At 39.0% G+C, this 72089-nt stretch overlaps 4 protein-coding genes across 4 annotated transcripts in view; 1 reads left to right on the top strand and 3 right to left on the bottom strand.

Annotated features, from left to right (window-relative positions):
- Nucleotides 1–12852, bottom strand: part of LOC139744067 (ubiquitin carboxyl-terminal hydrolase 37-like) — a 17137-nt gene extending 4285 nt beyond the window's left edge. Inside the window, exons 1-10 of the mRNA XM_071654521.1 lie at nt 12848–12852; nt 12544–12696; nt 11462–11590; nt 8742–8868; nt 7151–7440; nt 5712–5834; nt 4132–4299; nt 2813–2917; nt 1396–1513; nt 1–774 (exon numbers count right to left, since the gene is read on the bottom strand). The exon at nt 1–774 is cut by the window's left edge and continues 514 nt beyond it. Coding sequence (XP_071510622.1) covers nt 1–774; nt 1396–1513; nt 2813–2917; nt 4132–4299; nt 5712–5834; nt 7151–7440; nt 8742–8868; nt 11462–11590; nt 12544–12696; nt 12848–12852 — 1992 coding nt within the window. The remainder of the gene's footprint in view (nt 775–1395; nt 1514–2812; nt 2918–4131; nt 4300–5711; nt 5835–7150; nt 7441–8741; nt 8869–11461; nt 11591–12543; nt 12697–12847) is intronic.
- Nucleotides 12853–13784: 932 nt separating this feature from the next.
- On the bottom strand, nt 13785–21511 carry LOC139744056 (uncharacterized). Its single transcript, XM_071654512.1, has 6 exons — nt 21310–21511; nt 20307–20460; nt 18633–18745; nt 15773–15993; nt 14626–14729; nt 13785–13909 (listed from the first exon to the last, which is right to left on the bottom strand). Exons 1-6 carry the CDS (start codon nt 21499–21501, stop codon nt 13818–13820), a joined length of 876 nt encoding a protein of 291 aa, XP_071510613.1. The 5' UTR covers nt 21502–21511; the 3' UTR covers nt 13785–13817.
- Nucleotides 21512–25977: 4466 nt separating this feature from the next.
- LOC139744066 (protein arginine N-methyltransferase 2-like) lies at nt 25978–42339 on the top strand. Its single transcript, XM_071654520.1, has 10 exons — nt 25978–26151; nt 27815–28000; nt 28696–28785; nt 31429–31500; nt 32769–32933; nt 34522–34694; nt 38260–38389; nt 39149–39288; nt 40642–40810; nt 42307–42339. Exons 1-10 carry the CDS (start codon nt 25978–25980, stop codon nt 42337–42339), a joined length of 1332 nt encoding a protein of 443 aa, XP_071510621.1.
- Nucleotides 42340–53353: 11014 nt separating this feature from the next.
- Nucleotides 53354–69537, bottom strand: LOC139744064 (outer dynein arm-docking complex subunit 4-like). The gene is made up of 11 exons (XM_071654519.1): nt 69336–69537; nt 66207–66338; nt 65369–65522; nt 64631–64692; nt 63530–63710; nt 61826–62047; nt 61023–61230; nt 60143–60426; nt 58406–58642; nt 56587–56781; nt 53354–53484 (listed from the first exon to the last, which is right to left on the bottom strand). Exons 1-11 carry the CDS (start codon nt 69456–69458, stop codon nt 53354–53356), a joined length of 1929 nt encoding a protein of 642 aa, XP_071510620.1. The 5' UTR covers nt 69459–69537.
- Between the last annotated feature and the right edge of the window lie 2552 nt (nt 69538–72089).

Raw genomic sequence — 72089 nt, 5'->3', positions numbered from 1 at the left:
CCCATCAGCCCTTTGCTTCTGAAGGCTTGGGGACGTGGGATTTGAATCTGTGTTCCAAAGTTTAGGGCACGATGGATCATCTCCTTGCGGTTTCTGTAGTGTGAAGGCCAAGGGCTGATCTTCCTCAATGTCCATTGGCTCTTCTATTACGGAATCCTGGTGGTCCTTACCCTCAACCCTTGCTCCTCCTAAGAGTCCAGTCCTCGTTGGTACAACATGACCACTCCCTGGCACATGGCATTCCCAGGCAACTGCTCCCTCTTCTCTCCCACTCTCAAGCCCCTCGTTGGTCTGATGCCACTTCTTTCTGTGGAGCATTCTCCTGGAAGAGAAAACCCTCTTGTCCATTACCTCTCCATCCTCCCTCGCACCTCCTAGAAGACCAACTTCACCTACCGGTTGGCACACACCCTTCTTGATTCCAGAGTGTCCATCAATCACCCTCTGGGACTCCTCCTCCTCGGAACATCTCCTGCTCAGCTCCATTGCCCACTGCAGCTTCTCGTCTTCGTTGATGGCCAGCAAGCCTGGTGGCAAATCGTCGTCGGTGTCGCTGCCACTGTCCTCACCGATGCCCCTGGCTCCCCCTTCAAGCACCCTACTGGATGCCTGGAACTCCGCCTCGCTTGTGTTGAGTGCCTCGATGAGCTCCTCCTCAGTGGGCTCTTCTTGACCCCTGACCTCTCGCCCCATCCTGGAGGCTGCTTCCTGTCTGCTGAGCTCCAAGGCATATGCCATCTGCTGGTCCTCATCCATCTCCTCCAGTTGTTGGTCCTTGGAACGAGTAAATAAGAAAGACACGCAAAGGAATTTAAATAAGATATTGATAGCTGACTTTAACCGTTTCTGTGCCAGGGATTTCGGACAGTGTGTACAACACTGTGGGGTTTTCTGTACCTATCGTTACCAAAGGCACACCAAGGGTTGACAGCCCTGTCACTGTGATTCAATGTGCTTCAGAATTTGAAACTAATCCTATGTAACATTCCAGCGTTCCAACATAATAAATTCAAACTTTAAATTTACTCCAGTATAGAAAGGGCTTAAAGTATGGTGCTCTGGTGACTAATGGAATTTTCTGAACATTCACTTTCACATGTTACATGCAACAAAATAATTTTTGAACAACATATCATCAGAATCACAGAATATACACGTAGCAATTTAGTTGTCGAGTAATCTCAGATATTCCATTTAATCACTTTCCACAAAGCACCAGGCATTTTCTTATACACACATTTTCACTGTCCCCAGGAGCTTGCTGGATGTAATATGCTGCCAAGATGCTTCCTAGCCAAGTAAATCCAACGAAATTCGCAAAAATAATTCATGGTTTAAAAGTACATAAAAGAACATGGACTGCTGCTAGTCGTATGACTAATGTGGTAACACTACCTTTTGTGGTTCCTGCTTGAAGTCCGGCTCAAAGCGACTGATGAAGTGACTAGTTTCCTTCTTCGGGGAGACAGAATACGCTGGGTTCCATTTGAACTTGAAGCGACCGGAAGGGGAGCTGGAATTCAAAGGGCATCAGAAATTATAAGTCTTGTGTGTGACAAGTGTTAAAGACTCTTTCACTTTCCAGTAAAATAAGTGGGCAGCTGGGGTGGGGCATGGCAAGGCACAAATGGTGGAAGGACTTTTTCTTTTAGCTCAGTTTTCAAGATGACAATAAGCCCAGTATTTCACACATAATGTGCAGCTACACACACAAATCTTGTTGGCATTATTAAGATGCCAGAAGTAATGAGACCATGGACTTAGAAGCCTAAAGTCACAAAGGCAGTAGACATGAAATTAATGGCTTAGATTCAATTCAAGGACAAAAACATGTACAAAATAGGCGTACCTTGCACACATGCATGTTAGCATGTGTTCATAATTCAATGGCTATTGGCCTACCTGATGTGCCGTGAGTTTTTACGGTATTTGCAAAATTCATGTGAATTCCATACTGTATGTTTAAATCAGACAAGCTATCAGAGTCATCTTGCAAATCTTTTTTCAGACTAACACAAACCAACATTTTAAACAGGACAACTAACATTAATCATGCTATGAGAAATGATGGTGGGGTGGCAGAAAGAAATGATTAGACACATGTTTGCAAATTTTGGGGATTACTTGTGACGTCAATGCTGATGACTGAAATGCTATTGTCATTTTCTGTTCCTCTGCTACATTCTACACATCTTAGATAACATCACTGTTACTGCTACTAGAATGAATAATCCCCTCTCCATCCCCCATCCCCAAAGCCCCTATCTCCTGACAGCTCTAAACCAATTTCCTCGAAGGGTGGCAACTGTCAAGTTCCTGCTCTAAAACCTTTTGAGTGATGACTAACCAACACAGTTACCAGATCATATGGCAGTCTGTACTAATATAAGGTTTAACAAGGAAGGAGCATTGTCACTTTCAAGACTCATAGAATATCACTGGGAAAGGAAAATTTTGCCCTGCTACTTCAAGTAGAAACTTTGTACACTCAGCTTTGGAAACAAGAACTCATGCCATCCCTTGTAAAATGTTGACAGTCAGTGGAATTCATACCATGAAAGTTTGGCTTTACAAGACCAAGCACATTAAAATCAAACATCAGGGCCCGATTTCATAAAAAAGTTATGATAGCAACCCTTGCTGGAATGACAATTGCTATGGACATGGCAAGAATCCAGCTTCCTGATTGGCTGTTGCATTTGGAAGTTGCCATTCCATTTAGAGTTGCTATCCTAGCATCTTACATAAAATGGGGCGCAGATATAAAAAAAAAGCATCTGAATATCTTCTTTCACCTGCAAAATGAGCTCACCTGTTATCATAGTCGAGTTTCTTCTTTATCGCGGCACTGCCTGGGCCTCCAAATTTTGGTGATGGTAACGGTGACTTGGTGTTCTCCTTCAAGGGGGAGAGGGGCCTGATAAAAACACACCAAAAAAAAAGTCTCTAAAAAAAGTTCTTACAGTCACTCACATCATACCTGACCATACCTACCATGTCTGACAACATGGTCCAGTCCCCATCACACACATCCTTAGATTAAAAATCAAATGTCAGTATCAAAGAAAAGTGTTATGTACCAGATTTGTTTGTTTGTTTGTGTTTTGTTTTGTTTTGTTGGGTTTTGTTAGTTTGTTTGTTTGTTTGTTTGTTTGTTTGTTTGTTTGTTTGTTTGTTTGTTTGTTTGTTTGTTTGTTTGTTTGTTTTGGGGGGAGGGGGGTTTAAACATTTTATGCCAGACAGCTCAAAAGTTTTTTTTAACACACCAAACCTCATTTGAGTCATTTCAAATTTAGTAGCATTTTAGCTGAAACCAATCTAATAACTTCATGTATTTGACTCTAATTACATAAAATCACCATTTTCCTTTCAAGCTTCACAATCCACCAACTATCATTCTTCCAATGTACACTTTGAAGCTTTACAATAAGCAAAAGTAGGGATACTAGTACGGAAACTATATATATGTCAACGAAAGTTACAAACTCCCAAAAGACAACAAAATATTTGGGAAGTGTCCCATCCCCACCCTCTTTAAACCTATATCACTGTTAACCCAATAACAGCAAGCTTGCTTTTAAGTAGGATCCTCTATATTTCTTTTTATTAATAGCATTTATACAGGTACATAGAGCCAAACTTATGAAGATTGACCACCATGTTTTATAATTATGTTTACATTTAAGTGCATCCCAGCCGGACATTGTGATTCACTTCATTTTACCATATTTCGTGTACATTCCTTCATTGAGAAATATGAAAATGAATTGAATTGAATTGAATTGAATTGAATTGAATTGAATTGAATTGAATTGAAATGAATTGAACTGAATTGAATTGAATTGAAGTGAATTGAATTGAATTGAAGTGAATTGAAATGAATTGAACTGAATTGAATTGAATTGAAGTGAATTGAATTGAATTGAATTGAATTGAAGTGAATTGAATAGTCATGACTGCCATCAAGAATAGAGAGATTCACACCACCACCAGCAACAGTCCCACAGGTTTTTTACCCCATTCAGGTGGGGACCCTCTTCTCATACACCCTCTTCTCATACACCCTCTTCCTAAACAATCACAGTAGAGGACCACCACCGACTAATTCCGTGCAACTCTCTGAAGACTTACACGGGTGGGGCGAGAGCCGTGGCTGTCCTTGCTGGAGGCGGGAAGGTGTTCTTCAGGGTGTGCCACCCCAGGGTCAGGTATCGGGGAATCCCCACACAGCGCCTCAGTTTGCCATTGGCCAATGCCTCCGTGTCAAAGGTGTAGCGTTTGAGATGCAGCACCAGCACCCTGAATCAATGAGTGGACACAGAGATGCATTGATTAGTGGTGGCTTCTTGAGTTTCTTTGTCTTTACACTTCGGGGTACTGCCAATATGCAAAGCACCAGTATATAGGTCTGCCAATGTGGAATGGCTCGGTAGCATTGTCGGTTCCAGTTGTCTAGCTTGCAGCTTCATCCACAAACTGTTTTCCTCAGTTTAAATCTAGCATAACTGTACGACAGTGTACAGATTTTCAATTTGACTGATTTGTGGCCATTATAGTCATGGGTTGAAACTGCGATGTTGCGATATGTTGGCCACATGAAAGTTAGCACCTGGGCCCCATTTCATAAAGAGTTGATTTGATGACAACTCTGTGCTGGAATGACAATTGTCATGGTAACAACAAGAATACAGCTTCCTGATTGGCTGTTTGCTGTGGGAAGTTGTCATCCCAGCAAGAGTTGTCATCTTAACATCTTTTATGAAATGGGGCCTTGGTTGTAGAAATAATTAAAAATACCCCTGGATGAAAGACATGATCTGGGTTGGTTGGATGGCTAGCTCTCTCCCACGAACAGTGCTTCTTACCCAACTCATTCCGGTCACATGCTGGTCTGGCGAGCAAGACGCAGCCCAGATTGGATCAAATTTTGCTACAAAGCCATCCCACAACGCATGTGAAACAGGGCTCGTCGAGGAGGCACTTTTCTGCTTATTGGCGGTACCCTGAATTATCACATACTTTGGTTCATGACTGCTTCTGACCACTACAGTTTGTGAACAACCTAAATGTAGCATCAGAAAGCACCTGAGTGTGAAATATCTTTCCATTGGTTCTTACTCTAACCATCCCTTTCCAGGAAAAGAAATTTCATCCTGATGTGATGAATTTGAAATTGAATGCCCCCAGACAGATGCCTAACATTAACTATAAGATTTAGCATCATATTCACTTTTGCTCGCTACATCGGAGAAATTTACTTCAATACCTTGTAAATTTCCTTTGATTTCTGAACAAATTTGCCATGAAGGCTTACGAGGCTCTAAAAATTGATAACTTGGTGAATTCACCTTTACAACTTGACAAATTTTTCTTGAAAAATTTTCAACAATAACTTCATGATTTTAAGCTTCATATCCTATCTGTTGAGGACGAGTTCCGAGCATACTGTGGCAGGTGTCATTGGGAAATGTGTGTTGTAGCAAAATCAGTCCGTCCTCAATGGGTTGAGGAGAACAAGAAAAAGTTAGCATAGTACCTTTCTAAAACTCCTGTGGTAACTTTGCAGATTTGACATGGTAACTTAGTGACTGAACATTGGCAAAATGAAAATGTAAATTTGGTATCTTGGTAATTCTAACTTGGTAACTTAGTCAATGAACCATGACAACTTGGTTATTTATCTTTGGGTGCTGAGCGAACTCTGAATTTACCTTGGCAACTTGGTGAATTTATGTGCAATGACTGCCTCCTTGGAGCTGCACTTGGCACAGGCGTACTCCAACTTCTCAGACGCAAAGAAGCTATCCAGCGCTGTCTGTAGTGTGAAAGTTTCGCTGCAGAGCAAAGGCATGGCAAAAGAATTTAAAGTCAATCACCAGAGAGCCAAGAATGCATGGAAAAATGTGACAATAACTGAAAAATTAAAACATCTTAGCTAGCATTTATGTGAATAGCAGATATCATAGTTGTAAAAAGCTTAAGTGTGAAAGTTTCGCTGTAAAGCAAAGCCATGACCAAAGACTAAGTCCATCATCAGAGGACCAAGAATGCATGGAAAAATGTTGACTGACCCAAACTGAGAAAGTATAACATCTTAGCTTGGGATCATGTGAATACCAGAAACTGTACAACAAGATTTTTTTGTGAATTGGAGCCAGTGGCCTTTTTCATGGCATGAAATTCTTGCCAATTGCCACTGGCATTCAATGCATAGTGCAGACAAGAACCTTTGTATGCATTTAAATTTCGCAAATCTAGACTCTCGCGGTATTCGCCAAATTAAAATGCACGCAAAAATTTCTGGTTTTAAAGTAACCAAGTTGCCTTCATCAATTCCTGATACCTGTAAACAGGCAAACCTATTTACCCCTTCTGCGCATAGAGGCTTCTTGCAACATCAACCTTTACTCAACGGAGGAGGCAGTAATTTTCACTAAAATTCTCTTGGTCTCACACAAAGAGATTCTGTATCTATGGAGATTGAACTGCACATAGGGGTGATACAAGAAAGATGTGAACAGCCAAACATGTGTACACATTTTAAAACATGAGACCCCCCAACATACACATACACACACACACACACACACACACACACACACACACACACACACACACACACACACACACACACACACACACACACACACACACACACACACACACACACACACACACACACACACACACACACACACACACACACACACACACACACACAATCAGCCTTGGTTATTCCATGCTTTCCAAGAGGGGTGGCTAAAGATGGCGCAAGAGGTGAGGGTTGACAGGTAACACACCTTTTTTGCACAGTATTCGCTACAATTTTTACAGGATCAACATGCATCATTTTCATCCAGTCATTAAAAAACAGAAACCAGGGCAGGCAGGAGCCTAAAATTGAGCCAAAGCGGGGCATGAGTTTTCAATTCGAGCAGAATCTTTGTCAGAGGCAAAATGACAAACATAACAGGGGGGCATTTCATGAAGCATTTTGGTCGGATATTTTTCTGACAAACTGTTACAAGCTACTGAAATCCTTGCATCTGATTGGATAAGAGCAAATTTGTCTGACAAAGTTGTCGCACAAAATGCTTTATGAAATGCCCCCCTGGTCAGCTGACACGCATGTTCCGTTTCTTTTACTCACTTGTTTCTAGGCAGGTCGAGAGACAGATCATTGAATGTCTCCTTCTTGGTCACTTCCTCTCCACATCCCTGGCACAGAATGGAATGGACCACTTCCATCTCAAAGTTCTGACTGACAGCACACACAAACTTGAGGCAGCTCCCTTCCTCTTTGGCCGGCACCACTTGGCATGGGGGAGAGGTAGCCTCCTTGGTCTCGTCGAGGACATCTCTCGCCTTCTTCGGATTGCACACTTTGTCGACATCCTCCTTGAGTTGATCCAAACACTGGCACAGAAACTCGTGTGCATCCTGCAAAATGAAAACATTTGCTCCTTTATCAGTTGTGATGCTACCACTTATCACATACATGTAATGAGCTACATGAAATCCTAGATAGAGGTTGAACGCAATTTGCTGGTCACAGTTTCCATGCCATGGAACAAATCATATCTGATGCAATTTCTGAGAGACTACCCAGTGCATACAGAGCAAGAAGACCTCTGAAATACTTATTGCACTGCACAAAGTATAGGGCATGATACAGCAGATACGCGATCGCTGATTATAGACAGAAGTAAAATGATGTATTTGGCATGGCATTGTTTACCGTATACGCCATATATTTCGCGAGTCTCAATTTTCGCGAATCTCAATTTTCGCGAATCGGGAATTCCCAAAGATTTCGCGAGTAGTTAAATTCGCGATCGCGGAGTCCTGTACTGAACGGAGAAGTGTACACACGCACGTCACATTCACATCGGGATCAGAGTCAATATTTTCGCGTGTCTTTAATTTCGCGAATAAATTAAGTGTGACACAACGTAAGTCTGTGGGCATAGTGGTGGCACAAAATGGGCTACCATAGAAAGATTCAAGTTGAAGGTACAAATGTATTCTTTGTCATGGTATTCTGAACAACCTATTTTCATGATATTACATGTGAATGTCGTTTTAAATACATGTATAACGTTCAGTCAGGAGGGACGGAAGTGCTATGATGGGGGAGATTACAGGTCAACAGTCTTCTTCTTGGATATTTATTACCTCCTACAATAGCATCGCAAACTGTTTGGAAGGAAGCTCTATTATATCAAACAGTAACAGTAACATAATTACTGGTCAGTGATTGTTCATAATGCAATAATGCGACTAATTCAGCAAAGAACAGAATTTTTCATATGGCAGGCAGTGACATCATGTCGGCTCACGTAATTCAGGAATTTGACTTGATGTCAACGGGGCTCGAATGAAGAATAATATCTTGGGGAAAATATAACTCTCACAGGCATGTCAAGTGTTATATTTCACCTCTAAAAAGGCAATAATCATGTAATATTCCCCCCTCAGCCAAACATTATCAATACATATCATCCCTTTTGAACAAGTATCACATACCGTAAAAGCAGAAATTTTCACAGGAAACTTTTGAAAATTTCACAAGGAGCCAAGATTCACAAAAGTTATAAGCTCATGAAAGTTTTTTGTCTACCCAATGCATCGAATGCCTGTGGCAATTTGCATAAAAAGTTGCATGCCACAAAAAAGGCTATCAGCCCCAAATAAAAGTTTCATGCCGTGCCTGTTTCTGGTTTAACATTATCTGTACTCACATGTTGCATGCATCCAGAAAATCTTGTCGCCGTTGCTGAGATGGCGGCCTTCACCCTCTGCAGCTGTACCTCAATCTCAGTGCTTCCTTTTCCTCTCTCCTTGACAAAGAGCAAGCGGCTAAGAGCTCTAGTAAAATATACAGCAAACAGGATAGATCAGGGGGGTGTTTCATCAAGTTAGTCAGCGCTGACAAGTTGTCAGTCTCTGACAATCACCATGGTAACAGTCAGTGACCAGAACACATCAGCCAATTAAAACCAAGGATTTTGCTGAAATTGTCAGCGCTGAGCGCTGACTAAATTGATGAAACACCCCCCCAGAACACTTAAGTTTCAAGATCATGGCAAATTAAGGCTTCTGGTACCTTGTATAAAGCATTCCATCATCAAAGGATATTGCTACGACTATCAAAAGATTTTACGTCACTGATTTATGTTTCCCAAACAGATTTAAAGCTAGATAATGCCTACGTCAACACTTCGTGGCAGAGGCATAAAAAGCACTCACAGAGCGCAGACCTCCACCAAGCACCTCATTTCCACTCATACACACATGCTGAATATCGCCAAATTTCCCAACGATAAAGAAGCCAGGTTGTTCATCTCATCAGCTTCTTGCATGGTGGTGGCTCAAGCAGAGCATGCAGTGTAGTTCGTGTATTCAAGCCTCATATTAGGTATGCACAGCTAGAACTCCCAAGTTCATTGACCCTATTTGCCAGAAGATTTCAAAAATCCTTCAAAAATTCATTAAATTCCCAGATCACTACCAAAATTTAATAATCTGTTCCTTGTGTCATTATCAACTTTTCCTGCAAGTTTCATCCAAATTCTTTCACACCTTATTATGCACACAGACAAAAAAAAAAAAAGAACACCGATAAAAGCATAACCTTCTTGGCAAAGGTAATACTGACAACAAATACTTCTCCTAACATACTAGCATTGCAATTACTAGTACAGTACTCTCCGCATAATCGGGTAGGCTCGGGCAGATCGTTTCTTACCCGATTAGGCGGAGTACCCGATTAACAGAAGAACATGTCTTATTCACAGTTGACACATACAATGTGTGTATGTACATTGTACATGCATTGTACACTCCACCAAACACCTACACTGTATGCTTGAACACGCATGTTTGTACGGCACATTATACATAGGCCCCTACCTTACACTTGCTGAGTCACGAGCAATAATTTACACTCTTTTTACGGACAAATATATCTTCAGAAAACTCATGTTTAATCACTCCCCAAATGATCGGTCTCCTTTGCAAATTAAAGAGAATACGATTACCTGTGGAAAATTTGACATTCATAATTTCTTAAAGTGTTTTATCTGCGATAAAATGTGGGTAGAAGTTATATCACATGAAAATTATTTACCCATCTATGCGGAGAGGCACCCCGATTATCAGGTATATTTAATGTGCATTGGAACTGATTTCGACATTACTGCCCAATTAAACGGAGTACCCATTTAAGCGATGCCCGATTGCGCGGAGAGTACTGTACTGGTTACTTTTTTCTTATTATTTCTTCCTGGGATGATTTGATCTCATTATAAGCAGTTTTTGAAGAAAACAGTTTAAGAAGTCCCTCTGGACATTTGAGTGTTTTCTCTTTTGCAATTTTGATGACAATGACAAAGCTATTGAGTGCAAAACTAACACCTCACAAAAATGTCCAATTAATTTCTGTTTTGGAAAGTTATCTATCCATGAAAATATTCGTGCTTACAGTACCGGTATGCTGGGCGCTGAGACACTTGACAGATGGCTTTAAACGAAACGTTGTATCATAAGGAACCAACCAATGACAATTGTATATTATTATGAGTGCATACGTGCATTGTAGAATACCAACTTTTTCCTAAGTCGGAAATTTTCATATCTTCCTAGGATTCATCCTCATTTGCATAGTTTCTCAGTTTCATATTAAAGGACAAGTTCACCTTCATAAACATAAGGATTGAGAGAATGTAGCAATATTAGTAGAACACATCATTGAAAGTTTGAGGAAAATTGGACAATCCATTCAAAAGTTATGAATTTTTGAAGTTTTTGTGCAGTAACCGCTGGATGAGAAGACTACTGCAGTGTGTGAATAACTTAGATGTCACATGCGTACAACAATATAAGGAAAATATAAAGAGAATTTCACAAAATTTCATCTTTTGCAAAAAGTACTCATTCCCCCGACTCGTTACCGACAAATGTTATGGGTAATATTATTCCCCCTGCCTTTAGAAAGAGTCAAGTCAAGTGCTCTTTTATTATGCGAAAAAAGTGAAAATATGTTGAATTTTCTTTACATTTTCTTTATACTGTTGTATGCATATGACTCACAAGCTGTAGTAGTCTCCTCATCCAGCGGTTCCAACACAAAAATTTTAAAAATTCATAACTTTTGCATCGATTGTCCAATTTTCCTCAAACTTTCACTAATGTGTTCTACTAATATTGTTGCATTCTCTCAATCCTTATGTTTATGAAGGTGAACTTGTCCTTTAAGTTTAGAAAAAAGGTTAGGAAGAAAGTTGGGAGGAAATTTAGGAAGATTTTCAGAATACCACTGAGGAAAAATTCCTGACTTAGGAAAAAAAATCCTAACTTAAGAAGGATTTTAGAATATCACCCATGGCCTTTACCACTCAGCCACAGCAGCCCCATCTAATCAAGGCACAGCTTGCCATACGATAGAAGAGAAACACCTTACCTGTAGAGGCTTGTTTTGGGCACCGAGCGGATGAGGTCTACGTTCTGTAGGTCCCGGATGAAACACTGAAGGCCCAAAAGCGACTGCAGGATGGCATTCATATAACAGGTGTTGCCCAGATTGGAAAACCTGTGAGGTACATTAACCACATTAATGGTATACATGTAGATTTACCCTACCTTTGCTTCATCATGACACTTTGCTTCACCATAACACCGTTTCATGAACGTTGTCAGTCTCTGACAATTTCAGTTAGTAAAATCCTTGGTTTTAATTGGCTGAGAAGCTCTGGTCACTGACTGTTAGTAGGGTGATTGTCAGAGACTGACAACTTGTCAGGGCTGACAACTTTTATGAAACGGTGCCCAGGTATGCAGCTTCTACTCTAAAATTTTATACTCAACCCATGAAGGGGGCTTGACTTGCCATGGTCACAGCATAGCAAGGCCAATTTCAATTTGTCCTGAGTGTTATATTAAAAACTGAATCAACCTCGATTTATGCTGGCTTTTGTTTGAAAACTCACAAATTAACATGGGAAGGAAAATTTAGCATTTCTTTCCATATTACAAGGTAAACATTTGAGGTGGAAGTCATGTTTGCACAAACATATTAACAAATAAGCACCAGTACAAGTATGAAACCTGCAAGACTGAATTCTTGGAAACATCAGCAGGGCAGTTTCCTTATACGAGAAGCGTTAAAGGCATGATCATACCAAATAATTTTTACACTGCGTACCCAGAACTTCAGCAGAAGAATTAAGTATTTCAGCAAAACTCATAATCAAACAGGATGACAGTCTACTGTAAAAGTGGAAATTTTCACGGTGTTGAAATTTTCGTGCATTTCGCGCAACCAGAAACTAGTGTGAAAATAAAAGCACGCGAACATTTTTTCTTGCCATGGGTTCCAGTAGCTGACGGCTTGATTCCGCGGAATTAAAAATGCGTGAAACTCTTCTTACTCGGCCGATCGTGAAAATATCCTCTTTTACAGTACTTCCATGGACATCATCTAAAACTGCATGTTTTCCATTCAAATCGCATGAACAAATCTGGCAAACCGACAATACTGCTCACCCTTGCAGATTCAGCCTAGCGGTATCTGAGTTGCTTGCCCTCTTCCAGGAGTTGAAGCTGAAGGTCCTGTGGAGTGGCTTCGTCGAGTTGTCATCGTTCGAGAGTGACAAGAGTCCGGGGGTCTTCTTCTTAGCCGAACTTTCAGCAGGGTGTCTTTCGAGAAACGTGGGAAGATCGGGGAAAATGGAATGAGTGCAATAAATGCCCCATAGAGGCCCCTTTACAAAAAGATCAGAAATTGGCAAAAGTTGTATGAATGTCGTAGCAGCGTGTTGTGTGCTTTGCAGGTTGTTGTAGACATAACCTCATCTTTCAGCACTAAGCTGTTCCTACTAGCATAATATCTAGTATACAAATAGTGAATGGTCACGAGTGCATTGGTACAAGATTTCGCACGAGGTGAAAGATAGAGGCAATCTATTCAACGAGGCATAGTCGAGTTGAATAGTGTGCCTCATCTTTCACCGAGCGCGAAATTTGGTTCCAGTGCAAGAGTAAAGACCATACACTATTTGTTTTATGCAACACCTCGAACGTCAACTGATTTGGTACTCACAGATTCTTGAATTTAGCACAGAAATGGCAACCATTTTCCGTGAAAGACGACTGAGTAGCCTCACAGTCGCAGTCACTGTGTATGTACATGTACAGAATATGCGAAACGAAGTTGTTTACAAAAATGAGTGACAATGGAACTTTTCACTAAATGTCAAGTGATGGGCAATCGACCAATCGGATAGCTACATTGTACATTCTAAATAGGTGTTGTTTAACATTTTATTAATGCCAGGCCAAACTCAATACTACATTGCTGTTGCTGTGTTGTTTCATTTCTTGTTAAAATTGTCTATATCTTTTTTTATTTCTTATCTCATCATCATCAGATGAGAAACTTGCAAATAAGAAACTTGGCAGGCCATAACAAGAAGGGGTAAACGCAGCAAAACGCGACAACTTGTCTGTAACAACACTTGGAGACAGTCTGTCGTGAGACGTGACGAGAAATATGTATGTGTAGACTAGCCTGACCAGACGTCATGAGAAAGATGACCGACAGCTAAAATGTTCACTTGAGTGAGGGCTGGAACAAATACGACTTACTAGATCACAGAGGGGAAAAAAAGGGAGAATATCTCTCCTATGCTCATGGCGCACAACGTTTTGTGCACGCGGGGCTGTCATGGGCGCCGGGAACATGAATCATCTTTACCACCAGCAGCACTGCTGCATGTAAATTGCGCCTCTGCTAAAACTTGGCTCTAGTTTTTTTAGACTCACATGGACATAATATCACTGGCTCCATATCCTGCCATCTGCTTGCTACGATTGTAGAAGTTCACGGACACCGACATCGCAGGATTGGGCCCTGAAACAAGACAACACAAAGCAAAACAAAAATTGGCATACATTGAGCTATACATTGCTCTGGGAAGTTTTGTGTCTGGCTTTGATTTGTGCGTAACTTGAAACATACAAATTAGGAATCTCTTTCACTTTTGTCAATGTCCTCTATAACACCCTCTTCACATAGTCTTGTTGGGTGTTCACTTCTTTAGCTGTCATCCTCCTTTACAATGACCCACATTCTGTCTGAAATCACTGTACAGTCATATCGTGTTGATGAAGGTTTTACTTCTTCAACAATTCATATAGTGAACATTCTCACAACATCTTGCATAGTTTGCATTATTTTTGATTACTGAGTATGTAAACTTGAAGAATGGAATCAGTGTCACCAAATTTTCTTGAAAATCATGTACCTGTGTGATCAGTGTCAACATACATGTAGATATGTAGACGTAGGGCTGCTATTAAAACACTTTTGATATGCCACAAATATAACAAACGAAATATCTTTTTAAATCTGATTGTCCAATATTGTTCGCAGTTGTAGAGATTTACATGACTAAACCTTACTTGCATTCATGTTTAGACATATCATTCTCAGCATCGATAAACAAGATTTACACACATTTGTACGATGATAATCTATGGTGGGATTACAACATGCAAGTGAAGCTTTTGACCAGCGGTTTATCCAAGAAGAGGCTTTAAAGAAGAAGCTCAAATGTGGAATCTCACCTTTCCTTTTCTGCTCGTCCCTCTGTCGGTGCTTTTCCTCAAAACACTCCATGAAGATTGAGCCTCCCCCTTTTTTTCTCATCTGAAGCACACTCTGCTTCTCACTATTGTCAAACACAACAAGACACAGGACTTATTGATGTACGCATTTGTGAATTACACAATCTTCCTTTGGAACGGACTTCTTCCACACACAAGGAGTGATCTATTACTGGACACTTGAAAGTCAAATCGAAGTTACATTTGTTCAAATTATCATACAATAAGATCATATTTTTGTGCTACCTCAAGTTGTTTCTGGTGTTAGTTAATTCATTCTTGAAATTATACTGTGCTCTGAGCAAAAAATCAAGGGTGACAAAGTGCTTCACAAATAGTCATTATCACTGTTATCTGTATTCTTCGGGTGAATATTTAGAGCATGTTTGTTCTATTACATGTCAAAACTCCATGATTAAGAATTTCCTCTTTTATTTTTTCTTCTTCTCAAGGCCCGATCACATAAAATCAGCAGTTAGCAATGAGATAATGACTACTTAATAATCTTATGCATACATTATTTACTATCAGCTACTGAAAAACAATTGTTTGATCAAATTGAATTCATTGTTGAGTATGAAGAAGCACAAAGTGTGCATAAAAAATTGTGCAACCACACAAGTATACTGTTCATAAAGGTAGAGGTAAGGCACATGAATAGTTTGATGTTTGTTCTGATGTTTGTTTTGTTTGATAATTTTTTTTTGTTGTTGATTAATGTTCTACATATATCATTCTTCGTCAATTGCACAATATCTTTCACTCTAATGACAATGTTGTTCCGGCATCATGAGAAAAATAGTGAAACAACATTTGCTCCTGCGACAGTTGCTCCAGTCTTATTTTCTCCAAGGACTTAGGGTTAGGGTTGTTATAGGGTTTTAGGTTTAGTTTGATGTGAGGATTAGGATTAGGATTAGGGCTATGGTTATGTTTGTGGGTAGAATTTACATTTGGCTAAGCGTGCAAATATTCATGGGAGCAAGTGTCGTCGGAGCAAATGTCTTGGAACTGAGAAAAACATAACTCATGAGGAAACAGATAGTAGGGGTAAGTTTTGTCCACTTTTCTGGTACGGGTAATTTTCCACTTTTCAGGCACCACTCACCAGGTTGGTTGGTTCTCCTTGTCCACCTGATCGCTGAACAGCATTGAAGCGCCAAGATTCTCTTCGTCACTACCGTCGCTTTCAATGGTGGTGTCATCGTCCGGGGCTCTCCGTTTGCGGGACAGGCGGGGCGAGAACGGGTTCGGTCTCCGCGGGGTCGAGGTCTTCGTCCCCACTCGTGGACTGTCCCCCGAGTCCCTCCGCTGCACTCTCTTTGGTGTCTGAAAGGAAGATACGTGAGGTGACACATAGACAAATCGGTGATGAAAGGGTGATTGGACGGAGTCCCACGCATCCACTGAGCAGCCAACCCAGCTCCCCACTCACATGGTCATCTGTAACACATGCTCAATTCGGGAGAAAATTATTTTCGTTCAGTATTTTTTCACAAAACATTTTTAATCTGGGGTACTACAATGTAGTTTTCAAATCTCTTCCAAACAACCCTGAGTGATGAAAAGTGCAGTGTGAAGTATTACTTCTCTCTAATATTCAGCATGAGAAAGTCCCGAAAGATAATGTGAAATTGTGGACACTCTTCACCTCAGCACTCTTCCTTCATTTTTAATAGGGGTATTTAAGTTTGCTAGCTTCCCTTCCAAAAACCTGTGATAGGGGGCAATTTTGCAGGCCTCCCATCCAAAAACCTGTGAGAGGGGGTAATTTTTAAGGCTTCTCTACCAAAAGCCTGTGATAGGGGGTCAAATCCTACCCCATTTCAATCCTCAAAGGGGGTATCTCTAGGAATCTAGAACAAGCACCTGTGTATGGTTGACCACCAGAATGTGTGTGTGTGTGTGGGGGGGGGGGGGGGGGGTGGGGGTGGGGGTATCCAAGCATATCAAAGGATTCTTGACAACATAAGAGGAGAGAGAAGTTACAATGACAATGTACTCACAAGAAAGCATTACTCTACCATAAATGTCTACAACCAAATTCTACTTATTCAAATTCATGAAATTCTTCCGTCGAGATGTTTTCGTTGCAACTGATTGACAAATTGCCCTACGTCAACGTAGGGCAATTTGTCAATCAGTTGCAAATTCTACTTGCCTGAGTGAAACATGTACTATCAATACAGGACAATGATCATAGGTACATGTATGTAAGTGGACTCAGGTTATGGTTACTTTGAAAAACAGCATTTTTCCCCCTTTCAGTAGCATAAAGTTAATTATGAATGTAATGCTAACATATTCAAACAGATAGCTTTAAAAACTAGTAAAGCACTCCGAGAGCGTAGACCTCAGCCAAGCAGCTACTTTCCACCTAAGGGATCTTGCTCTTCCATAGAGTACAGTGATTTCCACCCATACAATGCATGCTGAAAAATCGCCCGATTTCCCAATATAGAAGCCTTTGTTACGTCATAAACTCTCATCTGCGCGACGCGACTCGCCCCAGCAGATCTAGAGCACGCACTTTATTGCGCATATATGAAAACCTCAAAAATGCACAGCTTGAACTCCCAAGTTCATTGACCCTACCTGCCAAAATATCAAAAATCCTTCATAAAATCCATAAAAATTTCTGGATCACTATCCAAATTTGATCATCTGTTCCTTGTGTCATTTTCAACATTTCCTGCAAGTTTAATCCAAATCAGTGTGCAACTTATTTTGCACACAGACAAACAAACAAACAAACAGTAACGAAAACATACATGTAACTTCCTCCCTTGGCGGAGGTACTGAAATAGCTGCATTTCATGTCACAACACATCTTATCTTTTGTGTTTAAATCTCATCCCTTTTGTCTCATCTTAATGTGTTATTTATGAGTTTGTACATGTATAATTCTCTGAAGGAAGAATATAGGGTCCAAGTCAGAGCAACCAAAGTGTTACACATTCCCTTGACTTGTAACTGGTGTATGGTGAGGTAATTTAATTCCCCCTGCTTTATGAAAAAGGCAAGTCACATTGTTATTTAATGAGGCAAGAAAAGTGAAAATATGTTGAATTTTCTTTAGATTTTCTTAATATCACTCTACACATACATCACAAACTGTAGTAGTCTTCTCTTTCAGCGACGGCAATTCTGAAACTTCAAAAATTCATAACTTTTGAAAGGATTGTCCGATTCATTTTCCTCAAACTTTCACTGATGTGTTCTGATAATATTTTACTGCATTCACTAAATCCACATATATACATGAAGATGAACCTGTCCTTTACGTTTCATTAACCATTAAAGGACAAGTTCACCTTCCTACACATGTGGGTTGAGTGAATGCAGCAATATTAGTAGAACACATCAGCGAGAGCTTGAGCAAAATCAGACAATCCATTAAAAAGTTATGAATTTTTGAAGTTTCTGCTCAGTCAAGGCTGGATGAAAAGACTACTATAGCTTGTGATGTCACATGAGTACAACAATATAAAGAAAGAATAAAGACAATTCAACATATTTCCATTTCTCTCGCATAACAAAAGAACACTTGACTTCTCTCTTTCAGAAGGCGGGGGAATAATACTACCCTTAACATACGTCAGTAGTAAGTCGAATAAATGTGCATTTTATTCAAAAAGTAAAGTTTTGTTAGATTCTCTTTTTATTTTCCTTATATAGTTGTACGCATGTGACATCATACTCTGTAGTAGTCTTCTCTTCCAGCAGTGACTGTGCAGATACTTGAAATATTCGTAACTTTTGAACGGATTGTCCAATTTTCCTCAAACTTTCACTGATGTGTTCTACTAAATATTGCTGCATTCTCTCAATCCTTATGTATACGAAGGTGAACTTGTCCTTTAAGGAAGGTAGCACAAACAAGCAAACCATACCTAGTCCAGTAAAGTACACTACAGAAGGTGAACACCACAAATTTGGTCACAAACTGTGCGGCAATAAAAGCTTACTGTGGTGTCATTCCTTGGCGACATTCTAACCGTCTTGGCTTGAGGAGATCGGCTTGGCGGAGATATCATCTGATTCTGGCAGTTCTGTCCGTAAAGCTGTCTTCCGGGTTTGGCTATGGGACAAAAGACATAAATGATTGAATGAGAAATTACAGCAGAAGGGAACTTTTGGAGGGAAGGAAAATCTCCTCTGAGAAAAAAAAAAACAAGAGACCCGCGGGTCTAGCGTTCACCTGAGTATCGCAAGCTCACTTACACGCAGTCACTAATCTAAATTACATACAGCTCTACCAAAATTTGACCAGGCATTCTCGAGTAGAAGATGAACATGTACAATTAGGGCCCAAATTCGGACCCCCCGCCCTACTCATAGTATAAATTTTAGCTCTATCAATTCTGGTTCTAGAGAAGAACACTTTTTAAAAGATTCTTTAATTTGGGGGGATTGCGGGGGGAGCATGGCGCCCATTTTAACAAATTGAGATCCTAACCCCCTAGGGATGCTACTTGTACCTGCCAAGTTTGGTGAACATCCATCATGAGGTTTTCACGACGAAGATGAAAATGTAAAATTTAGGCCCCAATTTGGACCTCCCCACCCCTCTCCCCTGCCCGCAAGTGGGGCACCCCTGGATCTGCTATCAAACAAACTTGAAACTACATGTACAGTCACTAATGTACTAACTCATAGTATTAACTTAGCTCTATCACTTCTGATTCTAGAGAATACTTTTAAAGATTCCTTAATTTTGGATTTAAATTAGGCTCAGGTGAGCTAAAAACCTTCCTAACATTCTTTGCATGCAATTGAGGATGACATCCCTATAATCTTCTAAAACAAGGACTACCCAACTGAAAAACTGTGAAGACATAGTGAAAGTATGCTCATCCTCCCCAACACATGATGAGGGTGTCAGGAGCTAGCTCAATGCGACAACTCGGCCATTCAAGGCGGTGAAGTCTTCTTGCCTAGTGCTACGCTATCATCTCTCGGGACCAATGGATGGCAACCTGGGGCTAGCAAGCCTACTTTATCTATGACTGAGGTGCAGAAAATCTCGTCACAAATTTGACTGTGACAATTTTTTTTCTCTGCTTCCTTTCCCATTCCCCCCTCCCCTTTTTTTTTTGAAGTCCTAAACATAGAATCTGCCTCAGATATCCTTGTAGCAAGAATCTATTTGAGCTAGCTTCTTGGTCTGAGAAAGAGCCATAATTCACTTTTCCTACATCATCCACTTTTTCGTATTTTTTTCCTTACTTTGCGTTACATTACATACATTGTATACATAGACCTACATGCACATGTACAATTAATGCTTTGTTTTGCACAAAATCACCTTCAGTGTTAAATGTAGATGTAGGATTTTTATTTTCATTTTCATAAATAAGCTCCTACATCAATTTCCTTATCAATGTTTAATTACCTCTTTACCTTATTTCAAAATAAAAATTGCAAAATAAATTCATATTCCGAAAGTTGCATTGGCAGCATTCTACAATGACAATGTTATTTCTATGCCTCAGAATGTATTAGTGTGTGAAATTAACTGATGACTAGTAAATGTTCAGCTCTAATTCTCTTCTCTGCATAAACTTTAAGCAGTGGGAAGTCTATTACATTGTAATTTTCAAACTCTATCTGCCCTTAGAATCACATTTCGCTTAACAAACCTTGTTTGGAGACATTGTCAATGACTTCGGACAGCTTTGACAGGGCAACCGTCGGGGCGTGGTTGATGTGAACCATAGAGCCATCCCTCAGCGCTATGACCAGCCGAGACGGGTTGGTCTGCGTGTAAGTCTTGCTTTTCACATTGTTGAACAGCTGAGATAGGAGGAATGAGGGATATGCAATGAAACTTACCACTCTTTATCAAAAAACATAGTATGAATGGTCGTGTTGAGACAAGATTAGAGTTTAAACTGCATTGATGGCTTTGATGCTTTCTAGCACTCAAAGTACTAGCAGACAAGGCATGGGAATGGAAGCCAGGCCAATGTTGGCATGGGGGTGGGGGCAGCCCCCCCCCCCCCCCCCCCCACACACACACACACACACACATACACACACACACACACTTTTTTTTCTGGCTCTGGAAAAAAAGAAGAAAAGAAATAATTACAAAATAACAAAATGCATAGGGGACTCCATGTATAATTGACCCCCACCCCACCCCCATTGGCCTGTAGCCCCCCCCCCCCAAAAAAAAAAAAAATGTTGCATGGCTCCTGACATTTTCATTTTTTTCTTGCTTGAGTAATCATCCCTGTTTCCGCCTGCTTGCTTATTTGTGCCAGGGGCAGAGTCTTATCGTTTAAAGAGCATCAGGTGTGCTTAGTCCCACTTATGAACAAAAACAGGAGTTACTCACAAGTGTTACTCACAAGCGTTATACCATGGTATGGGAGGTGAGAGTAATCTTGCACCTGATTATTGACTGGGTCTTTTCATTAACGACTGAAACGGCCCCTGCCGCAAACAGTTACTCTAGAATCTATTCTTAATTGACATTACAGTGCGTTGCATCATACATGTATTGACATTGTAAGTAACGTGGAGGGCTGACTTCTTCACGTGTAAGAATTGAAACCACAGCAAGACATTCAAGTTGAAGAAATCAGCTACGTAGCCAGAAGTCAAAAGACAGAGACAGCCAGCCCAGAGCTTACCTACCTTGAAAGATTTGGGAGGTCCCACTTTGTATTCGACGATCAGAACGCAATGACCATCTCTCCCTTCTGCAACGACGATTTTTCCGTCTTTCCATCGCGGCATGCTATTATCCAAACTCGAGTGTTTGACTTGGCTCCCTGCACCACCGGCGGAGCAAATGACGAACGGCAACTGGTCTCGTACATTCGGCATGACTACTGTGTTTGATCTGCTTCTCCCTATTAAAACAGGAATGACATTGATATCATACATTGTATGGCAATGCTGAAAGCAAGACCCTATCTTTTACAATAGTGATTAATTGGCTGGGGTAAAGACTTATCTACTGTATACAAGTAGACTATACATTTCGTTACATAGAATGAATAGATAAACATGAACGAACATTGTTGAGATGACAAAGTTTTACAATTTAACGATGGCATTTGACTTTGAGTAGCATAACAACGTAGACCTGGTGGAGGGCTAGACACTGAACCAAAAACGTGTTGAGCACAGTACAGGACAAGTTGCAGCTGCATATTTTTCTATACCTACGTTCTAATCTCAAAAAATATAAAGACAGAGCTGGAATACGCTGTATCCATATGGGACCTGCATGCACCAATCCAACCTCCAGTCATAGCTAGTAGTATTAAAGCTTGAAACATTGGTTCAGAGGTGAGCAGCATGTTTCATCTACCACAACTACCACATGACAATCTGATTAAAGGACAAGTCCACCTTCATATACATTTAAGGATTGAGAGAATGCAGCAATATTAGTAGAACACATCAATGAAAGTTTGAGGAAATTTGGACAATCCGTTCAAAAGTTACGAATATTTTAAGTATCTGAGCAGTCACTGCTGGAAGAGAAGACTACTACAGTGTATGATGTCACATGCATACAACTATATAAGGAAAATAAAAAGAGAATTTCACAAAACTTTACTTTTTGAATAAAGTGCACATTTCTTCGACTTGCTATTGACGTATGCTAAGGGTAATATTATTCCTCCTGCCTTCTGAAAGAGAGAAGTCGAGCGTTCTTTTGTTATGCGAAAAAATGGAAATATGTTGAATTTTCTTTTTTCTTTCTTTATATATTGTTGTACTCATGTGACATCACAAGCTATAGTAGTCTTTTCATCCAGCCGTGACTGAGCAGAAACTTCAAAAATGCATAACTTTTTAACGGATTGTTCGATTTTGCTCAAACTCTTACTGATGTGTTCTACTAATATTGCTGCATTCACTCAACCCACATGTCTATGAAGGTGAACTTGTCCTTTAACTTAAGATCATGTACATAACCTCCCTGGATTGCCCCTCCCCCCTTTAGTTATAAAACAGAAGGAAAATTAGCAGGCTGTCTCTTTTGTGTATGGCAAAAGGGACTCCACCAGAAAGCTGCCGAGTGCTTTCCATATCCTATCCTATGAAAAATGACTAGATCTACCGGTACCTTTGTGAAACACACATCCCAGCCTTCACGCATGAGGAGACTTAGACTGATGGGATCTGTCTCTTCACGGTGGGCTTCTTATCTGACGTTGGGACATGAGATGTATGGTCAGGACTCCATTTAGATGTAGGGCTGACCATATGGAGGCCAAAGGGTCTAAACGGAGGGTTGACCATACTTCCTTCCATGTCCCAATGTCAGATAAATATCCACTTGTAATACAGTAACTGGTTAGATTCTAGACAATCTCAGACAATCTCAACTAACAGTTAGCTTTCAAAACACAACTGAAAACAACAACTGTCAAGTTCAAAGCACATATTCTACTCGGAGTCGGACCCCAGGCTCATGAATAGGGGCTCTAACAGTGTTAGTACTTCTAACAGTGTTACTTCTAACGTTATGTCGTTAGACGTTGGATCTAACTAATCCCTGCTAATTGTAACAGTTAGTGTAAATTTATACGTCGCATGTCAATGCCAATGCGAATGACAATGCAACAACAACTCTTGGGTGATAAAGCGATGTAACCAGTGATGTCCGGATTTCATTCAGAGATTCAGATATCGCGGTACACTGTATTTCCCCGCTGAAAAACGTGCTCACTTGGTGTTAGATCCTACTCTGACAGACTCAGAGACTCCAACTCTCCCGTTTTCGACGGGAGATCTCCCGCCGAAAACCCGTTTTTGCAAAATCTCCCGTTCTCCCGCTTATGATTTAATTTCTCCCGCCCTGGCTCTGTGTCTCCCGTTGGAAAGGATTTCTTACTTATTGCTCCTAATTGTATGTTGAAAAAATAAGCCTTAGATAGCACCAGAGAGCATCTAGAATCCTGGGAATTTCACGCTTTGCACACATCAACTTGGAATCTCCCGTTTGCTAGGGGCGTCAGGCGGGAGAATCTCCAGATCAGAAGGTGCTTTGGGTTGGAGTCTCATAGCTCTGCAGACTCAGGTTTCAAAGATTTGCTCATTCACCACATATACACAATATCGCAGGCCCTATATAGCTATACGCACCACCGTATGATCCAAAACCAGCTGCTCATTCAATACTCCGGCTCCGGCTCGTTAGAGACCTTGGGGCTTGGTTGCGGCGGTAGAGTAGACACACAATAAATTCATGATTTCCGACGTCACAGAGTCATTTTGAAAGCATGCATGCTACGCAGCAATATCAGTCCTGTTATTAATCGACTTCTGAAGTCGGAAGATCACCCCACATATCGTAGATCAAGACGTGTTAAATACGAATGCACGCACGTCATGCACAGCTAGCTAGCAACAGCATAGCTAGAGCGTGCAACAGAGCTAACACTAGCGTTATGATCCACACCATATACCACGAGCGCGAGCCACGCACGGCGACGCGACGGCGCGGGTTAAGTGCACAGAACGCATTCGCATTTCACTCAAGCCGCGCGAAAAAGCATCGCTTAGCAATGTCAGCCAATAGATGGCGCCATGCAAGAACGATACTCGTAACCCACAGAGTTCTGTGCTCGTACCTCATAAAAACGCGACCGCTCTCCGGTCTTTCATCCGCCTCCGGACGGACCCTACCTCCTCGCACCCATATGCTTCAAATGGAATAGATGCGGCTTTAGGTTTCCGTCGTTTCTGTATAAGAAACCTCTTATGAAATATAAAAGAACATACGATTCTAAGAGGAATTCAAAGTTTATTGGATAAAAACTAGTTTTGAAATGGCTGAAATAGGTCCTAACTCTGATGGGACTCATTGCACCTTTTATTGACCACTTTGACCAATTCCTCTCAGAATAAATTGTATAATCTTTGATATTTCATTTCATTTCATTTCTTATTAAAAGGGGTTTCTAACATTACTAGTTTCTCCTAAAAAGTTAAAATCCGAGCCAAAAAAAAAAAAACCCACTTAACAATCCGTCGGGGCAGTCATGTTGCCAGATTTTTGTAACTATCCGAATGTTATCAGTGAACATCAAGGGTGAACATTACTACTGAACTGATGTAATTCACCTTTAGGGAAAAATGATAATAATAAAGACTCCAAAAACGACATCGCAATCATGACGGAAGGTACTGTATTTTTTAGTGTAATATAAGCCAGTAAGTTATCAGTTTCTATACTCTCGAAGAACTTTATTCATGAAGAATGATTATACTTGCTCACTATAGCCTATAGGCTTATAATACTTAAAAGAGATTCGCCTCTCTTGTTTTAGATCTGGAGACACCTAACACACTGTCCAAGATGCTAATTAGCGATTCTTCACCATAAATAAGTGAAATTGTAAATCAATTAAAATCTGCTTTTAATTGCTTAACACGCTTTTTTATTCTGGGTCGTTTACCTTGTTATATCATTTTGTTAAGACATTACTTGTGCACAGGTGAAAAAGACTATTAAGGCCTACCGATACAGCTCCTATAACAATAATTGTGAAATTGGTACTACCAGTAAAACCCAGATACCTCCCAGGTATCTCCCACGTGGTGTGCGTGGGTAGGAAACTTTGATTTGTTTCAAGAGGCTGCAAAGCAATGAATGATTGTGATGAAGTAATGCGTGACAAAAGTGACAATGACAAAAATTATGCACTGGCTAAAACAGCCAGGGTATGTTTGACAGTCCAAAGACCTCGTTAAATTGCATGTGGTTTTTGAAATCCGCATGTTTCTTCTTGTTGTTGTTGTTGTTGTTGTTGTTGTTGCTGTTGTTGTTGACTTGCAAGCCTATCTTATAAAAAAACATGAGTCGGCTTTTATTGTTCACACTAAAAAAACTTTTTATCAGTAAAATTTTCTGTTTGTCGTGCAGTAGGCCTAATATGTTTTATAATACTTTATGTCTATATTTTTTTTCGGATTTTCCATGAACAGTATAATCGTATGTCTACAAATGGAATATAGATTTTCATCGTTCCTTTGGAATAAAGATTGCGGGGGGGGGGTGGTGGTGAAATCAAACGATTGCGCAATTGCGGAAATAGAGCTAGCGAGACCTGCTGGCCGCTGCGACGCCACCAACCGATTACCCTCTCGGGAATTGTGGTGGAGGTGGAGTGGCGTGGATCGGTCGGACGAAAGAGTACACTTTATACCTGGAGGTTGAGGGGCGTATGATACTGGAAGCTCGATTGAGATTGATAGAGGCGCGAGGCGCTAGCATGCAGGCTGCATGCGCGCGCTATCCATCCAAAATTCGCATCTTTTGCTAGCAGTGATTGGAAGGAAATGGGCGACGAAGTCGAAGACGAAGCAAGTCTTGTCAGTATAAACTCGATTAATATCGATAGTAATGGAGACGTACCGGCAAGTGGTAATGGGAAATGTAGTGAGATTGATGATAGTGATGTTTTGGAGATCGTTACTGCTCTTGCCGATTTTTCTGCCAAGGACGACACGCAGGTTTGTTGTCATTTATTGTTCAGTCCCACACGTAACAGTGTGTGTAGTGTTTATGGTCCTGGCGCTTTAGCCATAAAATAACCTGACGAAATCGTTGTTGTACCCAACTTAGGAGACACAAACTTCGGAGACACATTCGTAGCATTGGTTAGCGAACTAGCATAAGAGGCTTCTCATCATATCACAAAAAATTTGGAAACCTGAAGCCCCATCCCATCCAAAACTAGCATCCCCTCATGGCCATGTCATGGGCTCCATGGACCATGGCCTTGGCTTTTTAGCTGAATACTGGTATAGCCAGGTGCCCGCACCTCGTCAGGGGCCCGAATACCGTCACCCCGCTTAAAATCGTTTTGAGCGCACTGAACAAAAATGTATGCCCGAGACTGTGTTCTGGACGCTTGAAACTTGGCAGGACTACCACAACCAAGCAAATTGTGGTGAAAACCGAACAGTTTTTCGCGAAAATCTGAAATTTTAATAGAGCTATAGGAATACGTGTTATATGTCACCCGCACGTCACGCATCTTTTACGTGTATGTCTATGGGAACATCACGGTCATCGCACACGTCTTTTACGTGCTAAGTCTATGGGAGAGCGGGTGACGAGTTGCGGGCCCCTTCCTTAGCGCGTAACTTTTTCGCATCGTTCGCCTTTGACGACGATAGCTGCAAATTTTGAATATCGATCAGTGAACTTGTGATTCCATTGGAATTTTCAGCATTTGTCCTGTATGTGAGTTGGATTTCAAAGAATTTCAGTGGCCAAATGTGATTCAATTATGGGCAAACATTAACTATGACGAGGTGCGGGTCACCCAAGTATACTGTCTGTCTTGCTACAAACTGATTTATGTTCATTTATTTAATATTATTTACATTCGCCCAGGATGAATGGCTTGAAGAGCTATATTTCTAGTGTTAATTTATATAATGATCTGTTTTGTGGTGTATATTTATAATATTTTATGTTAAATAGTTTTTGAAACTCAATTATATGTTTTAGAAACCCAATCAGTCCATGTTTTATAGTTTTATAAGATTATTTAAATAGGTGGTCTGCTATGGCTTGTAATTATTTTTATTTAACACTGTTCAATATTTTTCACGACTTATACAGTGTTTTTTGTCATACTTGTATTTTTTTAAATGTCATAAAAGAATGTGTTTTGTAAAATGAAAAATTTCAGCTCTTGAGCTGCATGTTCTTGTTTTATTGTGAATAAACCTTTATTGAATTAAATTGAATTGAATTGAACTAAGTTATGCTAATCACATTTGCCCAGGATGAGCAGCTTTACGTACCTAAGGTGACAGAATTGCTTTGATGTGCTCCAAATGGAAAAAAAAAACACCCCAAAAAATGAAAAAAAAAACTGCTCTTGGATAGTGACTCTTGCATTTCTTTCTTGTTTTGCTCTTAATCATTATCCCTGTCATAGCAGGGAATTATTTTACCTCTCAAATTTGATTAGCAGTTTTGATCATTGAAAAAGTATTTTTAACAAAGTTCTGTACAGTTCCATGCAAAAAAAAAAAAAAAAAACCCTACACACAAGAAACTTTGTTTAGCAGTCATATAAAAATGCATAGCAAATTGCAATGCGCTACCAGGGAAATTATTGTCTGCATAATCTCAGTGTCTTATCATTTCGCTCTTTAGCTAAGTTTTGAGAGCGGACAGCTGCTGTCTGTGCTGTGCAAGACGACTGGGCACTGGTGGTGGGCACGCAAGGGCAGCGTAACTGGTTACATTCCCACCAATCACGTCACAACGAAGCCCCCTCACAGTTCCATCACCAAGCCTGACTGGCAAGATGAGGAATACTTTGGAAGCTACAGCACACTGGTAAAGCTACATGATTCATTTCATTGCATTATTACCATTTATTTTTAAATGAAATTGGAGTCGTCTCTCTTGGTCAAATACATACTTGAATTTTTGTAGGTACTCTTTAAAAAAAGAAAAGATAAAACAATTGAGAATTGTGCAGGAACAGCCATTAGGTTTCACTTCATATTTACAATGATATAAAAAAATTCTCCTTGCAAGTAAAGAAGGCCATAGTGCATCGATAATGCATGATAAATTTACACTGTTGTTCAGTTGAACTCTTGCTCAAAAAGCAGAGCTAGATTAAAACTAAAATGTAGGTAACCTGTTGAGAACAAGTCCCGAGTATACTCGGGCAATTGTCTATGGAAACTGCATGTTGTAGCAAAATTACCCATCCTCAATGGGTTAAGCTTTCTAACCTTAACAGTAGGTTTGAAAAGTAGAGTTTATGTCTTACTGGAAGTTGAGTTTCATACACCTCCATTCCACACTGTTTTGAATATTAAAATAGTACTCTTTACTGTGGCTTGTATTCTATATGGCCACTGTATTTTAGATTGGTATGTACTGTGTACAGGCTATATGACCTCTATAATGTGGATAACAAAATGTATGATGATAAGAATGGTATTACAAATTTGTATTGTTAGGCACACAAAATAGATATATATACCTGTTTGCTATCACTATTCTCCTCATTTTTGCAGAAATTGCAACAGGAGATGCTGAGTGACACAGCCAGAAATGAGGCCTACTTTAATGCCATCGTCAAAAACAAGAAATTTTTAGAAGGAAAGGTAAGATAAGTTCTCTCTCTCTCTTTCTGTCTTTCTCTGTCTCTCTCCCCTCAGTTTTATGGCAAAGAAGATCCAATGGGTGCGTTCGAGTGCTCTAAAGTGAACTGATCCAAAGCTTATCATACTGAACTGTTCCTGATTTGGAGTGTTCGAGCGCTCTGTTGAGAAAGCGTACCTCATGAGTTATTTTTAGAGGGGGTCACACATTTTTGTAGCAGGAGGGTCATTCACCTGGCACCCTTAAACTACTTACAGATGTCCCAAACAAAGAGAATGAACTCTTTGCATTACATTACCTATTTGCATGATACGTTCATGCTTCACATGTGAACTTTTGGTAAGCTTTTGGTACCCCTTTGGAGCACATCGGGAAATGGTCCACTTTTAGCTTGGTTCAGCTCGATATGGTACTAACACTTTAGGAGCGTTCGAGTGTTCCTGTGGCACGGGTATGGTATGGTTCAGATGGCTTTAGGAGAGTGGTCAAATAAAGAGTTTGTTCACAAAAACCGATAAGTCCATTTTTAAAGATTTTGAAGTACGGGTACGGTCTCTGTCATAAAGTACAAAATAATACTTTTTAAGTGATATATTGGTCACTACATATAAAGGTACATTTTTGAAGTTATGGTCAAAAGAAGCAAAAATTTTCTTGCAACTGATTGACAAATTGCCCTACATCGACGTAAATAAGCACTGAATTGATCAGTATTTTAGTAGTAGCCATGATAAAATATCATGGGCGTACATACTCGAGCAGGATTCGAACCTACGACCTCCTGATCACCGGACAGGCGTCATCTCCACTAGACCACCGAGCTTTCGCCCGAAAGCAAGTGTTGGTTCTAATCCTTATAGCATGCAGCGGGTACTGCTTTGTTATTCAAATTCATGAATTTCTTCCGTCGAGATATTTTCACTGCAACTGATTGACAAATTGCCCTACATCGACGTAAATAAGCACTGAATTGATCAGTGTTTTAGTAGTAGCCATGATAAAAAAATCATGGGCGTACATACTCGAGCAGGATTCGAACCTACGACCTCCTGATCACCGGACAGGCGTCATCTCCACTAGACCACCGAGCTTTCGCCCGAAAGCAAGTGTTGGTTCTAATCCTTATAGCATGCAGCGGGTACTGCTTTGTTATTCAAATTCATGAATTTCTTCCGTCGAGATATTTTCATTGCAACTGATTGACAAATTGCCCTACATCGACGTAAATAAGCACTGAATTGATCAGTGTTTTAGTAGTAGCCATGATAAAAAATCATGGGCGTACATACTCGAGCAGGATTCGAACCTACAACCTCCTGATCAATTCAGTGCTTATTTACGTTGATGTAGGGCAATTTGTCAATCAGTTGCAATGAAAATATCTCGACGGAAGAAATTCATGAATTTGAAAAATTTTCTTATTATTCTCTTTATTTTTCTTGACCTTTAATCGCAAATATCTCCATTTGGCAAATATGGACTTATCGGTTTTTGGGAACAAACTCTTCAAATGCACCCGCTGATATTCAGGTGCTAGAGGGGAAAACTATTTGTGGAATTTAAGATGTATCAGAGACAAACCATGACAAATAAATTTGTCAGAAATTTATGCGATATTTTTGTTTTGCAAGGTTTGAAATGTTAGTAATGGAGTCACATGTTTTATTTCCAGTGTGTTTGTGGTTGCTGCACTGTTTGCTGATACAGCTTTTCCCTCACAGCATTTAATGTTCCTTGGCCTGATTATTATCCTGTTTAAGTGAGGCAGTGGCGGATCCAGACTGGGGCACAGTGGGCGCGCCCCCTTTTTATTTTTTGTGGAAACAAAAGAAATGAAAGGAAAAAAAAATGGGGAGGGGGGAGCATGTGCACCCCCCTTTAATTTTGTAAAGGTGCGTCCCCTTAGCTGAATTCCTGGATCCGCCCCTGGGGAGGGGTGCAGTACTTAATTTCACACATTCACAACCTTCATAAAATCATATGATTTCACCCCTTGAATTCTGCACTTTCCCACCTCAGTCATTGCCTTGTAGATTCAACAACTAGTGATGTTTTTTTTCCATGGGAGAAAGGCCTCACCAATATCGGGATCAAACATTTTCCTTAGTATGTACAATATTGTAGATGATGAAGATCTACTAAAATCAGTTTTTCATTTCCTTGTTGATGTGTAATTTCTACAAGAGGTACAATGTACATGTATGTCATCAGGAGTGGGGTATTATCTGATACACTTAAAAAAAAAAGGACAGAACTGGCCCTCATTTCTTTACACACATTATTATCCAACTGCTTCACTTTAGTTTTTAATTTGGAATGAAATCGTAACCATCATTATTTAAGTTTTTTTTTTGACAGGTGAATGAACATTTACTAAACTAATCATTTCGTTGGTATAAGGTTTATAATTGGGACATACATTTTAGCAGGAAAATATGTCTTAATATCATTTCATTACAATATTTCCAATTAAATAAAATTATGATGTACAGTGTAGGTAATTGGTTTCGATATCATTGCCATCTTCCTTAATATGCCCAGGAGTTTTCCTGAACAAGTTAGGGGTAATAACACTTGCAGTTCAAGGACTGCTACACCAGAATTTGCAATCAGAAATGATCATGAACCTTGCTTTACACTTGCAGGTGGTCCTAGATGTGGGATGTGGGACAGGCTTCCTAAGTATGCTGTGTGCCAAACATGGAGCAGCAAAGCAGGTGAGTCAAAAAAAGAAGAAGAATAAAACATGATAATCAGTGCCTAGTTTCTAGCAAAAAATATGTATAGTTTGCATTCCTTTTGCCGTTTTGATTCATGTGTACATATTTGTTGAGAATGTGGAAAAGCTTAATATGTTCACTCATTGTAGATCAGCATCACGGTCTTCCCTTTCAACCTCTGTGTACTCTGCGCACAGACATAGGTACAATGTAATTCCTTGTCTGTGCAGTGTACAAGCGATATTTGAGCACCCTTCTGTGTTTATTTTCACAACAGTCTCTGTACGTAATCCGAACTGGCACTTATCGTGTGAAAGATTATTTCTTCTTGGTTGTCTCTCTAAATCCACATACTTCCCTGAACTTGTGAATACATACTCAATGTACTGCACTTCATCTGTGCTTTCTTTTTATGTTGCATCTTGTATATTTTCTTTTCCTGTTTCTTCACATCCTATCATTTTCGGCCACCACATATGGCCTCTACCATCTTATCACTTGTATTCCTTCATTATTGCCTCTCAGATTTTACAGTGTAGTCATGTCCTCTCTCATTGATTCCTGTTTTCAGTCTTTTGACTCCCTGAATTAAATTATTTTTCACTTCTCAGTTTTGTTCATATGAAAATGTTTAATCCATTCTTATATCTCATTTTGTTGACTGTCATCATTATATTATAAAGGTTTTTGTCAGTTATCCAAGACGTGAAACTCTGTGTCATATTCAATTTGACTTTGAAACACAGGGTAATATGAAACAAACAGGTGAACAATAAGAAAGTCTTAGAAATACAAAATGACAAAATTTCACATTGATATCAAAGAAGAATATAATCCATTGATGATCATCAATGAGATTAGGCAATATAAATTTGTTTTTGGCGTATCTCATTAACACTCATTATTGCTATTGAGGGTATTACCATTACTCAGTTTGATGCTAATGCCATAAACTATTCTTTTTGATTTTATAATTAGCAAGAAGAATTCGGTGAAGATGTGTTCAGGTGATTGATAAACCAGTCAACTTAGTAGTACCACTATTCCTGGAAAATATGAGAAACATTAGAATTTCCATGACTTATACAGTTTTGTCAGATTTTGATAAAAAAAGCACCCACCATTCCATTTCATCAAATTTACTCAATATATGAAAGTCAAGTTGTAAATGGAATATTTCACTGAAAGAAAGATGATTTTAACGCAGTTATTTTTTTAAAACTTATCTCACTTGTTTTTGGTCTTCACTTTGACTCTTGATAAAGGTGTATTCTATTGAAGCCAGTGAAATTGCGGAGACAGCAAAGAGCCTCGTCGAGCACAACCACTTATCGGATCGTATCCAAGTCTTCCATGGCAAAGTTGAAGGAGTGACGCTTCCCGAAAAAGTAGACCTCATAATCTCAGAGTGGATGGGGACTCTGCTCATTGTAAGTTCATTATGTTTTTTTTTTCTTGTTTTCTTCTTTCTGATTCTGATGGAAAGATAATCTCTCCCCCGTTCTTGCTCATTCTAGTTCATTCTAGTTCTCTTACTCTCACCCTTTCCTTCTCTCTATTCAAACATGAAAATTTATGTCTAGGTATACGCCTGTCAAGATAGTAAGATAGATAAACATGCAGGGGCAGATCCAGGAATTCCGTAAAGGGGAGGCGCCTTTACAGAATTAGAGGAGGGCGCATGTGCCGCCCCCCATTTTTTCCTTATTATTTCTTTTGTTTATAAAATAGCAAAAAATAAAGAGGGGGCAAGCGCCCGAAGCGCCCGATGCGCCCCCCTCTGGATCCGCCACTGAACATGTAACATAGAAAGAAAGAGAGAGAGCCATACAATATATCTATACCATAACATATTAGTCTTGGTTAAAGTCAACTGGTTTGCTTTTGAATAATATACTGAGCAATTACTGCATATAACTATGAGAGAAGAAATTTCATATATTTTCCATCTGCTTATTGTACATAGTGGTTGAAAGATTTTGATTAAAGACCTGGTAGCAAGGGGATACCACAGAGTTGTAAAACTAGCCTGACCCGGGTATATTCGAAAACCCCGTAATGAATTGTGTACAGATTTATCACCGACCTCTATGTAAGTACACTGACAGTCAAAGAATCTTAATTGGAGTCAACAAATACCGATGTATGCTTCGAAGCACATGTTATTTTCTGATCGGCAGTTCTATTTCAGCAGATCTATGCTATTCATGGTTTTCAAAACAACAAAAGGATTCGAAAGTAGGGGGACGTCGATTTTATGAAATGGCATGACATTATTTCCTCACTCTTCCACTTTAATTTCATGTATAGCACAACTTATAAAAGTACTCGGTTGTGGAGATAGCAATGATTCTATTAGAGCATGTCTAGTGGTCGAGGAAATCAGCATTTCGTGAAAACCGCCCTCAAAGTTTTCCTTCCGACCTAATCATGATCAAGGGGAGGTAAGACAGTTTTCACCTCCTGGCAATAGAAGGCATGCTCCTAGCAGCTTCCACAATGTTCATTCAAGCTTAGCACCAGTGGTCTATGCACAACCAATCAGTAATCAGGATGCCACACACTGACCAATATGACCACTCTTTGGTTGTTAGGGGCGGAGTCTTTCTGCGGCGCTGAATCCAACTTTACTCTCTGGACACGTTTCTGTTTCATTGAAAGTAAAAAAAATCATGGCTCCCAAAAAACGCTGATTTCTCACCTTTCCTTTGATCATTTAGCTTAGAAATTTCGGCAGCTGATAGACATGAAAGGTTATGCCAAAAATAGAAACCCGATGGTTTTGACTGATTTTGATGATCTGACTTCAAACTTGAATTTCTCAGCTCAGCCATCAGCGACTTTCACATCCTTTTGTTTGGCGGGTCACAAATGTTCCCTGGTGTGTCCTTAATGAAGATCAACTCGATCGGGGCACCCTTGTCTTCCTGTGCTATCAGAACTTTATGTCGATCATCTCATCTACATATTAGTTGACAGCCTCTTGGGAGCATGCTTGTTTTAATTTCAACTCTCTAGTTTGAATTCATGATAGAGTCGGTCATCATTGCCAGGGACAAGTGGCTGAAGGACGATGGGAGGATGTGGCCGTCTCAGGCCCACCTCACCCTGGCCCCCATCTCAGCCCCCAAGCAGCAGGAGCGCATTGCATTCTGGGATTCAGTGTGTGACCTGGACTACTCATCTCTGAAGTAAGCATTGTCACCATCTCTCAAACTCACCTCATAAAAACTGAGAGAAGCATAGAATGGACTACTTTTCATTTTCTTATTTTTATCTATTTTATTTTTTTAGAATCAATTTTCATTTAGCAGACTGGACACAAAGGAATAATTAGCTTCAGTGTAAAATCTGCCAGACCTTTGATATGGCCATAAATTGTTTGATTGCAACTCAGACTTTGCATGTTGTATTTGCAGGCTAGGATTACTGCTGGATTAATACTGGCAGGGCCTCTGGTAGGACAGTGTCAATACTTAGAGGCTACCCTGGATAAGAAAAGACCATGTTCTTATTATCATTATTATATTATTATCATTACTAGTAGGGTGAAAAAAAATCAAATAAACACAGCCCCTCGGGCCGTTAACGATCGCCCCGTCACTGTACAGGCATGCCAACCTGGAAACAATGAACTGCACATTACTTGACTACGCGACCATTCTGAAGCAAAAAATTTTCACACAACAATAGATATATACTGTACTCTTAAATGAATCCCACAAGGATTGGAACAATCATCCCCCAGCATTCCCACTGATTCCCACTGATCAGTTTACTAGCCATCCCCTTTAACCCTGATCAGGCTGGGGGGGCGGAATCCACCCCCCCCCTTCAACATTTCGCGCAATATCTTCGCAGCGCGATAAGCTCCCGCCGCGATGTTTCATGACTTTTTTCTTTCAAGTATCGCGCAACTTTTGAGACCAAAATTGTTGCACCCGCGCGTACCATTTTGACGCGACGCCCTTTCAAAAAAAATTTGTCAACCCCAAAATTGCTCCAAAACGTGATTATGTGTACAAATCCAATGCAAATTGTGTTTTTTCAATTAATTCACATAAAAATTCTTATCTTGACTTAGAATGGACGAAATTAATTCATTTTAGCATAATAAAGCTTCGAAAAATGTCTGTGACAAATTTTGGCCAAAAAACAAACAAAAACAAAAGGTCGAAAAACAAGGAAATACATAAGAAATTAAAAAAACAATCAAATACATAAGAAACTAATTTCGATACAGATTTTTTTTATCCTGTGTCTCAGGAGAATGATACAAGAAACATTTTAAAAAAAGAAATTAGCTTAATTAGTGCATTAATAAGTGATTTAGAGCCCAAAACTGATTTTATGCATAAATTACAATAATTAATTAATATTAAATATAAGAAAAATTTTACGTAGAAAGCAACCATACATTTTGATAGTATATGTCGCGGGCGTTGCGTGTGCCGATTTTTGGCGCGATCACGCGTTCCATAGGCGAGATCTGAAGGGGGGCGGAATCAGCCCCCCCCCCCCCCCCCCCGATATAGCATACTGTATACGCTATATATTTCGCGGGGGTTTTATTTTCGCGAATTTCGCGAGTCGGGAGCTATTCGCGAATTTAACACCACGCGAAAATATTACCTTCCAAAATGAATCCCTTGCCTTGATGATACGAAAAGTTCAGTACTAGTAGTAAATTGTACCATGTCATGGTTTACCGAACAGACCATATACTAGTACTGTACTGGCTAAGCTTGTTTACGTACATATAGCACGTCCACCTCTACTTACGAATACTGTAGAGAGCCAATCCATTATCGCAAGGGGACCACTCATCAGAAATCTAGCGCGATGGACTTAACCACTTCAAAAATGTTGAATTCTAACTTACTAGTTAGCAGAGTTTGGTAAGTTTTTTTTCATGCAGTGTATAACTAGTATCATTCTTATTTGCTAGTAAGTTGAAAATTCACACTTTCTTTGCCACTTCATATTTTCTCTGGTCCCCCAATCGCGAATTTAACCACTCGCGAAAATGTGTGACAGCGGCAATTCGCGAAAATTTATGTACGCGAAAATTATAGCGTATACAGTAGCCAAAAAAGCCCAGCCTGATTAGGGTTAAGGTAATCTCTATTCATAAACAGCTCGATTCCAGATTTGCTGATTGAAAATAATAGCTTTCCAATAAATGTGCCAATAGGTGAACACGGCTTGGGTTAAAGTGATTATTTGCCTATTGCAAGGTTTGACTTGTCTCATGCTCTTACAGTTCTGTTTGAAAATATTTCAATACTCCTTTCCGTCATTATCAAATTTCTTGCTGTTAAAACAATGATGGCAATAGAAGTGTCAATTTCTGTAATAGTATAGTTTTGTACATTGTCATTTTCATATGTAGTAGGCCCTACAGTGATGTTTACTCTGTAATGTGAACTATGTTATCTGTGTATCCCTTGTCTGCCTCGTACGTTGCTGCAAATCTAGTGCATAATTTATATCCTAGCTTCAAATTTAATGTCATGGTGTTGTTTTTTTCTCTCTCTCTTTTAATCATACATTAGATAAATCACTGATGGGTAGTCCTTTGCGTGTCCAAGCGCTTAATAGCTTTAGCTGCCATGGTTCTTACACCAGTGTTCAGTAACAATCCATCCAAACTTGACCTTCACGCAACACAAAACTTAGTTGTAGATAAGGAAGCCTCACTCAGGTGTAGCAATGTGCCTCAGTCCTACAGGAAGGCTATGGTGATGCAATAGGGATTAGGGGGATTAGGTAATCCCTATTCATTGGCAATAAGTCTCCAGACATCTGTGCACATACTGAGTACATCTAGGTGAACAAGAGCTCCATATTGAATGCATATTAGGAAACAAAGCACAGTAAGGATAAGAGTGGTGTTTATACTTGTTTCTACAGTATATGGCATGGTTTCCTTGAAAGGAATATTAGGAATTCCCCGAGAAAAATGTCACAACTGTAGTGCAGTGTGCTCTTGTAACAAATAAGGTTGTAACAGAATTATTGTTACAACGAAGTTATAATTCAGGTCCTCAAATCATCGTCTACATCTTTATACCCTTTACTGTTCAGCTTTAATGAAATTTGATATAGCGAAAGTAAACTGCCGGTCCTGAGGACTTCATTGCAATGGGAATCGACTGTAGTGTAATTCTGAGATTTGTTGTAGATGCTTTTACACATGTACAAATGTCGTCAGTAACATTCATTTGATGTTATAGGGCCATTCCAGATGATCTTCGTAATTTCACATCCTGTAGTACATATATCAACAGCTCCAAGTGTAAATTTGTGGAATTTATTGTGGTCCTTGAGCAGAGAAATCAATACTCTGAAAACCTAAAACAAATTTATTTACAACACTGAACAAAGATGATGACATAGGAGCCTCACATATTTCAGAAATGTGGCAATAATGTAATTTCATTACAATACCACATGCTTAACAAGTTCACGTCTGTAGAAGTTATGCATACCTTCTTCTTTTGTTCTTCTTCCTTGAGCCCCAACTCATGCATTCTTGTTGTGAGGCTGTCATGTCATCATCCTTGTTCGTTGTGATTTGTTATGAATTATGAAAACACTCCTTTCCGCATCCCAATCACTACAAATTCTGAAACTCTGCACCCAGTGAAACCAGTTTGATAGTTGTTCATATGTAAAAGTCTGAAAATCATCCGGTGGTCTCCTTTAATAAGAAATGATGTTTTACGCTGCCTGCATTCATTGCCTTCATGACAGAGCAGCTGCCAAATCCGAGTACTTCTGCAAGCCTCTAATCAATGAAAAGCTGGAACCTGGTGACATCTTATCGGAGCCAGCGGTCATCTTCACCTTTGACCTCTGCAAGCTGACTGTCCAGCAGCTGGAGGTCAGTAACCTTGTCATTAAAAAAATGACACACAACAAAACAGAAGTGGCTTATAGATGTGGGTCACTCATTTACACTCCAATTGTGATGTACTCATGAATTTTCATGTATGTGATAAACAGTGTATCAACACAACATGTTAATAAATGTGAAGTGAGCCATAAGGAACTGTTCTGCCAGTTTTGATAATGATGAAAGTCAACAGATGCAGCAATTTTTATCATTTACCAAGTGAAGGTTGAATATATCAAAGTAGACATATTGCCACTTATTTTTTTTTCTTTTTTTTTAGGGTCTTCATAAAAAGCTTGCAAACCCCCCCCCCCCCCCAAAAAAAAAAAAAAAAAAAAAAAAACCCAGCACAAGAACTTCTAAAATAAATTACTGACCTACACGTACATATGTATATACTTCTATGAACACAAGTATATGTGTATGTACATCTGTGTGTGTGTATGAAAATTGACACTTTGTCAGTAAACCCTTATGATAGAATTACAGTCATTCAATGTTTAGCATTGGTTGTTGTTGTTTTTCAGTAGCATTAGCAAAGGATTTGGTTTTTGTACAGAACTGACTATACCAAAGTAAAACAATATTGAAATGAAACAAAACCATGAGCAACAACAGAGTTTATTCTTTTTGTATGGAATTTTTGTGAAATGAAATAGATTACAACTATGCGTTATCTTTGAATGTGGAAGTGACATTTGCATTCTTATTGTTTTTTCCTTTTAATGATTCCTGTTGTGTGTGCAGGCCATTAAGATGGAGTTTAGCTTCAGAGTGACTACACCCGGAACCTTCCATGGGTTTGGCTCTTGGTTCTCTGTGGACTTTGCTTCCCTGGATGATGGTCTGGATGACCATGTTGTACTGGACACAGGGCCAAAGTCTGCGTAAGTGAATCATATCATTCTCTCTCTCTCTCCCCTGTCCTGCATACTTGATTGTATGTTATTACTTACCTATATTTATTTCAGTCGGTACATTTCTATTGAACTTTTTTATGTATGTATGTATTTGCTTATTTATGTATTCACTCATTTGTCCCCGCCGAACGAGTTCGAGCAGGGGACTATGAAACGGGCTCCGTACGTGTGTGTGTCCGTGTGTCCGTGTGTCCGTCCGTGTGTGCGTCCGTGTGTGATCAAAATCTTCAAATTGCTACTTCTCTGTCATTTATGAGCCAATTTTGATTCTGTTTGCTTTATATGATAGCACTACATGGGAGCTTTGAAACTTCTACACAGAATTTCAGTCGTGACCTTTGACCTTGACCTTTGACCTATATTGTATATTTTGCTACAAAATGCTACTCCTTCGCCATTTCTAACCCGATTTCGATTCCGTTTGCTTTATGTGATGGCACTAGGTGAGGGCTTCAAAACTTCTACACAGAATTTTGACCTTTGACTTCTTTGACCTTTGACCTTGATTTTTGACCTGTATTGTACATTTTGCTACAAAATGCTACTCCTTCGCCATTTCTTACCCGATTTCGATTCCGTTTGCTTTATGTGATGGCACTAGGTGAGGGCTTCAAAACTTCTACACAGAATTTTGACCTTTGACTTCTTTGACCTTTGACCTTGATTTTTGACCTGTATTGTACATTTTGCTACAAAATGCTACTCCTTCGCCATTTCTTACCCGATTTCGATTCTGTTTGCTTTATGTGATGGCACTAGGTGAGGGCTTCAAAACTTCTACACAGAATTTTGACCTTTGACTTCTTTGACCTTTGACCTTAATTTTTGACCTACATTTTTTGTACATTTTGCTACAAAATGCTACTCCTTCGCCATTTCTTACCCGATTTTGATTCCGTTTGCTTTATGTGATGGCACTAGGTGAGCGCTTCAAAACTTCTACACAGAATTTTGACCTTTGACTTCTTTGACCTTTGACCTTGATTTTTGACCTATATTGTACATTTTGCTACAAAATGCTACTTCCGGCGGGGACATGTATTACGCACCGCGTAATTTCTACTTTTCCTTGTTGTATATTTATCTATGAATTTACTTTTATTTATTTATGTAGTTATTTGTGCTAAGTAATGATATATGTGTTATCCATTAATATGATAGTTTCATTCTGTTAGTCACTATATATTCCTATAATGTGTAGCTATTACAATGTGTATCTATTTTATTGATATTTATATATTCATTCATGCATTCATTCATTCAACAATGTTTTGTTTATATTTGTCTACTTGTCTATACCGTGATGCCTCCTCAAAACAGACTCACCCACTGGAAGCAGGCGGTATTCATCCTGGATGACTGGTATGACCTGATGAAGGGGGACGTTGTCGTGGGAACCATGATGATGGAACGCAGCCACCTCTGGAGAAGGCACTTCAAGGTCAGACTGTCCGGCAAGATACGACTCTTCAGCTCAATGCAAGAAAAGGTTCATATTTTCTTCTTTCTAGTTTGAGGTTTATACAGATTTGAGGTAGCCCTTCTGAGAGTTGCTGGAAATGACTGAATTATTCAAACTTTTTTTTTGTAATTGCACTTACACTGGGTAGAACAAATGTTTGCAGTGTATGAATGAAGGAAAACATATGAGATGAATATATAGATACAATTTCAAGTATTTGAGGAATAGAATTATCATAAGTAGGAGAAAAAACTCACATTGTGAAGAATCATTTTGTACACTCATATCCATTTTTGTATCTCTGTGAATTTGAATTTTTAAGCAAGAATTTGTAATCGATGTGCTCATGATTTTATTTTTTCATATTTGGGTATACATCTCGTCCAACACATTCGAAGTCACATCTCTGAAAATTGTCTTAATAGCCAAAATTATGTAAGAATGTGATTCAAATACAAGACCATGATTTTCACCTTTAATAAGCTTGTGCTTTGTAGTAATGGAATGACCATTGCTGACCAAGAACTGTACATGTTTAGTGTAAATATTAACTCTTTTATCAATTGCATCATTTATCTGACGTGGAGACTAAAATTCAAATAGAGGTATTAGAAAGATGAGATGATTTATATCTGCAAATGTTAAGGGTATGCACAGACTAGAATAAAACATAGTTAGGTACATTTTTTTTTAAAGTTCTTTGGGTAAAGTCGGATACTGTGACTCATAGTTCCTTTAATTGACTATTTAATCAAATCTGTCTCATATCATATGAATGGTAGTTTTTTTGTTTGTATAATACCCATGAGTTCTTGCAGAAGTTCAGATAGATTATTGGTACACTATATATAGATCTACCCAGGTGACTTGCATAGTTCAGTTGAGGTCCCCAAGAATAGGGCATTAAGTACCCAGGTAATATTTGACACCTTTATAGCCATTATAACTCAGTATTTGACTACTGCAGTTTATGCAGAGACTCCAACCCCAAGCACCTTCTGATCTGGAGATTCTCCCGCCTGAAACCCTTAGCAAACGGGAGACTCCAACTTGATGTGTGCGAAGCGCAAAATTCCCAGGGTTCTACATGTAGATGCTCTCTGGTACTATCATGAAGGCTTATTTTTTCAACATAATCGATAGAAATAAGTAAGAAATCCTTTCCAACGGGAGACAAAGAGCCAGGGCGGGAGAAATTACATCTCAAGCGGGAGAACAGGAGATTTTGCAAAAATGGGTTTTCGGCGGGAGATCTCCCGTCGGAAACGGGAGAGTTGGAGTCTCTGTTTATGTATGCATTGATATTTAAATGCTTCCTGACTTCGTTCTCCTAGCGGTACATTCCCTTGTAAAGATTTTCAAATACTTAGCACTGTTGCTAGTTGGCCTTATCTTGTAGCAAGAAATGGTAGCATTGCATTGCTTTGTGTGTTCTTTTGTGCCTTTTCCTCACAACAATCTTTGGGCAGCTTGACTTTATGATTGGTTGACTGAGTGGCTTTCTGTTTCAATCTTTTATGCAGGTGTTTGACAAGACTTTTGGAGTGTGGAGGTAGGACAGCCTGCAGTCCTCTTACAGCAAACCAGGGACACTCTCTCACGACACATCATTGTATTGGAGCCAGGGATTTGTTGTAGAACTTGTCAAGTACTAGCATGCCAACATGTCAATCGGAACCCATTGAGCGAGGTTGCCTCAACATTGTGCCAGCTGATCAGTGAGTTCCCGGATTTGACAAGAGCTGTTCAGCAAACACAAAGTGCAGTATGTAGGACCAAGCACAAATATCTCTTCTTCTTTTTTTCCCCCTTCACTTAGCTCTTCTGCATCTACTGCACTGCAGGGAACAAATTCATTTTAATTTTGTGTTATGCTTCTCATATTAGCAGGAAAATACAAAGTGATCATTGTAAAGGAAAGAACGAAAAGCTGGCAATCAGTCCGAGAAGAAGTACAGGTACACTGTACCTTCAGAGTCAACCTGTGGATTTACAGACACCAAATCAAAGTAAGCAATGATTAATGCAAAAATGATCATTTATATCAATAAGTGAACATCACAGAGGACTGGTGGTAATAGCTGTGAAGTCAGTTGTTCAGGTCCTAATACTCTGTGTGCATATCAATTTTAATTTGCGTGCAATACAAATCATACTCATAAATAGGTGCTTTACAGAAGGATGCAAATAATTGTGCTGTCCAAACAGTATTTCCTCTTTTAATTGACAGCAAAAATCTATGCAGATCAGTTCCATCTTTTGCAGTTTGATGCAAGTTCATCGTTCTCAGGAAACTCGTGCATCAATGGCTGCTGAAGAGTAATATCGTAACTGTTTGTTACCGATACATCATTAGTTTTGCTTGGCTGCATTTATTGGCATGTCGTCCATTGGGTGACAAGATGTCATATTTCAAAGATATGAATTTTCAATTGTCATTTTTTTTTGTTGCAAAATTTTCACAAAATTCTATCAATGTTGACATTAAAAAAAGTATGGAAATATTGTTTTGGATTACATTGATAACTGTTCAAATCACTAGCCCCTATTTTTTGATATATTAAAAATTGAGTTAGGAGGTTTTTTATATACCAGGTATGCCAATTGAGATACAAGGTGTTGTCACTCCCGGGACGATGTACGGCTGTACACATGATCATTGTACGCAGTGCCCAACAGCACAGCCCTTCTCTACATATTATGAACATGTCCTCGCCACTTGGCCTTAATACTGCAGCTGACAGGTAGCATTTTAACTGCTCGAGTCCCGCGAGCCACAATCATGTGCATGTGGTTTGGTGCTTATCTTTTTAAAGGGCCTAATCATTAATTTTACTCTTCGCTGGTAGCATTTCTTCAGATTCAGTGTTGTTTGTTATTCATATATAATTCTGTTTTGGTTCCGTGCAGAATTCTCCCCCCCCCCCCCCCCCCCCAAAAAAAAAAAAAAAAAAAAAAATGTAATTGCTACTTTATGATAGAGTCTTCAGGTTTTCAACACAGCTTGGAAGATTGAAGTTCCATTCCTCTCTCAAATTGGCAAAGCTGGTATTGTCTCTCTGATTTCTTATGAATTTATCAAACCACTTCCATGTAACTTTACCCCATCAATATCAGGTACATGTATGCTGTGACATTCTGAGTTGCCAATTTGACAATGGCACAGTGATTATTTCTGCAACAAAATTCCCCAGAACATGATGGGCTATTAAAGACAGATTAAATGATTGTACCTTGTAGGATCACTCTAGCAGTTGCAAGTGACACAGTATATTTCTATCTATATTTTAACACATGGCTGTGGTGTATAAACAAGTTAATGTCAGTTGCACCCAACAATAATTACAGTTTCCATGGTAGCAGCATGGCAACAGCCAATCAGAGGCTGGTATTTCAGTTGTTACTATTTCAGCTGCAGTTCTGATTGTGCATGACCAAATTACCTGATGGTAAGTTCCCAGAAGGTCTGGAATTACGTTGTGAACTTGCAATGTTATATTACCACATAATATATATTTTTCTGTATTACCACAACATGTATTTTTCAATCTATTTTTTTTTCCTTTTCAATAATCCATATCAGTTTGATTTCAAGTTTGGGGGTATTGAATGGAGTAAAAGTGTTTCAAGGCCTGTTTTGGATTGTGACATTACTACTACTCAATAATTACTTTTTTTAAAGTCCATAAGGTACATCAAGTGAAAACTCCACAAAACTTTTGAATTCAAATAGTCAGTTATATTCATGAGAAAAAAAAAGAAGAAAACACCAACCAACAACACAACAATCAGTAGTGTAATATGTTTTAACCCTAACTAGGCCTTTAACCCTAACTAGGCCGGGGGGGGGCCTCTGAGGCCCCCCCCTCGACGTTTCGCGCGATGTATCGCTATCGCGAGAAGCCATCGCCGCGACGTTTCATGACTTTTTTCTTTCGAGTCTCCCGCATCTTTTGACACCAAATTTGCGATGCCCGGGTGCGCGGTTCCGAAGTTGCGCATAAATATGCACGTGCATGTCAGACCAAAAATTGCTCAAAAACATGAATTTGTGTACAATTTCAATGCAAACTGTGTTTACAGGCAAATTTCATAAAAGCATGATTATTTTGGGGGTTTATTGATGAAAATCAATTAATAATGCAATTTCTTGTTCGGAACAATGTCACAGACAAATTTCATCGAAAAAACAATGAAAAACATAAAGTCGAAAAACAAAGAAATACATAAGAAATTCAAAAAACAATAAAATACTTAGGAAAATTTTTCTGATTGTGCAATTTTTTCTCTTACATTTGCTAAGGACACTAAAAAGAATATTTACACCAAAAATGTGCCTGTTTTGAGCTTTATTTAGTGATTTAAACCAAATTGTCTGATTTCATGCATCATTATGCATAAATTAGCATAATTTAGTGTAAATGATAATTTTTGAAAAAATTAACTTCATGGACTTTTTAGATTACATCATAGGCAATGCGTGTGCCAATTTTCGTCGCGATCGTGCGGTCGACGGCCGAGAACCGGAGGGGAGGGTGGGGGGGCCTGGGAGGCGCCCCCCCGGCTCTATCATCTACCTAAATGGCCCGGCCTAGTTAGGGTTAAAGAGCATTATGGAAATTTTCTGGGTAATTTGATAATGCCTTCATGCAGAGTGATGCAATAGAGTAAGGTGAATTTCCCTTTGTGTGCAATCAAATTTGAGTCCTGTGTGCTTCAATGGCCTGTTCAAAGACCTCTTTCCTCAGTAGCAACATTCCTAGAGATACAAGTTGTTCATCATTCTAAAGTTCATAATCTGTTTTGTGAGAATCTGACCTCAATTGAACATACATGTATGTAAATGTGTGTTTTATAATATGTGGTGCATATTTTTCTCATCATCTACGTTGTATGAAAACAAGCCAGTACATGTGATCAATAGTCAAGGCTCTCTCTAAGAGCTGTTAGAGAGTCCTCTCAAGATTTTGCAGAACAGAAGCCTTAAATTTTTTGAAATTATATTGTGCAGGTTTTGCGATCTTACGACAAATTTATTGATACGATATATTTCATTATGGTGCAAAGAAAAGTGATCAAGCACCATGTTCTTGCCACAACTTAAAATAGATGCTGTAAAATCATGAATCTTGCACGATGTTCCAACAGTTGAAGTGGAACCAGAATCCAAGTTTTAGCTCATTGTAAAGTGGATTACTTCATACATAAACCAGGTATCCATTTGTACAGAATGTATAATATGTGACCCGCCACAACAAAAGGATCCTAAAGTCGCTGACAGCTGAGCCGAGAAAATCGGGTTTAAAGTCGGATCATCGAGATCGGTCAAAACCACCGGATTTTTCTTTTTGATAAAGTTTTGTAGTATCATGTATTGTCTATCATCTGCCGAAATTTCGAAGCTAAATGATCAAAGGAAAGGCAAGAAATTAGCGTTTTTCTTGGCCATGATTTTCCAACTTTCAACAGAACAGAAACGTGTCCGAAGATTTGGATTTAGCTCTGCAGCTACACTCCGCCCCTATCAACAGTTGAGTGATCTTATTGGTCAGTGCATGGCACCCATTACTGATTGGTCGTGTGTAGCCCCGCTGGCTATAAGCTTGAATGAACATCGCGGAGGTTTCTACGAGCATGCCTTCTATCGTCAAGAGGTGAAAACTGTCTGGCCTCCCCTTGATCATGATAGATTCGGAAGGAAAACTTTGAAATTGGTTTTCTTGAAACGCCGATTGCCTAAACCACTCAACATGCGCTAACAATTCATCGATACATGTATCTCTGCAACTGAGTACTTTTAGGAGTCATGAAATATATGAAAATAGAGTGGAAGAATGAGGGAATAAGGTTATGTAATTTTCAGAAAATTGTCATTCCCCTACTTTCGGATCCTTTTGTTGTAACAGGTGACATATGATTATGATACTGTGATGTACTTGTTTCAGTTGATTATTCAGCTCAAGTCAATTCAGGAAAAGTATTTATTCAGTAACAGCTCAGTATTATGGAAACATACTTAAGAAGTGACAATTTTTTTTTTCGATGTGTAAATTGATCAAATATTGAAACATGTTAGAGATGTGCAGATGTTGTGTATTTTTTGTTTCTCTCTCTCTCTCTGCTGTACAAAAGCAACAAACTACCAGTGGAAAAAAAAGTGTTGTTTGTAATATGTATTGATTATTCAGTGCATTGACTTTGTTGTAGCCTACTGGGGTGATTGCCAGTTCTACAGCGTAATGTCACTTTAATATGAAAATGATGATACATGTCAGCAAAAGATAAGCAGCTGTCACAGATATGCAATATTTGCAGCTGTAGCCTCCGCTCATGCAATTGTAAAGTAAGTCATAGTTTATTTTCTATGGTGCATTTCCTTGATAAAGTCTTGTAAAGATGATTGTGACTTTTACGGGGTGCTTTTTGCTTGAAGGTACATGCCTACATCAATATCTTTGCAGTCTGAACATGCAGAGAGGCCAGTGAAAACTGAACACGCCAGTGACATTTCAGTATGAGTATCAAACATTTTATTGAATGGACGGTCATATAATAGATTTATACAGTAAGAAAGAGACTAGATACAATGAGATACACTTACAGTGTAAATACAAGGCAACTTCATTTCTTAACACCCGGGAGGGACAACACAAATGTGAAATGAAAATGAATGTCAGAGTATGAAAATCATCTGGAAACTTTTTGAACATCCCTTCTGAAGTAGACTTTACATAACAAAATCATCAAAGGCTTGAACACTCTTTTGCTCAGTATCAAACTGTGAAATATACTTGGACTCTGAGGATCAAGTCCGTAAAGTATAATTTTTGCTGTGCTTCAAGAATTGATACCAGTTGGCTTTAGCATCATACATTGTACTACTGTATCAAAATTTATGATCTCTGGCAGAGCCATAAGACAGAGATTAAATTGAAATTTGTCTGGTTACTGTGTCTAATCAGTATCCAACATTTTGTGTGTTATTATTGTATTCTTCTTTTGATTTTACTTTGTTAGGTGTGAGTATAAACAGTTGAAAGATTTAAGTCTAATGATGCACAATTCCATTTTACATATACTTGGTTACACCCCGACTGTTAGCCTGATGAGAACAGGATGATTTTGCTACAGCACACATTTCCCATAGACACTTGCCCGAGTATTCTCGGGACTAGTTCTCAGCAGGTTAAGGCTGTGTACTGGGGCTTTATTTGTGAGAGGTACAGTCAAACACAAGCCAGTGGTGTCTTTTGAAGAATGGTCAAAGTTCATCTGATGCAATACTACATATGCCATATACATATTTGCAAGGGTTAATTGTTTTGGAAAAGTTAGCGAGTTGGGTGTTATTCTCGAATTGAAGAGCACACTAGGATTTCCCTCTATTTCTAATCTCAATGCGATATGCATTTGTAGAATTCTCAGTCCACTGCTGTACTCCTCGACTGCAAATTAAACCACTCATGAAATTGCAGGAAGTCTCAATTTACGAGAAATTAGACTTGATATTAAATATTATGCCGTATACAGTTTTTAACATGATACAGTATGTACACCTGAGTGAAATATCAAATCAGGATACAGTTTAAAGCTTTCACTAAACTTCAACTCATTTTTTAATGTGATATTTCAGGGGACGAGATGCATGAAATTGACCAATATGTTGTACGTGTACATTTATAATGTCATATTTCCAGGTTCCACAGAGTATATTCATCATCATTGTACTCCTTTCCTGGTCTGCAACAAGCACACCCTTTTATTTTCTTCCTTTTTAGTTGGATAATCTGTCCTTCTGTAGCCATATGCACTAAAATGGAGACTTTCCAGAAACTTAGTAATACAGTGGACTCTCATTGGATAAACAACGATACATGTATAACAATCTTTTATTTATAACAAAGTAATTCCTTTGCCCCTAAGTTTAATTTTTCGTTTTAATTTATCTTAATGTTTTTTGATTACCCTAACATAGCAAAGTTTTTATATAAAAGTGTACATGTACCAAGGTAATTTCATTGGAGTTCATGAAAGTCCACTGTAGTAGGATACACTGTATACACAGTGCTGACTTGTATCAAAGTGAATACCTTTTGGATAAAATTTTGCTGTGTACAAAAATTGTACAATCAACAGACTTTAAACAAAGTACAGAAGGCATCGATTATTCAAACCATAAGCATGATTTCATGTCGTATGTACAATTTTACAGTATTTACACACATTTCACGTTGAATAAACATTATTACGTATATTTCGACATTCCCATTTGTGACGTGTTCATTGTTGTTGCAGAGTCGTGTCCTAAACAAAACTCAAACATTTAAGACAACTTTTTGAAGTACGAGTGTTGTATACATCAAGGTGTGGAGGAAATTGAAGAGAGGAATGAATATTGCATAAACACACCGTAATCGGTAATGGGCTACAAGTTGTGATGTAACAGAAGAATGGCATGAAGGGTGCTGTGATTTATTTTCAACTTCACACTGACTGGTTTCCAAACTTTTTTTAAAAGTTTCAAACCGGAAGTATGGGATGTATGAGAAATGACAACAATAAATAGTTCTCATGCAAATTTACTATAAGTATCTGGAAAGTTTGAATAAAGACAGCTGGTTCGTATTATAATATAGTCCTGATGGGTTCAAGTATACCACAAAAACAGTAATTACATCGTACCATGTTGACTTTGTATCACATGAGACCTGCTATTCCACAATGCAGTGGTAGTTGCTCTAATAGCGTGAGTTACTACAATGAAGCATGGATTTAAAAAACAAAACTGTATTTTTGTGTAACATGGCCCAACACACTGAAGACTTTGTTTATTGTACTGCTTGAAAGAACCGTGGCAATTTAAACTGCAAAATGTAATACATACTATGTATATACAAGCTAACACAATTCGTCTGAGCTGGATCCTTCGAATAATTCCCAATGAATAATACTACTGCTTATGATAATAAAGGGTTATGTGATTTTGCAGAACGTGGACTTGCTAGTCAATTCCTGGCAAATGGATCTTCGTTTGCTGATGCGTAAAAAAAAAAGAAAGAAAGATAAAAAGAAACCAGCATGTTTTAAAATACACAATAAACTCATTGCATATCATCCAGAATACAGCAACCAGTCCATCCAGTACATTCCTTCATGCTTTCTACACCGGACCCGAAGCTACACCAGCATTCCCTGGTGTTCAAACTATTGATGTACAGCTGTAGATGATGTCGAGCACGGCAGAGTTTGGTCCAATATGTTCTTGTGACTGTATTATATTCCAACATTGTTTCCAATCGAAAATCTAGGGACTTGTCTGGCAAATGTTTGTGTAGTCTCTCTTGGGGTTTATTCCTCCTTCTCCTGCTTTTCTTCCTCAGGTGGTGTAATCTCTTCATCTTTCTCTATAAAAATAAGAGACGAAATTGGAAGAAAATTGATAGCAACATAAATACAGGAATAATGCCATGCATCAAACATTCATCAATAAAAGGTGTTTACTAATAATCAATCTTTTGTGACATGTAAAGAAATATATATGGACACTAATCCATACAATTAAATAATTTTAGATTTCTTGATGAGCAATCACATCTCGTCTAATCTCACCAACACACATCATAACTCTTTTGGTAATATTACGTTCATGTTAACAAACACTGTAAAAGAGCGTGCATGAATTAATTGTGAATGCTCTGGGCACATTGTATCACATTCCATGACAATTCTTATTTCTTTCCAAATGTCAGAGAGACCCTTTGCCAAATAGACTTTATCCAATGTCAGGTGAAATGCAGGTCAAAGGATACGTCTGCATATTGTATCACAATCATATGAAAAATCACAGTTTGCCCATCTTGAGGTCCACTTGTACGTGTAGCTAATGGTATATAGCAGACAGTTAATTTTTCTAATCATTGCATGAACCGCATGAGATACATGTATAATCAATGTATCCTGCAATTAAGGCGACAACAGACATACAAAATTACTGTACACATATTAAGTAGTGTATATTATACACTTTTAAAGCATGTTTTATGGCATCCGTGACTTGCATGCTTTGTGAGAAATAATAGCAACAGTTACTCCATTGTACACTTTGCAACTTTCTCAACAATGGATGAAATATCCAAGGAATTGCAGGCAATGTGTTTCTTTCTTGTTAGGTCTGTATGTTACCGTCTCTCACATAGCACAGGGTCAATGGCAAAAGTCATTTGCATCACTTAAAAAAGCATTAACTTGTGCACTACCCCAATGTAAGTAGTCAATTTAGCAGCAATATTTGACACTATCACACCACGCTGATGGCGTCATTTGCATTATTAGTTTCTTTGCCCAGGGAAAAAAAAAGAGAAAAAGATGACAAGCTTTCACTGCACTTACTTATTGAAACTTTATCTGAAATTCAATTGTTATGTCTGCATTATGGATTGCTAATTTACCAGGGGGGGTGTTTCATAAAGCTGTTCTTAAAGTTATGAACGACTTAAGAATGACTGGAACACGTTCTGATGTGCTATACTTATCAAAATTTCAATAATTCAGCACAAGAACTGACCACCAGTCCTTCTTAAGTCATTCGTACCTTTAAGAACAACTTTATGAAACACCCCCCAGGCCAGCCCAAACCAATTCTGTGCTGCCGTGGATAACATTTGTTGAAAAAGTATCATAAAGACTCTGAATACTGTACGAGCTGAAATTTTTGCGTACAGATATTCTCGCGAATTGCTACTTGGAGGACATTTTCGCGGTTGCGAGGGTCTAACTGAACTTAGCTATTCGCGCGTTGTTATTTTCGGCGGGTTGTTATTTTCGTGGTTCAAAGGCGATTCGAAAAATTCGCGAAAATAAAACCACTGCGACAATTTCAGCTCGTACGGTATATGAGTGATTTATTCTACTTCTTTATGATACAGGCAAAAAAAAAAAAGTTGTCTTCATGTGTAACTCTACGTTACACAGGTAAGATGGTACTGAATGAGAGGTGTCATTACATTGTAAGCAGATACAAAATGTGCTATTCAAAAACACACAAAATGTATTATGCACTGAGCTTTCAAATATTTTTCTGTTGAAAAAAAACAATGATATGCTAATTTTAGGCTTGTGACACACACGCACAGTTTGCACAAGCACGATGATGGTTGACAGGGGAATATCAAGACAATTGGACCAACATACGTGATGGAGATGCAACTCATGCAGATCTGATCTAAGAACAACCTAAGCCTTCACAAGTGAATGGCTAGATAACAGCATCAGAGACTCCAACCCAAAGCACCTTCTGATCTGGAGATTCTCCCGCCTGAAACCCCTAGCAAACGGGAGACTCCAAGTTGATGTGTGCGAAGCGCGAAATTCCTAGGGTTGTAGATGCTCTCTGGTGCTATCTAAGGCTTATTTTTTCAACATACAATAGCAATAAGTAAAAAATCCTTTCCAACGGGAGACACAGAGCCAGGGCGGGAGAAATTAAATCTCAAACGGGAGAACGGGAGATTTTGCAAAAATGGGTTTTCGGCGGGAGATCTCCCGTCGAAAACGGTAGAGTTGGAGTCTCTGCAGCATATAGGACTACATTGTATGCTAGTACGGGTACTCCTTTGAAGATACACTGAAATGGTAAATCCTTTAAGGAAGGACATACATACATTGTACAGTGTATCAATACCCACAGGACTTCATTCCCTTTCATGCTGTATCTCAAATTTCTTTAACAACCACAAAGCTCAGAGAAAAGGGGAAAGAGACAGACAGACAGACAGACAGACAGACAGACAGACAGACAGGGGGAGAAAAAGATGGAAAGAGGGAAAGGGACTACGTAGAACAAGGAATCTCCATTATGTACCTGGCACAGAAAAAAAAATTGTATGTCGACCTTGACAAACACTAACAACAAATTAGAGATTTGAAGTAGTAGTCTCAAGGTCCAGCATTTTCTCAGCACATTCTGATAAACGTGAAGAATGACCCATTTTGGGTTCTCACTTGCGATGTACCGTCTTTTCACTGACAATGTTTCTGCTTGTCTACAAAGGCATCATCATTCACAATTCTGTGTGATCGCACTTCAGTTCACTCATACTGGCATCTACTGTTGACATTTGATTTTTGATGAGAAAAACAACAAAGGTGCATCTGTCAGCTGAATGCCAGCTGAATGCCAGTTGAATGCAGAGTCATGCGTGTATAGCCATTTCGACCGTCGCAAACTAAATTTGAGGAAAATTTTCCTACATTGCACGTCTGTGAAATAGTGGAAAGATAGAAGCTACAAGTAAGAACAAGGAAATCCATCTTCGCTTCCCTACCCCCTTAAAAAAGGAAAAAAAGAAGAAGAAAAAAAAAACTCCCCACCCCACCCCCTTAAAACTGGAAGTATCATAGAAAATGTGTGTGTTTCAGCAAAGACTCATAAGCTTACTTATAGAACACACTCTCATGTCCCTACCCCATTCCTGTTCCCTACACCTTACATACAAAATTTTGTTGTTGTTGTTGTTGTTAACCCTCCTTGCTAACTTCCAGCGTGAGAAATCTTTCACCTCTTTGGCGTAACTATTTGCCATCCTTCTTGGACTCGTCATCAGAGCTGCTACTGCCGCTCTTCTTTCGGCTGCGGTGGGACGAACGGCTGCTGCTCCTGCTACTGGCCTTGGACTTGGACGACCTACTACTGCTGCGAGAGTCTGCGTGATTGGCCAGCATTGGAATTTGCCAGTGAGTTTTGCTCAGTAATAAAGTGAACAAAAATACTGTCCTAAAGTGCCCTTAGTTCATTTCTTCCGTGCTTTGCTTCTCTTGTCAAAGATATTTTATATCAAAAGTGCACACTAAGAAGAAAAATAGGGCATTTTTTTTTCTTTTTTCTTTCTGAAAATGCATTGATGTCTTACGATTGGATATGCGTCTAAGTAATTAATCTGGAGGGTGTTTCATCAACGTTTGTCAGCGCTGACAATCACCATGATAGTAACAGTCAGTGACCAGAGCATCTCAGCCAATCAAAACCATGGATTTTGCTGAAATTGTCAGTGCTGACAACTTGTCAGTGCTGACAAATGTTGATGAAACACCCCCCAGAAGTGAGTAAATGTGTCAATGGCATATCTCCCCCCCCCCCCCCATTCCTGTTTTCTTCTTTGAATATTGAATGATATATAAAGTTGTTAAAAACTTGAAAAGCGTTTTGTAAAACCATGCATTACCTTATTGTGGAAGGAAAATTTTGTTTTTACTTCTTTGCCACCTGATTAAGTTTAACAGTCTTCTGATTCATTTTTAACCAAAAATCAATATTTTGATAAAGAAATTAAATGATAAGATATTGAAATATTGAACACTAGTACTGTATGACATTTCTTGTTATTCTTCAGAATAAGTTATGTATACAATAATGAAAAAAAAATAGAGCAGCCAAAAAAACAAAAACAAAACTGCACCAACTGCAACTTTTACAAACTGTGACATTTTAGAGATTTGATATAGCTGTGAAAAAGGAAATTAGTTTCCACACAACCCACATGTGATGACAGGTTATGGTTATGTCATGAAAAAAAAAAATCTGAACCTGGATCAATGCATTTTGAAACTATAAACTTCTGACATTTTTTTTTCTAGGAGTATGTGGGATATACGTGTAATAAACAGTGACAGGCAGAATCTAAAAATGTGTTTACTTCTAAAGAATAATCTTCCATAAAAAACATAGTTTGACTTGAGGTTGTTGAAGGCAAATGACCCTTGTGTGGGAACACAAGTCATATCAAAGCATATTGCATTGTATGCGTTTGAAGGTTTGAAATTTGTGAAATTTGCAGTAAGGACAGAAGAGTGATTAAAACACTCAAAAACTGGCTTGCAGAAATATCTCCTCTTCAAACGCTGGCTCTGATTTGTTAGCTCTATCTCCCATCTTAAGTATGGAGCAATCCCTTAAATATTAAAAAGATGCTTTGGTAATGGTATTGATTAACCAATTAAAAACAAAACAAAAAACAAAAACAAATATTCCACACATGCCTTAGAAGTTAATAGTCATAAAAGCTTAGTAGAGTTTTTCCAGAATTAATCTGCATGGGGGAAAAAAATCTCACGATCAACAATGAGGAGTGGGAATATAGTCACATGTCCAGTGATGGCAAAAAGAGTAATTATTGTATGTGGCATGTTCGTTTACTCAGGTTTGCTGACAGTGAGCTATGCTTACATCAGAACACTGTACATGTACTGAAGTTATGAGGGGAGATAAGTGCAGAGAATGCGAGTTGCAAAGGCAAGTAACACAGCACAAGTGTTGCATGTTTTAACTCGCTCAAAATAAGCAACCCAAGAATGGGTTACTTTTCAAATTAAAGTGTATGCAGCATAAACAGATCCAGATAATGTGCTGTGTGGGGAGCAATGAATAAACTGCACGTTTAGAAGGAGGTGCTTTGTATCTACACTTTAAAAAAAAAAGCACAGACATAGCTATTCTGTATGAAAATCGATTTTAGTCCTTTTTAATCATCCGGACAATGCATGAAGGTTCCTTGTCTTGAAAGTTATTTGTCTTATTCAAAGTCTACAGGATATCAATATAAATTTTGTGCATTTCTTAAATTGTCTGCTTCTCTTTTTTTTTTTTTTTTGGGGGGGGGGGAGGGAGGGTGAGAGGCTTTCAAATTGTGAAGATGAAAAAAGATGACGCATGTTCCTGGCCTGAAATGAAGCCAATCTCTCGTAATATACAATATGCCTAAATGTATATTAGACTAGAGCAAGACTAGTCAGCTTTACACAAACATTACATACAACGCTGAATGGTATTTTGAGGATGTGAAAATATCTACATTGTACCAGCACAAGGGATTAAAGCCAGTAGCAGGTCAACATGAAGCAATGATGGAAGAGGCGTGTTACTGTGCCATCACGATCCAACCAACAAGTGAATGTGAGTAGGAGTATGCAGTCATATGGTCAATTTAACTACAACATGTTGTGAAATAGCCATCATAAGCACTTGATTATTTCACCAGGCTGCACAGCGTGATGTACTACATTCGTGGAATTGTTATTTATCGTATGTAAAAACAAGGAATTCTCTATAGTATGCCTAATCAATAAAGTAAAGAGAACTTGGAGAGTAATTATACTAAGGTCACAGCACTCTCATTACACCTAGTAACTTTCAGCAACTTGATTCTCTTATGTGTCAAGTGACTTGAGTGGTATGATTCAGATAGCAGTAGTTAGGACAGGCATTAGGACCTTGAAAAACGTACAGGAGTTGTCACTAGTCCAACGAGAAATCACATACCAGTAATTTCATTCAAGCCTACTAGAATCCTCCAGGGCTGTTTTTGTTTTTGGTTTGTTTCTCTTGTGGGGGGAGGGGGAGGGGTTTTCTTGTGTCTCATGAGCTTCATAGTTTTAATATGAAAGACTCAATGTTTTGAAATAATTGAACAATCATTAGGTATTCAAAAGCATCCATTCAACCTATTCAAATCTGTAGAAAAATTCCATTTCATTTGAAGAACATTTAAAGAAGGAACGGTGACACAGGATTTCACAACGACGAAACACTTTGTAAAGTGCATCCCGACCTGGTGAAATAATGCGCTTGCAAAAGATTAAATACTGGAGGAATATCTTCACACAATGGAACAGGATGTCAGGAAAGGTAAGGAGAGCGGGTGGGAGATTGATGTCGAGATATATATGAAAAGCACCAATGATGTGATGAAGCAAGCACGAGGGTATATATAATGACACATTTAACATCCAGCCACACAAAGTGTCTTCACCATCAGCTTTTGCTTTCTCTTCCTTCCCCTCCTCCTTCTCCTCCTTCTGTTGTACGTCATCTTCCTTCTGCTGAGGAACCTCCGCCTCCTCAGGCTTCTCCTCCTCCTTCGCCTGACCAACATCCACCTCGGCATCGTTAGCCTCTTCCTCTTTTTGCTGACTGCTAATCTTTATTCCGCGATGGACGCGAGGTGCTTTTAGGAGGAATTTTATACATCATACTTGTATATTCCAAATGCACATGACTGAGCATTGTCAAAATCTCATTTGAAAATTATTCCCTTGGTTGACAGAAACAGTTAATCTGCATATGTACTGTAAAAGCAGAAATTTTTGCGGTGTTGAAATTTTGCCGCATTTTGTGCAACCAGAAACTAGCGCGAAAATAAAAGCACGCGAACATTTTTGCTCGCCATGTTCTGTAGTTGATGTCTTGATTCTGCAGAATTAAAAGCTCATGAAACTCATCTCACATGGCTGTGTGAAAAATTAGTTGCGCGAAAATATCCACTTTTACAGTACTAAAATGTTTAACTGATCTTAATGAAGTTTGCTGATCCCCAGCTCGAGACATATCAAGCTCGAGCTTGTCTCATTGAATTGCTCTGTCATGCTTCCAATCAGAGTGACGGAATGCAAAGTGCATCTATCAAAAGCTCTTTATCACTGAAAAAAAAAACACACACACCCACCAACAACATACAAATGTACAGCTCAAGACTTGACTCAAAATGCCAAAGATCACATTGGCTTATCTTTGCCCACTGAAATTTCAGTGTCGCCATCACTGGATGAGAGAACTACTACCGCTTGTGTTGTCACATTGTGTAGAACAATAAAAAGAAAATACTGAGAAAATTCAACATATTTTCGCTTTTCTCACATAAGATAAGAACACTTGACTTACCTCTTTCAGTAGGCAGGGGGAATAATACTACCCTTTGTACGTCAGTGACAAGTCAAGGAAATTTGCATTTTTTCAAAAAATTAAATTCCGTGAAATTCTCTTTATAATCTTTTTTTTTTATATCATTCTACGCATGGGACATCATACACTGTAGTAGTCTTCTCATCCAGTAGTGACTGCGCAGATGCTCTAAAAATTCATAACTTTTGAATGGATTGTCCGATTTTCCTCAAACTTTAACTGATGTGTAATACTAATATTGCTGCATTCATTCAATCTACATGTATATGAAGGTGGACTCATCCTCATTAACTCGTATATGGTGGAAACTTCAATTGTACATGTACATACAAATATACTTAGTAGTCTATTCTCACGAGGCTTTTTAATCTCACTGAATTCTACCTTCCTTCTTTTTCTCCACTTTACGTCAACACATTCTTTCCTCTCAACACAAGATACAACAACCTTCACCTTTTTTATTTCATCTTTCTCTCTGTCTTGTGAAGCCCTTTTCCCCAAAAGATAACCAGTAAAGGTGTGGTATTGACCCTGATTCCCCTCTCCCCCCCCCCACCCCCCCCCCCCCCCCAAAAAAAAAAAAGAAGATTGAAAGATTTTTAAGAATGCACTGGACAGAAATCAGGGCCCCATTTCATAAAAGATGTTAGAATATTAAGTTTTGATAGAAAAGCAAGTTCTCGCAGCAACAGCCAATCAGGAAGCTGGATTTTTGTCGTTACCATGACATTTGTCACTCCAGCAGCAAGTGTTACAATCATAGAAACTTTTATCATGAAACGGGGCCCTATGGATCCCTGTCCGTATGATGCATGTTACTTCACCCAAGATAGGTCCACATTCCACATGAACAATTTCACACTGGCACCAACTCTACCCCAATGACTCACCTTCCTCTTCTTTCTGTTCCTCCTTCTTCTCCTCCTCCTCCTTCTTCTGTCCATCCTGCTCCTCCGGTAGGACATCTCCCTCTGCCTCCTTCTCCTGCAGCCCCTGGACGATCTTCTCGTTGAGGTCTTCCAGGGCCTTGGAGATGGCCTTCTGGGCCGGCTCGTCCCCTTGGACCTTGGCCATCTCAAGGGCACGCTCGAAGGACTCGATAGCCTCCTGGAGATCACCCAACTTGACTGAAATGGGGTGAAAAAAAAAAGGTCAGGGGTCAAACAATCAAATTTGTCCAGTACTTGAGATTGATTAATTAATTGGTTTAAATGATGGCACACATGAAAAACAAAAATGTGACAGTGCACCTCAAAACGAACATAAAGTCGCACACACTGATTTTGCGTGAGAACTGAAAATAAGTGAAATGGGTCAACCTAGCCGAACTTGACTTTTTCATATTTTCTGAAAGAGCGGGTCTTCTTTTACATTATGCTAAAATTTGGTATCATAAAACGGGCAGGAAAGTGTGTTTTTTAGCAGTTTATGTCGATCATTATTGGTAGAATAGTGTGATTAGGTGTGTCTTTAGAATTCCTTTTTCATTTCTGAAAAACCTTGTCCACACTCTTCACTTTCAACTCTAATAACGTTTGAAAAGATAGTGTTACTGCTTTGAAAGTTAGCATTAATTATGGACAGAATGTGTTAATGAGGCATGCTTAATTTCAGTTTAATCTGATAATCCCTTCATTGTTGTTACTCTGGTGGTTTACTTCCTGTTTTTTGTCCCATTCATCGCACAGCCAGCACGGTTTGGTAAAGATTAAGCGCTTGAATAGACACTGTACTTCAGAGCCTCTTTTCTCAGTTCACACTTTTCCTGAGTTTGTGCTTTCTTTCCAATATTTAGATAGGTTAGGAGAGTCCATTTGATTTGAGTTATACATCATTTTAAAGCTTAAAGTCTGCTCTTTCAGAATATGGTCTTAACTAAAAATTCATGTCTGGCGACTTTTTGTTTGTTTTGAGGGGCAGGGTCACAAATAGTTTACATTACTCTTAAAAAAGGCAGGATTTCACAGATTTATAAGAAGACTTTGAGATAGCACATGCCCAAAATGCATTTTCAATAATATCCATCAAATAAGGGTATTAAAATGCAAGTATCATAAACACCATGATACCGACCAGATAAATCATGATGTATATTGTATGTATGTATAATACACAATTATTTTTGGATTTTCTTTTACGGCAAGTAAAATTTATGTTCAGGCAAGTGTTCTGCAACAATTTGAAAATCTGCTTGCCTGACCAGGCAAGTGGTAAAAAAAAAGTTATGTAGCACCCTGCTAGCATATCAGTTTCATATTAAATGCATTCTGCCTATCAGCATATTCTACCTAAGCATTACGTTCTCTCTCATTTTTAATGATACAAATGTACCCATTGATTTTGCTTCTTTGGTTTTTCCTGACTTCCTGGACATGAAAACATATCAGGTTCAGCCTTTCAATATAGTCTCTCTTCATAAAGTTTGTATTTTGTAAATCATCCACACCCCTCCCAAATAAAAAAAACACTCATAGTAGCTTGTAAAACATAGTGTAATCATGTATTTCCATGCATTCTGATCGACCATCAGAGTATAATCATAATGCATATCAATATAGTGTCATGGAAAGTGCATCCATGAAGTGAAAGCATTATGAGAAAGAATGACATCATCAGAAGAACGGTACCTTCTGATTGGGCGATGAGCACACTGGCATTGAGCTGCCACACATCGTCCCCGGCTTCCTGGGCTGCCTGGAGACTCTTCTGGCCACAGTCCCTGGCCTCCTGGTAGTCGCCCAGCTCCAGATGGCAGCGGCCGATCTCGTGGTACAGCCAGGTGCCCTCCAGCGCCGACTTGACCAGCGGTAGCTTCTCTGACCAGTGCGCCACTGCCGCGTCAAACTTGCCGATGCGGGCGTACACGCGACCCAGGTTATCCAATGCCCGCGACCTGCCTTCCTCATTATCGCTTTTATTGGGAAAATAGATAAAATAGAAACTTCCAAATCAAAAATGAAGTTGAGGCTCTATCGTTGCTGTAAGCCAATCTAAGATAAATGATTGGACAGTCCTTCAACCTCATACATTGTGCTATTCTTATATTTAACCTGCAAAACAGAAGTATAACATCAATTCATTTTTTTAAATGTAATTACACACATGTAAAACATAGTATCAACAGAAAGACACAATAATGACATTGCCATTAGCGTTGTCAAGAATATCAATATTTGAAATACAGAAACCATGTCAAGGTCCTTGCACAGTTGGTACACCACGAACATTCAGTCTGTGCAACTTAATCATTAAATGACATGGGGACCTGGAACCAGCACATTGCAGTTCAAGCTGGATGTCAAGTTTTCAGTTATTCCCTTTTTCAGAATGAATTCAGCTTTACATTCAGAATTTCTGACTACTCGAATTGTTCTTTGTAGCAATAAAATGAACCTGGTGAATGAGCAAAACTACACATGAAAATAAAGGAAAAGAGAAGAAGAATTCATGAAAAACACGTTGATTGTTTCCTTAATCTCTTTTTTTCTTTCTGTTGCAGAAACTCACTTGTCCTTGGAGATGTCCAGGTCCCGTTGGTGGTTCTGCTGAGCATCCGGCATCTTGCCCATGTCGAGGTATGCGTTGCCGATGCAGCTGTGCAAGTTGGCAATGAACTCCTGTTTCTCTGGCACGTCGTCCTGCGACCAGCCCTCCACATTCCTTAGGACCTTCTGGGCCTGCCGTAGAGCATCACGTGGTCTGCCGTCAGCCAGGGCTGGATATGGAAGGTATCAAGATGAGGCAATTATCATCCTATGCTATCAACTGGCCCTTTTTTTTTTTCTTCTTTTAAAAAAATAAATAAGTCATACACAAAGAATATCTATGTGTCTTGAGTGCGTGCTACAGTTTTAAGATACTATGCATAGTTTGGAGAGCTGATGCATAATCTAATTTTGATATGAATTGTGTGTTGTTGTTTTTTTTCAAAGTGACTAGAAGTAGTTCCACACTGATGATCAAACAAATTTAATGGGTAGTAAGTCTGTAACCCCTTCATAGGCTTCCAAACAAAGTTCCTCCCTGTGCAGCTTTGAAAATATAACTATCCTTACATTGTCATCTAGTAATAAAATCATCTTTATCATCATCATCCTCCTCCTCCTCCTCATGAACGTCATGAATAATCCTATAATCATCATCATCATCATCATCATCATCATCATCATCGTCACTATCATGATCAACATTGTGATCATCGTCATCACCATAATAACCACTATTATCATCACCACCACCACCACCACCACCATCATCATCACCATCACCGTCACCATCCCCATCACCATCACCACAGTAAGTCTCCTTACCTGCATCAATGTCTTCTAGGTTCTTGAGGATGTACTTGGCAGGATCGGCTGGTTTCTGTTTGTTCTTCTCCCTTGCCCCCTTCGCCTCCTCCTTCTCCCTCTTACGGGCGTACATCGGCTTCTGTTGCCGCCAGAACTCTGTCCTCGTGTCGAGATACTGCAGGCCCTCGTTCACGAGGTCGTAGATTCGGTTTCCGCTGTCTGTGTCAGCTCTCGTTAAGTCTGACAAGGAAAATGTATGCATACATTGTTAGACTCATTACGCAAGCAACAACCGCTGTTGCTATTGCAGAAGCTATACAAATATATGCAGCTCTGTGAAAGTGTCTGGAAGGAATTAATTGGTTTTTTTTAAGCTACTGAGAAACTATACTTTGTGATACATGCTGAGTAGTGACTGATTGCTTGCATGTGACTGAAAATGCACAGAAAATACAGTGGGCAAATATGAGAGAGACAGGTATACTGTACAGCAAAATACTTTTGTGGCATGAAATATTTGTGAGGAGCTGACAGCTTTTTTCAAGGCATAAAATTTTTGTGAAATGCCTCTGGCATTCAATGCATATAGAGTAGACAAGGACTTTTGCATGCATTATAACTTTGCAAATCTTGGCTCTTGAGAAATTAAAATTGATGCGAACATTCCTTATTTTACAGTACTCTAGTGTTTTTCTTCTGAAGGATTGTAAAAAGTAGTCACAAAAGATTTTGGATGACTAATGCCTATAGTTCATAGTACTATGGCTATCAACAATGCAGCTTTGATCAAGACGGATCCACAGGTTTCAGCCAAGATAATGTTGCATTAAGTTTACCTTATTACCATCTGAACGATTGTGCTTCTTCCATGTAATAATGATGCTAAGTTTTCACATCAGAATCAATCAAATGATTCACAACAGTTTTGCATTTATCCACATACACACTATAAAACATGAAGACATTCTGGAAGGACATGGTGTTAAACAAAACATTACAGACATTTTTAATCATGTTGCACAATTACCCGTACAATGTTAATCTGGGTGAAATGACACCACATAGGGTAGGAAAAGGAGATCTACCCTAATTATAGCTACATTTCGTCTGTTGAGAATGAGAAGGGCTTTAAGTCTTCTCGAACACTATGGGTTTTGTGGTCACTTAATGCCCTTATCATTCTCAACCGACGATTTATAATCTTAGAAACAAATCATGTCATGCCTTGTCATGCTAATCAACGGCTCAACATTACATTAGTAGTGGCTTGAAGGCCCGGGGCCACTGAAAATTGATGTTGGGCTACAAAATAAAAAGTTATCTTTTGATAGCCTGTATCAGGCAACAAAGATTCAAAACGGATTCTTATTTCCCGTATGTTGGGCCAAAGCATTTATTTTGGGGGGCACCAAAGCTTCAAATGTAAAATTTTAGTGGCCCAAACAGGACAATAAAATAAAATTTAGTGTCAAACCCTGTAATCAATCATATAATACAGTTGTCTTTACAACATTCATGGTTGTCAGTATATTAGATCACTATGGGCCATGTTGCCCAACTTCAGTGTATGCCAAAGTGGTTGTGTGTGTAAAGCACCTAATGACAGTCCGTAGCTAACATTCTAATCACAGAAATTTTCTTGGTGACCGACTGATGCACTTTAAGGAGCCTCAGGACTTCTGGTGGAAGTAACGGACATCGCTTTCTGCAGACTGCACTTACCGTCATCTCTGAGAAGCATGTCGAGGTATTCTTTGTCAGCATAGAGTTCACCCAGGAGCTGCTTGGCCGTCTTTTTCTCGGCGTCAGTCTGCTCCGGCTTGGTGGGCCGCTTCTTCTTGTTCTCTTGCTGCTTGGCCATGGGCTTGCTGTAGCCCATCCTGGCTGGCTTCTTGCTTTTGGCCTGGCAGAAATCAATCATGGGGACAGTGAGCACATTCAAGCATTCATCAGATATTAAGATATATACAACAAAATGTTAAAGGGAAGGTAAACCCAAAGAGCAATGTGGATTAAGTGAAAGCAGCAATGTTAATAGAACACATCGGTGAAAGTTTGAAGAAAATCGGACAATTGATGCAAAAGTTATGAATTTTTAAAGTTTTGGTGTTGGAACCGCTGGATGAGGAGACTACTAGAGGTTATGACGTATGAGTGGACAACAATATAAAGGAAATATAAAGAAAATTTCACAAAAAATCATTTTTCATGAAAATTACAAATTCCATCAACTTGATACTGACATATGTTAAGGGTAGCAATTATTTCCCCTGTTTTCTGACAGCGGTTAGTCAAGTGCTCTTTCATGATGCTAGAAAAGTGAATTTTTGTTGAATTTCCTTTATATGTTCTTAGTATTGTTGTCCACTCATATGTCATAACCTCTAGTAGTCTCCTCATCCAGCGGTTCCAACACCAAAACTTTAAAAATTCATAACTTTTGCATTGATTGTCCGATTTTCCTCAAACTTTCACTGATGTGCTTTGCTAATGTTGCTGCTTTCACTCAATCCACATTGCTCTTTGGGTTTGCATTCCCTTTAAATCAGTTCTATCTTTCAATTCTCTAACAGAATACTTGCCTAATGAAATAGTAACACAGTACCAGTAAGTAGAACGAGCGATAAAAAAATTGCGAAGAAATTGTGAAGTATTTTGATATTCATTCTTGATATCATGAACAACATAATGGCTTTGCAACTGATTGACAAATTGCCCTACATTTTATGAATTTAAACATAATGGCTATTATAGTTTTAGACTGTTAACTTCATCACAGTCTAAGTTCTATGTCTGAAACACACAAGATTAACTGACGCTTACCTCATCTTGTTTTGTGAAGAATGATAGATCTCCTTTGTTTTCTAGCTTGACTTTTGATGGACCTGGGAATAGATGGAAATAAAAAACAAAATTTGCATTACTCCTACTTGCCACAAAAACAATGCACAGTATGCTCTTCTCAAAAATTATTTCCTGTACCTGAAGTGGACATGATATAATGTTCCTTTGGAGCTAGTCAAACTCTTGCTGGGAGGTTGTGTGTTAAAATGCTTGATTCTTCAGATTTTTTGGTCACAATATATGCATATTTGCTGTAATCACCATATATATTTCATGGGGTTTTGTTTTCACGAATTTTACACAGTAGGCTGCTACACATTTGTGAATTAAATAATGCACAAAAGTATTGACTCTGATCCAGGTATGTAATTATCATGTGACATACGCATACAACCCTGTGCATTTTTCTGCTCATTGCTGTACTCAAGGATTGTGAATCTAACCATTCATATAATTGTTAGGATCTGAGTTTCAACTGGCTAAAAATTAGACTGGCTAATACTTAACACCATATACAGTAATGGAGAACATTTGATGATGAGATATGTAATAACAGGAGACAGATAGGAAGAATCTAACAATTATGAAATGTGAAAAGCATCTCAGTTGCCATGTTTCCTTGATAAGTATTGCCCACAACTTGGAAGAATAATCCATACAAAGTCAATCGCGATTACATCTTCTTCTGCTTGATTATCTACCACAGACTGCACTCACTTCCTATTGAGTTATCAATGGCTTCTTGTGCTTTCTGGATGCCGAGACGAAACTCTTGCAGCTCGGGTCTCAGCTTGTTTCCACGGTGATAGAAGACCAGGCCCATCTCAAAGTCGCCCATCTGGTAGAGGGCCTCTGCCTTGTGGTACAGACCCTGTCAAGTGACCAAGTTCAAATCAAAATTCAAATTTAAATATTTATATTCAGAGTTTTCTGCATTGAACCCTGTCATGTGACCAGATGGACAGATTATATTTAGATTTAGGTCTTGCTTGCAGTGCTTTCATTCGCTGGCACCGTGGCACCATGGCTATTTTCAAATATTTCATGTGAAGGATGAGCTGCTATTAATCATAGTCAGGGAAATAAGACGGAATCAACTTTGTAAATATTTGTCAAAGGTATCTTGCATTCAGTGCACATACAAAAAGTTTGCATAGATAGGTATACTACTTGCTGTATAAAGTAAAATGAAACTTCAATGGAATACAAATGAACTTATTCAGGTGCTGGAAACATGGTGTTCTCTATTAAGAATGACAAAATATAATCATAGCAATTTCTGTAGAGCACATCTACCTATTTGCGTTGATAGATGTGCTCACGAGTCATGAATTGTTAATTTGACACAAATGTAAGAAAAAAGTTTCATGTATTGTTCAATGAGATACAAATACAGTGTATGGCCACATCGACAGACATCATCCACGTTATGCCTTACGGCTCACATGCCTACAACTGTCCAACGTAGCAAGAATTTGTTTCATACAAAGACTAGACACGCTAAAAGCTGGTAATGGACTCTACATGTAAATGACAAAAGGCCATTATTGAATACCTTGATGTATTTTTCATCATCCTCCAGTGCTGCTTCAGCATCCTTGAGGGCTGCCTTGGAGTCACCAAGCTGGAGATGACACTTTGAGCGGGCCACCAGGCAATTCTTGTCTGTCGGTTCTATTTCCAGGGCCTGGTAACAGATGAAGAATACAATGAATAGAATTAGAAATTATAGAATAATGATAATGTAATGACCACATTGGCAATGACATATTTGACAATGAAGAAATGTGCTGCATGCCATTACTGGCATACATAATTATTATTTTTTGTTTGTTTGTTTGTTTTTTAACTGTCAACAAGATCTCACTGTGCTCTCTGCAGAATAGTCTCTTCCGTCGTTTTGGCACTGTGAAACAGATCGAGCTTATTTCTCCATTCCTACATTGGTTCCATTGTCATAATCAATCAGAAGATTTATAACTGACATTGCTTTTGTTTGTTTTTTCTATACTCACAAATTGTGCAAGCAACGTGCTTCTCTCAAGTAAGTACAGTAGTCAATTAAATATTCCATATTGAATGAAAACTGTAAAATTTGAAAATTTTGCACAAGTAATTTTTTTGCATTGGGCCAGAGGAGATCAATTTAGTGTGTTTTTAATCCTGCAGAAACAAGATATTTAGTAGTGGTACATATTGGCATGCTTATGCTAGTACCTGGTCAAGCGAAATGCGCAAAATTTCCACTTTTACAGTACCATGCCATTATACACACACACGTGCAAACACATGGTTTTACTGTTCTGGGTTAGTATGCGTCCAGGAAAACTGTCTAGCTAAGGACTGTACCAACACAATATTCAGCTGTTCTGCAGCAAAAATTGTCACGCATGTGTTCAAAGATATCATGCAGCAGCTGATGAAACCAATAGTCATGAAACATTACATGAAGGTAAAAACATCTACTCATATTTTCTTGGGCATACCCTAGAGAGTGACCAAGTTGTTATGATCTTAATATGTTCATAATTTCACAACTCAACACAACTAACACAACTAAGTAAAACCCATTGTATACTTCATTTGTCAAATGAAGGTACAGGGTCAGGGATAACATTTTAGCACTCTCTGTTCTAAAAAACTGGGAGGCACATCACGCAGCACTACAGGATTTAGTGACTGGCTTTCACAGGGGCAGCCATGTTGTTTACATACTAAGTTATAGCCCTCCATTGCCCGCCTGTAGTCCCTCTTTCTCATGTGGTCTTCTGCTTCTCCGATGTAGGATTGTAGGAGCTTCAGTTGCTCCTCCCGCTCTAGCGCTGGATCCACATATTCATCCATCATGGATACGATCAAATTCACACAGATTCCTCGTCAAATTGAGTATTTTCTCTGTAGAGCCCTTGGTCTGTGCACTTCCACATATACGGCTACTGCAGACAGCATGCATCCATTTTGTTTCACCATTGATTTGTACACAAGCCCCTTTGCCCTCACTCAAGTCCTAGCAACAGAGCCTCATGCATATTTATCAGATTATGGCAAACAGCTGTGCATATTCATGATGCGAAAAAGAATAGGGACTGTCATGCAGGGACGAACAACATCAATAGATTGAAGGATAATCTCTCCCTTCCTATAGTCTTCACTTTCACCTACCAGCCCACAGCCGTCTGTCATGGAAAGTCGTATTGATCATGATTATCGAGAGGTATTGATTTGAAGGACGGGTAGACTTTTAAAAAGGGGTGGGAGGGCAAGTGTGAGAATAACAAACCTTTAAAAACCACAGTGCCAAAATACAGCTGGGGTATGTCCTGTGCAACATATACTCTTTAAACTTTGTAGGGTGCAGCTCTCTCTAAAAACAGAAATCCATACACTTTATCACTGTGGAATTAGCTTCTGATGTCATTCATTTGTCAAATATGCCATGCACTCTCAGCTAAAAAGGTTCAAAGTCATCACCTTCTTTGTTTAAAGGAAGAGTGTAATTGAGTAAGTACTTGCTTATTTGTTTTGGTTTTCCATCAAAATGAATGTTAACCTTCAAGGTTGCCTAAGATATAATTTTGTAAAAAATGAATTCCAATAAAAATAGGGGTCCATCTCAAAACATGAAACAATGGATGGAATATGGGACCCTGAATATATACGCTGGGCAAACTTGCATCCAGAATGGAGAGCTCACACTCCAAGTACAAAAGGTCATCATCATCATCATCAGCAGCAGCAGCATCTCTGGCCTAGGTTGTGAAGCTATGGTCACAAAGGTTCGTACGTACGATGCGTTTGTACAAATGTCACTGTTGGTACGAATTCTGGAGTTCGTACGGCCTTTTTCCAAGTGAACTTTGAAGAGAGGGGTTCATATGAAATTGAAAAAAATTTTGAACAAGACCATCAACTAGGCTACAAACTTACAAACAGTCTACGAACTCGGGTTTTGTATGGCCTTCTTACACTTAGGAAGATCTTACGAAATTGTCTGAAAATCATTCTTGTGATGGCATTCGTAGCAGTTCTTAATGGTATTTGACCAAGCCATCACTATGCCATGTCAGTCTCTCAGGCGTCAGCACTTACATTGTAAGTGTGCATAAGCAAGAGTCTCTTATTCTTAGCAGATGTTTTCTGTAACAAGGTTCACACGATAAAGACTCCCTGGGCTGTCACCAAGCCTTTGCCAAAGCCCTGCGAACTTGTGACCAGTTGTGCATTGTGTGGAGGAAAACACGGCTTGACTTGCTGAGTGAATAGAATCTCCGTTAACCGCTATGGCGTTACTGGCGTTAGGCATGCCATTGGCATTGACAATGTCTGAGCTGACTAGGGTCCTATTTCTACTACAAAAATCATAATTTGTAGATCTGATTCAGTAAGATTTTGCCCTTGGCCTTAGCCCCATACCCATACTCTTATTCTAAATTGGCCGAAGGGTCTGCATTGATAATAATAATCAGGTTATAAAAATATCATTCTCAATGTAACGTTAGAAGAGCTGGTCAAAAAAGCTCATTTCAGAATTTAAAATTTTAAGAAATAAATCCGTTCACACCGGCTGCGCGGGATAACAGCCTTCAGGCAGTGATTGCGCAGAACCCAACCAGAACCAGAACCAGGCCTATACAGTGCCTTACAAATATGATTGATCATGTTATGTCAACACACACAGACTCACCGTGGAGTAACTCTGCAGGGCCTTCTTGTACTCTCCTTGCTTAAAAAGGACGTCCCCTTCCGCCATGTAGATGGCGAAAGATTCCCTGGAAAGCGCTTCATCATGTTCCTCACCTACAATCATCTTGGAAGAGGCCAAAACTTTTTTGGTGAAAGGGAAATAATATTGATTTTATTCGGCCCTTCGGTCCTCCTTACACCTTCGATCGAACTTCGCCCATTCATAACACACACATGGAGCAACTTCGCATTCACAATACACTACCCACTGCACTGACTGTGTGACACCTGTACGTTTACCCTAGCAACGTTAGTGGGCATGCGCAATGTCAGCACAGCGGAGAGAGCCGAGCCTAGCAAAACAAAAATAGGTAGGGCGCCATCTTGCGCCTCGAACATTATAGCTGAAGCTGCTGCTGTCACTGCTGACCCACCTGACTCATCTCTGGAATAATACACCTGTTTATCCACTTATTAAATCTCTTATATAGTAGAGGTCAGGACATGATTTTTTTTCTTTCTCCTTCACTGCTCTCCACCATAGCTTTCTTATCTCACACGTTCTCACACGTTCATGGTAATTATCGTGGAGATGCAATTAATTACTAGGAATATTAAATAATGAGGTACGAGATAACTATGTTAGGGGAAATGAGGCTCTGGGGCCTGTCTTCTAAAGACTTGTGATAGAAATCAATCACAAGTTTTGTGAGAGCTGCAATGCAAGTTGCGATTGATTTGGGGACTTGTGATTAATTTGAAGATTTTATAAGACGGGGCCCTGGATGTTATCATGGATTCGAACCTTCACACCGGTGCGTTTATTTTGGGACAAGACGTCAGCTGTACCCACTGTACTTCTCTAGCCCCAGAACTAGACGGAAGTAATTTATGTCAGGGAGGTGGAAGTGAGAATTTCCATTTCGCTGGTATAAGTGTTACCTGTCGGGCAATATCATGTTAAAGTGGCGCTTCTGAATTGTGTGAAGCCATACCAAAGAAGATGTTTTTGTTGTTGAATGAGGTTCCATAAAATCGGATCTAATAATGAGACAACAATAAAAAAATATTTCAGAATTTCACTGACTATGGCCAGCGGAACCGGAGGGGAGGCCGTGGGAGCTTGGGCCCCACTCTTTTCGTGCACCATACAAAGGAATACATAAGGTGCCAATAATTTGGCCCCCATTTTTTCTAACCCGGAAGTACGCAAGTGACATTAAAAAGAAATTGATAGATCTTGAATAGTGGTCGCGGTAAGGCTATGATTTTCCCCTAGAGACCTTCCTTTTCTTTTTTCTTTCCTTCTTTTTTTTTATTGTCAACTGAAGAAACACGAAAGTGGAGGTGGAGAGATGAGCTGAGGACTTTTTTTTTGCTTGTTAGCTCAACCCCGTAAGTGCCCCCCCCCCCCACTTTTAAAAATGCTCCACCGGCCCTGCTGATGTTTGATATGAAAGTGTTTTCACACACAAGCAATCCAATAGGTATTATGTGAAGTTTAAATGTGGTGATTGTATTTTAGTAATTATTGTTTTCACAAGTCTATGAAATATCAAAATAAAGTTAAGCAATGTTCTACTCAAACACATGCAAAAAATTTAAACAACTTTCTTCTTTTCTTTTTGTTTTACAGGAAATAAGAATACCAACTATCGTGCGTTGAACTGCATAATGATGTGGTTAAATTTAACTGATTTTATTGTTACAGATGTTACTTACCAAAACATTGTTTCAGATGTTACTTACCAAAACATTGTTTTGGAATTCATTTATAGTGCTCGAATTAAATGGGAAACTGAGTCGTGAGTTAGTCATTTCGTAGAAACTTAAATTACTTGCATACATAATGTGACTGTTTAGCAACCTCTTGATTGGGGGGGGGGGGGATTCGTGATACTTCAGAGTCTCAAAATACTGTCTCCTCATTATGATCGATTTTGATAAGGAAAAAACTTCAACGGGTCTCTTCTTTTTTCTTTAATTCTTGCGTATAGACGTCAACGTGAATCACTACAAAAAAGACAAAACTATATAGAGCACGACTAACAACAACGTTCTAAAAAGATTTGTTAAAGTGCTCTTTATTTTCGATCCTGTGTGATATAATACTTATACAATATCCTTCTCTTTTCTAAATGGAATCTTTAACAAAGATATTTGGGACTTACAGAAGAAAAATTTTTTTTGGCACTCCAGGGGGGGGGGGGGAACGGGGTTACGATGATGATGATGATGATGTCGATGATGATTATGATTATAATGTATCTTTCATTTGAACCCTTGTAGCATATATGTTGCGTAACCTCTTCGCATCCGAAGGATCTTTCTCTTTCTCCTTCTTTCTCTATTCATGAATATCCCATGTTCCGCAGTTCCTTGTTTAAAATAGTCAACATTATTTACCCGGTATCTTTTCTTTTTTTTAACTTAATGACTGAAGAAGGACGAGTGGAAAGTATTATGAAGTTCACTACAAGGAAAATCGGATTATTCGGCTCAAGGATTAAACACTGTTAGGCTAGACGTCATTAAGAAGGGACTCTTTTTTTTTCGTTACAAAGCAAAATAGAAGAGGAAAGAATGAAATAAACCCTTCAACTCATTTTATCATGAGTCATCTATTACATGCCTACATGACGAGGCCGAGGGAAAACGTCTTAATCTTGTACAAACTTCGTCGATCCTCCCTGATGCTTCATTAAATTGGGTAATTGGACACTTCATGACAGCGACAAGTCATAGAGATGAATAA

The sequence above is a fragment of the Diadema antillarum genome, unplaced genomic scaffold (genome assembly GCF_040938485.1).
Source record: "Diadema antillarum isolate AM-2024a unplaced genomic scaffold, OU_Dant_1.0 seq00001133_RagTag, whole genome shotgun sequence".
In the NCBI taxonomy this organism is placed as follows: domain Eukaryota; kingdom Metazoa; phylum Echinodermata; class Echinoidea; order Diadematoida; family Diadematidae; genus Diadema; species Diadema antillarum.
The sequence above is the reverse complement of the archived record's forward strand: the minus strand, read 5'-3'. Positions and strand labels throughout refer to the sequence as shown.

Coding starts and splice junctions, on each gene's coding strand:
- LOC139744056 (XM_071654512.1), bottom strand. CDS start 21,501: ATGCCGAATGTACGAGACCAGTTGCCGTTCGTCATTTGCTCCGCCGGT. Junction 20,461..21,309: donor GACCTCCCAAATCTTTCAAG/GTAGGTAAGCTC, acceptor CTCCTATCTCAG/CTGTTCAACAATGTGAAAAG. Junction 14,730..15,772: donor AAGGAGAACCAACCAACCTG/GTGAGTGGTGCC, acceptor GTTTGACAATAG/TGAGAAGCAGAGTGTGCTTC.
- LOC139744066 (XM_071654520.1), top strand. CDS start 25,978: ATGGGCGACGAAGTCGAAGACGAAGCAAGTCTTGTCAGTATAAACTCG. Junction 31,501..32,768: donor AACATGGAGCAGCAAAGCAG/GTGAGTCAAAAA, acceptor CTCTTGATAAAG/GTGTATTCTATTGAAGCCAG. Junction 34,695..38,259: donor CTGGACTACTCATCTCTGAA/GTAAGCATTGTC, acceptor CCTTCATGACAG/AGCAGCTGCCAAATCCGAGT.
- LOC139744064 (XM_071654519.1), bottom strand. CDS start 69,458: ATGATTGTAGGTGAGGAACATGATGAAGCGCTTTCCAGGGAATCTTTC. Junction 65,523..66,206: donor ATGATGAAAAATACATCAAG/GTATTCAATAAT, acceptor GTCACTTGACAG/GGTCTGTACCACAAGGCAGA. Junction 60,427..61,022: donor CTGGACATCTCCAAGGACAA/GTGAGTTTCTGC, acceptor TCCCAATAAAAG/CGATAATGAGGAAGGCAGGT.